Source organism: Lactuca saligna, chromosome 7 (genome assembly GCF_052625555.1).
Source record: "Lactuca saligna cultivar CGN05327 chromosome 7, ASM5262555v1, whole genome shotgun sequence".
NCBI lineage: Eukaryota > Viridiplantae > Streptophyta > Magnoliopsida > Asterales > Asteraceae > Lactuca > Lactuca saligna.
In genome coordinates, this window is record NC_136423.1 from 24,500,852 (window position 1) to 24,572,617 (window position 71,766).

The 71,766-nt window shown below is 36.3% G+C and overlaps 2 protein-coding genes, 1 long non-coding RNA gene and 1 other non-coding gene across 4 annotated transcripts; 3 read left to right on the forward strand and 1 right to left on the reverse strand.

The window, feature by feature from the left end:
• Positions 1–26,111: 26,111 nt before the first annotated feature.
• Positions 26,112–28,332, forward strand: LOC145006022 (F-box protein At5g03100-like). The gene is made up of 2 exons (XM_078965115.1): positions 26,112–27,680; positions 28,114–28,332. Exons 1-2 carry the CDS (start codon positions 26,688–26,690, stop codon positions 28,219–28,221), a joined length of 1,101 nt encoding a protein of 366 aa, XP_078821241.1. The 5' UTR covers positions 26,112–26,687; the 3' UTR covers positions 28,222–28,332.
• A 3,858-nt stretch (positions 28,333–32,190) lies between these two features.
• Positions 32,191–35,599, forward strand: LOC145005496 (uncharacterized). The gene is made up of 3 exons (XR_013662585.1): positions 32,191–32,401; positions 32,541–32,581; positions 33,591–35,599. It is a non-coding gene; the product is annotated as an uncharacterized LOC145005496 (long non-coding RNA).
• Positions 35,600–36,706: 1,107 nt separating this feature from the next.
• LOC145006746 (General transcription factor 2-related zinc finger protein) lies at positions 36,707–38,547 on the forward strand. The gene is made up of 7 exons (XM_078965801.1): positions 36,707–36,731; positions 36,815–36,899; positions 37,007–37,173; positions 37,362–37,656; positions 37,729–38,065; positions 38,159–38,407; positions 38,494–38,547. Exons 1-7 carry the CDS (start codon positions 36,707–36,709, stop codon positions 38,545–38,547), a joined length of 1,212 nt encoding a protein of 403 aa, XP_078821927.1.
• Positions 38,548–46,157: 7,610 nt separating this feature from the next.
• Positions 46,158–46,264, reverse strand: LOC145007684 (small nucleolar RNA R71). Its single transcript, XR_013663056.1, has one exon. It is a non-coding gene; the product is annotated as a small nucleolar RNA R71 (small nucleolar RNA).
• Between the last annotated feature and the right edge of the window lie 25,502 nt (positions 46,265–71,766).

Sequence of the window (71,766 nt, forward strand, 5' to 3'; positions counted from 1 at the left end):
TTTATGTTTATATCTTCGTTTTTTTTTTGTTGATTTTGAAATGCATTCTTCGGTTTACCACCATCTTTTTTTTTTCAGGCTCCTTTTTTTATGAAATAACATTTTTTTTGTGAAATTCTTTCTACGGTTTTGAGTATGTGCAGGTATGTTGATTTTTTTTGAAGTAAAGAAAGTCGGGTTTTGTTCGATGTTGATTCCTAGGTTTGGTTCTTATTTTTTGTGATTTCTCATAATCCATTGCGTTTTATTTTACCATCTTTATCTACAATCTTTATGTATAGAACACTTTATCCATATATTCATTCACTATAGAGTTTAATGAAGGAAAAAAGAAACACCCCTTTAGTTTTATTTACTTTGCAAATTATCGAGCCTCCATGCAAAGCTTACAACATAATGAAAAAAAACAAAAAACCCTTATGAGGTAAATGCCAATTACGATTCTACCCCTTTTCCTCTTGTAACAATTACCTCACTTCAAAACATCTACTTTTGTGTTTCAACATATTATTGATAGCATGAAAGATCTAAGCATTGTTGCATTTTGGTTAATCATAACGCCTCAAATTATGGGAGGATTTAAATATGGTGATGAGGTCAAACATAAAATATGGTGGTACTACAAGGTTCTTCTATTTCTTATTTATTTATTTACTTATTTTTTAATTCAACTTTATTACAAAATTAAATAGCTTCTTTTGTTGATATTAGTGTTTCTTATTTAGAAAAATATGTGATATGATCAACTTCGTGATGCTATAGCAATGAGAAAACTTGGATGAGCAGGAAGTGAGATAAATTTATAATTTATTAACTTCAATGAGAAATTAATTAATTACAATTTTGTTATTGAATTTGAAATACAATAGGGATTATATCAATGGATTCTGAACGTGCAAGAAATGATCCAGTGGTAGTAAAGAACATTTCTTACTATCAAGCAAATAGCAAATTAGGGGTAGAAGTAATGAAGCTCAATCTACTACCATGACCTCAAAATGGGGGGGGGGGGGGGGGGGGGATCAGTATAAACAAAAGCTTTTTCATTTATTTTTAGGAATTTACATATTTGGTCCCAGTGTTTAGTTGATTTTTTTGGTTTTGGTCCCTAAAAGAATCAGGTTGTAGTTTTTGGACCTTGTTTCATTGTTTCATAAAACTTTTATGATTGCCTAAGTTAACAACCTAGCTATTAGTTTTTTTTTTTAAATCACCATTTTGCCTTTGAACCAAAACTAAAAAACATATAGCATAACAACAAAATTTATATATATATATATATATATATATATATATATATATATATATATATATATATATATATAACTTAAGTTTAGAGTAGATTACATTTTTGGTCCTTGAGTATACCTGATTTTTTTTTTCCAGAAGGTTCTAAGGCGCGTTTTTGGTATATCAGGGTCAAATGGTGACTCTACTTGAGTGCACACTTGTATTATATCGTGCATTCTTACCTGCCCATGTATGGTACCGATTCTTTTTGAAAAAAGAATACGGGAGCCTATTTTCATCTTTCACAACATGCTTATATTTAACTTTAAAGCTCACATCAATTGTTGAGAAGGTATATTTCTTATTCTTATTTTGTTACTACCGGAGACATAAAAAAACATTCTAATGAGGGCGTTCATGCCTTTTGTACAACCCGTCTATTATATTATGTCATGTCATCTCTTATCTTGTCTATTGATTTTTTACAAAGGTATACACACACATGTAACATCATAGTTTCATTATATATAATATCCAATTTTAACATTGAGTTTACTGTTTTCGACTAATCAAATTGATGGGAAGGTTGAAGTTTTTTTTGCATTTGTTTTCTACGTGGGAATTATGACATAATGTTTGTGTAAATCGATTATTAAAAAGGTTTGAAATATATATACAAGTCAATATGATGAAAATTAGCAGGTAATCAATTGAAATCTCATTTAAACTTAAAATAGAAGATATCATGCTTGAAAAGTGTATTAGTTCATAAAAATATCCGAAACTTTTGAAATTTGAAATTAATAGTTTCCGAGATTTCACCATATAATGTATTTGGAAAGCAATTTTGAATGGAAATATAGCCTAAAGTTAAGGTTTACATTAATAAGGAGCCAATTTTGTAGTTGTATGTTTGGAAAGAATTCAAGTATCATTTTCATTCAATTTCTACATTTAATTTCCTAATATAACGGATTGACTTCTTGTTTGATCAAGGTAACGTAAGCAAATTGATCTAAGGGTGTGAAACCTATAAAGAAAACACAATCAACGATCCAGATTGTTTTAGATGATCTCATAAGGTTTATCTTTTAATAATATTTAGAGATTTGTTAATACATGTAATTAACGATGAGCATTTGGACTGAAAAACTGGATCAAAACCAGAACCAGAACCGGTTAGGACCGTATAAACAATTCCAGTTCAGTTCCCGTTTTTAAGACTTGGGCTTAATTGGTTTTCGGTTCCGGTTCCAACAATCATGGGCTTACTCGGTTCTTAAGTTACAAGTTTTTGTTTACCCCTGAAAGTGTAATCTTTCCATATATGCACATTTCGATCGCCTGTATTAATTAGGTAAATAATATTAATATTAAACAAACTATATCAGTAAGCATGAGATAATAACAATAGAAAAAAGGTAAACATATTTGAGGATACAAGCAGCAAGCTTTCATCATCAAGCTCATTCACCGTGCATAGTTTTCGTATATATCCCTTTGTCAAGACGCTCATGATTACTGAAGCTGTTCACCAAACTAGCTTCCTCGTAATTCCATATTCTATAAAACTACAAATTAAAATGGAATGCATAGACACACAACAAATGTTGGAAATTCTATTTTATTCCTTACTGTTATTTTGCACTATTAAGTCCTTACCTTTAGTTTGGTAACTAACAATGTTTTTTCATAGTTTGTCATGAGGAATACATTTGTAACTGTAGTCATGCAATGCACAACTTCTGGAAAATGACTGCCATCGCTAGCAAAGAAAGCATTTAATGGTGTGATTGGTTTTTTTTTTTTTTAATTTTTTTTTTATGGTGCATTATTGATACGTTAGTTGAAAACCATACCATTAAATATTATAAAAACACACCATTAAATGCCGGCACCATGTAATTTTTCATTCCCCTCTCAAAATTTGGTTCTAATATTTTCATTTCCCTCCACACTTCAGATTATATACTTGTGATACGAAGCATTATTGTTGTTTGTTTGTCCGGTGTTCTATTCATCCAAGAAACAATTATACTTTCGTCCTTGTGATTCTTCCATCCATCCATCCTTCTAGATGATGGCAACTTGGTAAGTTCCTCCCTCATGTTTTTAATTCTTGCCAATGTTACAACATCTTTTCTTCTTCCTTTATTTTATTTTATTTTATTTTTTTATTTTATTCAGAGTGCTAGAGTGGTGGGGATGGGTTTCCGGTGAAGATGGCAGCGGTTTTTGATGGTTAAGAATGTGGCAATGGTCTTTTAGTGGCTGTAGCAGGTGGATATTCCTCCATCTTCTTTTTAAATCTTGCCCACCAAGTGTTCAACTATTTTACTCCTTTAGTACATACCTTTCCATAATGTTACCACTTCTTTTCTTCTTCCTTTTTTTAATTAACAGTGGTGGTGATGTTTTTACAGGTGAAGACGGCAGGCAATGGATGTTCTGGTGGTGTGGTGGCAGACAAAGCAACGGCTTTTTTGTAGTAAGCGATTTTATTTTTGATGTTGTAGACTGTCAACATGGAGGCTGCCTATATAATATTTGCTTGGTTGTATTAGCAAGTGGGTATATATATGTTTGTAGTCTATCTTGAAACTTTGTGTACCGTATGTATTTACTTTCATCTCGTGTCAAGAAACTAGCAACAAAAGCTAATCTCATTGCATTGAATAAGGAATTCATCTTGTGGCTATCACAGGTGGATGTTCCGGTGGTGTGGATGGTTGAATAGGGATGGTTACATGAGCTTAACCTAAATGACATTTTTAAAGCTTTAGCTGATACCCAAATACTTCACTCTTTTTACAAGAAGAATTGGTTCGAAACCTCTTCAAGTTGTAGTTGATGAGACATGGTTTTATGATCCAGAGTTCTGCAAGGAAGATGATGATGTTTAATGGTGCGGATTTGGCTATTTTTCAAGAATATTTTTTGGGGTGGATTTGACTATTTTTTTTGTGCGGTTTTGAAACCGCATCATTAAATAGAGGTGTGTTTTTGATGCTATTTGGTGCGGTTCAATACCCGCACTAAATAATCAATTTAATTGCATCATTAAACGCTATTTGTATTAGTGCATATCTGCTATAATAAATGAACGTTTTTTTGCTACATGTCCTATCCTCATTCCTTTGGACACTTGCATTTTTTAAAATTTTTAAATTTTCTATTTTCCACTTGTCATTTTATTGTATTTTTAATATTATTAAATTAAAATTTCACATTTAATGTGCAAGGTAATATATATGTAAAGTATTTATTAGAAAGATTTATATATGTAATATATTCAATACATTAAAGTTTCAATAATTTTAATAATTCAATTTTTTTTCATTTTTCTTATGAATTCAAATTGTTAAAATTTCATATATATTTTTTAATTAAACCAATGTAATACATAGGTCTCACACCTAATCCTCCTTAATAAATGAAGGTTTTTTTACACATGTCAATCTCCCATAAGTTTTAACACTTGTCATTATGTAGTATTTTTGAAATAAATATTATCCACTTGTTAATTTTTGGTTTATTTGAATATTTAAAATTAAAGTCATATACTTATATATGTAAAATATTAAATATATATATAAAGTATTAAAGTATTAAATATCATATATATGATATTAAATTGCATTAAATATATTTTTTCCTTTCTTATTTTAAAATTATACATTAAAAATTATTTTATGTTTACATTTTAATATTTTTATTATAACCAACCCGTATAATATACGAGTCTCACACCTAGTATCACGAGGTGTACGCATACAATCTCTTTGTATCACGAGTAATCCAACCCAACAAAATCTCATCAAAATCATTTTCTTATAGCTTCTAAATCTCATTCAAGGTACACACAATCACCAAACACTTACCAAAAATTTAAGACTTTCTCTCCTTCAACCAAAACTACGCTCGAGTCAAACAATGTACAAGGATTTAAAAAAAAAATCATCACCCATACGCCTCAATATTTCTTTTCGTTCTGCATCAATTCCAGCCAAAGAACACCTCCATTTGGGCATCAACACCATTTGTTTCTTCTTCTTCTTCCTCTTCCTTCCCATCAAATTCACACCAGAAAAACCATTGAATCCTTGCCTCTCCCCTTATCAAAAATCAAAACCCAAACATCATTGCCTTCAATCGATTCCTGCCCATCAATTTCTATCAAAAAAAAAAAAAAAAAAAAAGTAAAAGAATAGGGGAGCTGCCGGAGCAGCCCCCGTCCACTCACCTGCAAGCATCAAATATGAAGAAAGCAACTGCCTCCGAACCCCTTCCCGGAGCTTCCGTCACTCAGCGTCCCACCGCTCGCACCCTCTTCTTCATCTTCCGTCGAGCATACCCCACCGAAGGTCCTGTCTTCGCTGCTACCATTGCTTGCGACACCGGACATCACACCTCGTAGCCGGACAAGAAGAGCGCTGCTTCATTACTCTTCCCTCCGCCTCTTCGGTCTTGTCAAACTCCGGAGACGATCTCCCTCGTCGCCGATCGATTCTTCTCCTTCGCACCTAGTAGCCGATCGAGAAGAGCGCATCGTCGCTGCTTCTCCCTTCGTTCTTCCACCTCGTTGACCACCGGGGATGCTCCCCCTCGCAGGAGATGGGTCTGCTATCGTCGTAGATTGGTCACTCCTTCCCCTCGCTGTTTCGTTCATTTCCATTTGCTTTCCCTTTACCCGATCGGTTTAAACGACGAGACACGAACTACAAAAAGCCCTAATTTCATTAAATTAGGGCCATTAAACAAAAATGGCCCCTCCATGAAAATCCTTCATGAAAGCCCGTATTTCATATTCAAAATTAACATTTTAAGTATTTTTATTGATAATTCAAAAAATCTACCATTAATATGACCATATTTAATCTCACACACACACACACACATATATATATATATATATACACACACACACACATTACACACATATATACACACAAACACATATAGGGAAGACTCATACGAAAATGCAAATAATTTGTAAAAACGAGAAAACAAGAAAAACTTATGAGATTGTATTATCTCAACCTTATATTTTGTATAAAAATCCATCCAAACTTTAAACTCCATGATGATAATTGATGATACATGAGAAATTTTATCATATTAGCAAAACATGTTTTTTTTGACATTTTTATAATGAAAACTTAAATTTAAAAGTGGTTAAGGATGTGGAGAGAGAGAGAGAGAGAGAAAGAGAGAGAGAGAGAGAGAGAGAGAGAGAGAAACGGTTGTTAAAACCATATTTCAATATATATTACTATAACAACCTCCAATGTAAACTTATTATCTTACTTTATTGCTAATAAATTTAATTTCTAAAGTAGATGTGTTTAATTTTTATAAGGTAAAGTCTATTTTCGCATTTTCGTAAAATATTTATGTTTTCGCGTGCACTTATATATATATATATATATATGTATGTATACATATATATATATATATATATGTATGTATATATATATGTGTGTGTATATATATATATATATATATATATATATATAGAGAGAGAGAGAGAGAGCTAGGTTTAAATGTTTCGAGCAACTACTGTGTGTATGAATGCACCAATAGGAAATTAGGAAAAAATAAATCATTAAGTAAATCATTTAAGGATATTATAGTAATATTTTCATAGTTATATATGGTAAATCAACAACAGTTCCTTATATTACACAAGAAGCAAAGATAAATGTAGAACATTAGCCCAAAATCGATTTCAATCGACGCCCTGCACTGCGCATCTATCTTCCTCCTCAACTACCGTCTTCACCAACTATGCTTCACCACCCGTTTATGTTTCTGCTCACCCTCGTTGAGAAGAAGGTGCTCCATCAATTCATAATGGACAAGAGGCCGTCGAACTCCCTGTAAATTTAAGCTAAAAATTAGGGCTTTTGTTTTTCATTCATCTGTATACCCTGTTCCCTCATCCTCCATCGAAGTTTTTTTTTTTTTTTTTAAGAGGATGGCATACTCGTACTCATCTGCTTCCAAGCTTCAATTTGGAGATAGTCGGCTTCCAGGTATGCACTCTATAATCTGTTTTGTCTCCTCAGCCCTATCTCATCTCTCGCTTCCTTCCATTTCCATTTTTTGAAACACGATCCAAGAAACAGACCCACCATGGAAAAAGATGCTGACATATGCTTTCAAGAAGTGATTTTGAGGATGGACTACCTGTTTACCGAATACTACCTAGAAACAGTCCCACAAGTTTTCAAAATTATATGTCATGAATCGACAATTTAAAGACCCCTGGTAAACCTCATGATCCTCGATATTATGCAAGACCAGTTCATGAAGCAGCACGTCAAGATGCTTATGAGGTTGTTGATGAGATTTTATTGAAAAACTATCAGGTTCATCTTCTTTGTTTTTATTTGGTATTGAAAAACTTAAACTTTGACGTTCTCTAAAGATTTTTTTTGCTTCCGATTACACTAAGCCTTTCAATGGATTTTGGCTTGTTTGATGATAATGCCTAACAAGTGTTTGTTGAAATGCTTAACAAGGTATGCATTATGTCAGAATTACTTTTGTTCTATTGGAGAAATCAAGAAACTTAATAACTACAAAATGTGGGCAACATGTATGAACTCCTACTTACAAGGACAAGATCTATAGGAGGTCATTAGCGGAAGCGAAACTACATCGCCAGAGGAAGATGCTAATGGTGCTCTATACAAAAGAAAAATCAAAGCAGACAAATCAATGTTTTCCTTGAAGACCACAATCGAAGAAGAGATGTTGGAGCATATTTGGGACGCGAACCATGGCCGGTGACAAGGAGGGGAAAGAAGGTCTTGTGCACAGGGCCCATTATTTTTAGGGCCCCTACAACAAAGATAGTCCAGTTTGTAACTTAGTCCACAAACGAGAAGGCAGCACTGATCGATTGCAGCAGAATAGATCGATCATCGATCATTCACGCTTCAGTGACAAGATCGACTGTAGAGGGCCCAAGGTTACTGTGATTCTGTGAAGGATCAATTTATGCACTCCTATGGTCCTGCTATTCTGCTTACTGCTAATCTGGTAGGTAATCGATTAATTGATGTTATTCGAATCTTCAACTGATGCGTTAGATCTGTTTCTAATTGAATGCTGAAATCGGAATGTTGATTGCTAAGTTAAATTATCAGTTTGTTATTGGAATGTTGAATGTCGATTATCACTTATCAGTTTCTAATTGAATGTCGATTATCATTATAAGATACAAAAATGACTCAATTAGAAGTTAATTATTAGTTTCTATTTGAATACTTGAGTTGAATTGAGCACTCAATCTAATAATGTTGAATTGTTGATTGTTGATTTTTTGAAATCATCTAATACATCATTCATGTATGATGTATCTATGTTATCTGATAAAGTTGTTGATTGTTGATTTGTTGAATTCTAGTTTTCTTTTTGTTCCTTCCACTGATCAAACAAGGTTAGGATTTAGGGTTAGCAAAAGATTTCAATAGAATGATAAGGTAGATTACAGCTTAATCAACCCACATTTTATTCCATGTTGATTGACAAATCTTTGATGTCTTATAGCATATATGTTTTCCAAATGTCCAAGTTTCACCAAATTAACAATGGGATAATCCAAAAAGATCATTTCAAGTTTAGGCACAAAATTGAGAAGAAATGCATTTGATTCATGTAAATAAGTTTGTTCTAGGTTCTAGGTTCTAATAGAGACCAAAATAACTTAGTGTGCACTCCAAACTAATGAAAGATGTTAAGTTTTAACATCCCAAATTTCAGTTTCATATGCTCCAAATTGTTGAACTTACACAACAAATAACACTGAAGGGATGAAAAGTGATGGATTACATCTAGGAAACCTTTCAATTTGGTCACAAAAACTAACAAGCATTGATCAAAATAGAAAACATTGTTGCAACTTCAACAAGCTGTTTAAGGTACATATAACATACATGGGTGGCTTGTTATCTTCTTTTGTTTTTTTTTTAAAAAAAATAATTTATATAGTTTAATTTGTTACACGTTGGGGCCTAAGGGCCTTTTTTTCGGGCTCGTCCTGGGCATTTGAATCCTCAGGGCCGGCCCTGACGCGAACACACTGAAAGAAGCATGGGAAATGTTTATGACACTTTTGTCAAAGAAGAAAGATACGAGACTACAACTTCTGGAGAATGAGCTTTTATCAATCTCACAACAAGACATGACAATTTCTTAATATTTCCACAAGGTCAAGTTTATATGTCAGGAGATTACTGAACTAGATCCGTAGTCCATCATTGCGGAAACTCAAATGAAGAGGATCATCATCCATGGACTGATGCTAGAATATAGAGGCTTCATTACTGTTGTACAAGGATACCCTATTCAACCATCACTTGTAGAGTTTGAGAATTTGTTGGCCAGCCAAGAAGCTATGGCTAAGAAAATAGGAGGCATCACATTAAAGAGTGAATAGGAGGTGCTCTACACAAGTAAAAGTTGGAGGAATTTCAAGCCACCTGCTAAAGAAGGATACAAAAACGCTGATAAAGGGAAGAATCAGTAAGGAACCTCACAACCATGGAGATATCAAAAGACTGACAATAAGATTTCTTGGGGGAAGAGATTCGAAGACAACTGCAACAATAATGGAAAGTGGGCCACATGTCTAAGGATTTTTTGGTCAAATAAAAAGTCTATCGAAAGCAATTTGATGACTTCCAAAAATGAAGTCGAGGATTAATGGGATGTTGAGGCACTATGTTCCATATAAGAGGATAATACTAAAAAAGGAAGACTAATCTTTGTGGATGCTAGTGAAAATAAAGGATACACCAAGTAATTGGTAGATACAGGCGTGTCTCATAATTTTCTTGATGAATATGAAGCTAGGAAGTTGGGATTCAATATACCAAAAATCCAGGCTCGTTGAGAGATATGATACCATGCATATCATTAAGGGTTCAATAACTCACATTGTACCCTTGAAGAGAAATAAGATTGGGTCCTGAATCCTATCAAATATGAAAATCAACAAAGGTCTCAAGAAGAGTGAGTAAAAGTTTATGATAACCTTGAAGGACGAAGTTGTTCCCTCGAAGATGGATGTTCCGAAGGAGAATAAGAACATGATGTCACGAGAGTTGCATAAAAAGCCGCATTTGAGACGAAAAGTGGAACATGTGATGGAGAAACTAGTTAAGGCGAATAAGAAGAAAAACACATTAATTTGTAAGAGCGAAGTAGAATCTATCAACCAAACAACATCTAAACAAGATGATTAGATCAATAATGGATCACATCATAACATGTTAATATTACGAGAATTTAGGAAGGCTTGTAAAAGGGACAACCCAAATGCTTACAAGTTTGCCAAAGGGAGGCATAAGAAACTATACAAGATAGTTCAACAGGGTCAGGAACAATATTATGGTGCAACAAAAGGCAGCCATGAATGTTGTTGTCAACTACAAAACAATATACAAAGCAAAAGTTGCAACAATCGAGGAAAAACAAAGCATGTGGCAAAGAAAAACTTCTCAAGGAAGAAGTCAATATGAGATATATCTAGACTAACGACCAAGTAGTAGATGGAGTTCACAAAGGGTTTAATACTGAAAAATGTGAGGGCTTTAATTGTTAGCTCAACATGGTATGACGAATAGGGGCTATTGTTGAGGGGGGGTGTTGAAGGTCATCACTAGCCCACTGGATCTTAGCCTAATGGAGTTTATCCCTTTATCAAAAAGATGTTATAATCTTCTGGAATGATCTAAAAGATTCTAGAACATAGTGGAAGCCTATGGAATATTCTAGAACATAAAAAAGACTCAAGAATATTATAAAATGAGATGGAAGACCCTAGAATATTATGGAACGTTCTAGAAGACCATGGAAGACCTAAGAATGCCCTAGACTTATCTATGAAATTATAGAAAATTCTAGAAACATATATAATCATGTTACTGATACAGATTAGGGTAGAAGATTCTAGAATAGTCATGAATGTATGTATCTTGTAGGAAGATCTAGAAATTTCCTATAGGGAGGTGGAAATAGATATAAATAGGTGTGGAACTCATTTGCTCTAAACCAATACCAACATCCAAGTATCCAAGAAACACATAAAGGAAGCAAAGTATAGTAGTCTCTCAAAATGTAAGTTCTTCTGAAGTGGTCTTAATAATAGTATTGTTGTTTCTCACATAAAGAGTCATACTCAATAGACTATCATTTATTGTGTCACACCTATTATTTAAATAATATTTATTAAATTTTGGACAAGTTCCACACTTCTGTAATAGCTCAAAGTGGTACACTAAAAGTCAAACATGTTAAAACTGATTCAAGATATTTGGTTCAATTTACAATCTGAAATGAATTCTGTTTCTACAAGGACCGAATTATACTCTTTAAAAGTTTAAAGGAAAAAGCATAACTTCATGTCACTATCAATCTGTATACATTTATGCCTAATTTAAGCTTTAAAGAGTTGTGTTTCCACCATGAAAATGGTGAAAGAAGAAAATAATCAATTTAAAATTGCCCCAAGTTGGATAAAATCTCAAGAATTTGTGGAGAAGGGGGAAGATGATTGAATTAGTGCATTATAGGGATGAGCGTTTGGACCGAAAACCTGAAGCATATTAGGACCGAATAAGTTATATGGGTTGGTTCTTCATTATATATTTTAGGCTTATTCGGTTCTCGGGTTACTCGGTCCAGTTTACCTGAATAAAGGTTTAATCGGGCCAAAAGGACCAACCGGGAAATTGAATAGTGACTTGATCGATCCCTCTTAGATCTTGCGTATTGCCGTACCCACCTAATACTGATCGAAGTTTCAAAAAAGTACTTATGAAATCATTTCCCTAGCAGTCCATAATTGATCCTAATTTGATCGATTGAAATTTTTGTGTTTGATCACAGTAGTTCGATTTCCTTGATTCATCGTCGGCTTTGCTACAAAAAACCTTGTCCTACTCCTCACTTCCTATTGTGATTAAACACCAAAAAAAATCTACTGTGAAATCAAACTCTACTCTACTTTCAATCAACCTCTATTCTTCATCTCCAAAGAGTCATTCAAGTCATGGAAAATTAGGTTCTAAGTCAATAAACTTAACTACCATCATATCTTAATTTACTACTCAAATATTATTCTTTTAATGTGTTATTATGTTATTCTTTCAATGTGTTATTATGTGATGTTACTTATTAAAATTTGAATATTTTATGTTGATGGATAAAAGTTCATTGCTATTATTTCATATGAAATACAATATGTTATGTTAAAATTGGTAATCTATTTCAATGTATTATGTGATTGTAAATCATTGTCTTATTGTAATTTAAATAAATGAATCTATTTCAATGTTAAAGAATTATATTGTTATTTTATTATATTAAAATCATTTTTTATTGTGTTTTAGATTGATGATGAATATGTTTTGGTTGATAACACTCAAAATGACAACAAAGATAGAAAAGGTCAAACAACAAACTAGAAGAAAAAAATATGCCCAAAGGGAAGCTTATTGGGTCGATTATGATGAACTTGAGGTTGACAACGTTCAACATAGCATATATAAATGGTGTGACATGTTGCTCCAAACTGAGTCCGGAAAAAACGGTACTTCTAGTGTGATTAGACATTCAAAAAGATGTAAAAAGAACCAAAAAAATTACAATAAAATTTAGAAAAACAAACCACTTTAAATTTTAAAAAAAAAAAAGGAAGAATAGTATTGGCACTTGGAAGCATGACGAGAAAAGAATAAAAAAAGATTTGTTAAACTTATTTGTAGTTGGAGAATTACCATTCAAGTTTGTAGAGAATGAAACATTTATTGAGTATACTAATGCATTGAACAGGAAAGTGGTTTTGTAATGTAGAACCACAATATCAATAAGAGTCACCGATTATTCTGTTGAAGAAAAATGGATAAATTGAATAAGTTCTTTAGTAATCCCCTAACTAATGTACATTTGACTACCGATTATTGGATAAGCTCATGTCAACGATCGGGCTATATGGTGGTCACGCACAAAAGAGTTATTGACTTTAAATCTTTAGATAGACATAAGGGAGAATAGATTGGGCATACGTCGTTGACTTGTCTTAGAGAGAGGGTATCAATAATATAATGACCATAACTGTAGACAATGCTATTTCAAATAATACAGTAATCAAATTTCTAATGAAAAAACTACGAAGCTTGTACGATGTGGGGGGGGGGGGGGGTAATTACATGTAAGGTGTATGACCCACATCCTAAACCTTATTGTTAAGGATGGGTTTGATGAACACCAATCTACTATTAAGTGCATGCATAGGGCCGTTAGATATATTAAGAACTTCATTCAATGGTTTCAAAGGTTCAAAGAATACATGAAAGAATTAAATGTGGAATCCAAGAAGTTTTTGTGAAATGATTCCCTAACCCAATGGAACTCCACATTCTAGTTATTGAAGATTATAGTGGAGCTAGAGAAGGTTTTTGGCAAGTTTGAAGTTAAAGGTAATTCCATATTCCATTCTGTTTTTTTATTTCAATATGTTTGTATATTTTTATGCCAACTTTGAACTATCATAGCTGCTTCATTATTTGTCCGATTTAGCTTATTTTTTTTCCAGCATGTAGTTCACAATTGAACACAATGTTTACTCTAATTATGTGCTATTTTTGGTTGTAAATTCAATGAGATACATACCCTTAAATAGGGGGTATTGAAGCTATATTTTCTAATTCAACATGTTTGTAGATTGTTATGTGGACTTTAAACTGTCATAGCTTCTTCATTATCTGTACGATTTGCCAGATTTTTCAACATGCAGTTCATAATTTAACATACTATTTACACTATTTATATGTTATTTTTGGTTGTATATTCAATAAGATACACACAGACCCCTAAACATGGGGTATTAAAGTTGTGTTTTTTTACACTCACTTTATTGTAATAGAGCCTACATGTGTTCAAGATGTTGTGCCCCCCATAGTAGAAGATTTCAAAAAATTTAGAGCTATGGTTGGATTTCTTGAGTAATTCAAGGAAAAAACCGATATAATATCGACATTAACAACACCTATGACACATCCTTTTTTTTGCATATATATGCGATGTGTACAAAACACATTAGGGATTAGGTGTCAACTCCCTTTTGCTTGAATGTGAACGATATGATTGAGAAATACGATAAGTATTGGGGCAACTTTAAAAATTTAAATGACTTTTTGTAATTTGAGATCGTATTAGATCCACAATTGAAGTTTATGTTTTTTAACAAGCCTTTGAGAAGTTGATTAAGTTGAAGAATACCACAGAACCTCACATTATTAACTCGAAAGTCACTTTGAAGGCTAAGGCCTTAATACGAGATATTTAAAAAAGATATGATATATATTTTTTTAATTTCTACAAAGCAAAGTTCGATGACTTCATGGGTGATTTAATTGTACAAGCGGATTACCCATTGACATCAATGGAAACGCAGTTGACATGATACCTAAACGAGCGGTCACTTAAATACTATAATGATTTTGATAGTCTACTTTGTTGGAAACAAAATGCATATCTTTACCCTATTCTATCTCGTATGGAGAAAGGTATAACTTTATTTATTTGTATACTTTTTATAATTATATTTTAACACTTTGTTTGTTAATGTTGATAGATATTTTGGGACTACAAATTTCTATCGTAGTGTCCAAAGTGGCTTTTAGTACAAGCGGGCAGATATTGGATCCATACCAAACAAATTTGTTCGCAAATATATTAGAAACTTTAGGCAAGGAAATCAAGAAAGCTAATTGTGGACAACACTGATGAAGTTTGAAAGATGATGACGTTGCACAAGAGTTGGAAAACGCAATAAACAATGGATGTGAAAATGGAAAACAACCAATCAATATTCCCAAATAGTTAATTTATATTTGGTCATTGTTATTTTGGAAAAAACTTAATGTAACAGCCCGAAATTCAGGTCCAACCAATTAGCCCTTCATCTTTTAAATAATTTCCATTTTTGGCCTTTGTGTTGGGCGAGTACGCTGGGCGTACAAAGGGTACGTTGTGCATCCTCGCGCGCCTTATTCAACGCGTTATCACCCAGGTACGCTAGGTGTACCCAAGGTTACGCCGGGCGTAACCGGTCCAGACCCAAAACCCTAATTTAGCTTGTTGGCTATAAAAGGAATGAGATAGCTTTGTCCCTCAGCCACCATCCTTCAGAAAGAAACCCTAAGAGAGTTGTTCCTTCATTTATAGCTTGGGTGTGAGTGTTTTAAGCTTCAAGGTGTTATTTCAAGGTAGCAAAAGAGAAGAGGAGTCCATTGTGGAGGCTAGAAGTTGGTGGACAAGTGTAGATCCGTTGATAACAAAGGTTGGAGCTTCTTCTTGAGGTAAAAAGTTCAGATCATGCCTTGTAGTTCTTATGGTACGCTTCTTGGACCAATTTCTAGGGTTTTTGGTCCCAAAGATGGAGACTTTATGAGCAAGTAGTCTCCATTGGCTTAGATCTATCATATTCCAGGTCTATTTGAGTTGTATGTTCATAAAAATGTAATCTTGGATGTAAATAATTAGCCATGCATGAGATCTAGATCTTTGGAGTTGAAAAGAAAGGTATTAGAGAGTGTAGGAGCCTTTACAGCCATGCCAAGGCTTAAAGGTTCCGACTTTATGGGTTAGGAGACTTAAAGAGAGCCGGATCTAGAAGTTGAAGAAGTGTCTTAACCATTTAAGACCAAAAAAATATGGTATGGTTGAATCTGGGACTTACGTTGGGCGTAACTCCCAGTACGCGCAGTGTAAGGGGTTGAGACCCTTGATTGTGGTTCATCGATCTATGCCCTGCGTACAGAAGCTGGTACGCCCCACGTACTGTGGTCTGTTGACTTTTGTTGACTTTTAGGATTTTGGTCAACATGTGGACTTTGAGTCTAGGAGGGGTGAAATGGTCTTTTACCCCTCTGTGGGATAATGAAAAGGGTGTAGCCTAGTCTTGGAAGCCTATATTAATTAGAATGATATTTCGTTATGATTAGGCGGGGTTGGGTCTTCGTTTCGAGACTCGGAGATAGCAAGCACGTGAGATTCTAGACTTTCTACGAGGTGAGTCTTCTCACTATACTGTACCCGGAAGGGTATCTATGTGTGACCGGAAGGTCGGATATGTTATGAGCTGTATGCATTATATAATTAAGTTAACTGTTTGTATGTGCTATGTATGCTATGCTTGATATGGGCCGGAAGGCATTTATGTTATGGACCGGAAGGCATCGTGATGTGGACCGGAAGGTCAATGCGGGTAGGACCAGAAGGTTTACCGGGTCGGGACGGAAGTCCTATGAGACAGATGGACCAGAAGGTTATGGCCTGGAAAGGAGTATGTGTGTAAGTAGTATTTTGGGGAACTCACTAAGCACTTATGGTTACAGTTGTTGTGTTATGTGTTTCAGGTACTAGCGAGGACCGTGGGAAGGCGCCAACGTGATCTGTACACACTGACGGAGGATTTATTTTATGATCTTGGGATTTATATGATTTGTATTATGATATGATACATTGGATTTTATGACTTGATTTGGATGAAAACATGTTTTAAGAAATGAAAATTTTGTTTTCAAAATTTACGTTGTTACAAGTTGGTATCAGAGCCTTGGTTTGAGTGATTCGGGTGCACCTTCGGGTGTAACTGAACTCAAACCGAGGATTTGAGAAAAAATTTCAATAATAAAAGCATAAAATTTTATAAGAGATTTTGTGATAACCAAAGAAGAAGCAGTGTGTACGGTCAGCCAGCGCCCGAACGGTAAAAAATCCCCAAAATACCTTTACAATAGGTGTTATGGGATATGTTATGATATGTTATGCATGCTAGAGTAGACTAGGTATTCATATTAGGACTAGAGTGGCATGATTTGTGATTCCTTAGTCTAGGGGAATCCTGATGCTATGAGATGCCTTGAGAGCGAGTAGGTAGCCTATGCATAACAAGAATAGAGTACTCGTGTTCCGGGGTCCAAGGAGAAGGACTTGGGGTGAATGTTGATGCGGTGTAATCAGTAGTATAGGGCTTGTACTACTGAAGACACCGGACCAGTGGGCAACCCAAGTAAGAATCCTTTGGGTATCGGAGGCCGAGTAGGGTTGCGTTATCGAGTGCGAGTATGCTCGATTGAGTCTCTGACATTTTTATGTTGTATTTCAGAGGCATTATGGTTGGGACACACCACAGACCTGGGACGAGCGGTGTGAGTGACGAGGAGCTTCGTCAGATGATCCACGATGAGGTGGCTGCGACAATCCAGGCCGAGATTCCGGAGATGTTTTGGTCTATCAAGACCACGCTGTTGGAGACTTTTGATGAGCGGTATGCCATAGTGACTGAGGCTGCAGCTACAGCAGCTGTGGCTGCTCCCAAACCTCAGGGAGGTGACTCGTTGTTGTTCCGGGAGTTCAGCAACACGAAGCCACCCGAGTTTGATGGGACACAGGACCCGATCACTGCGATGAGATGGATTCGTGACATTGAGGGATGCTTCTATACGTGTTTATGTCCGGAGCATCTGAGGGTACGGTTCGCTTTGAACCAGCTCCACCTAGGAGCGAAGGATTGGTGGAAGTTCGTAACGGCGAACTTCACTCTTGCAGAGATTTCAACAGTGACTTGGGAGAGATTCACCACCATGTTCAGAGACAAGTATGTTCCCCCGGTGGAGAGGGAACAGTTGATTCAGGAGTTCTTGAACCTCAAGCAGGGTAATGATTCAGTTGCTGTGATCACTCGAAAGTTTCATGAGATGGCGATGTTCTGCCCTAAGCAGGTGTCTACTGAGCAGGCACGGATGAGCCGATACTTGGGTATTCTGAGGAGGGACATTCGGGAGTTCATATCGAACTCGACGTACCGGATATTAGTTGAGCTCCAGGCAAATGCCAGGAAGAGGGAGATTGAGTTGGAGACTCAGGCCAGGGAGGAGGCCGAGTCTCAGAGGATGGATCGGCGGCCAGCTCAGTCTCAGCCGGCAGCCAAGCGAACCAAGTCCGCCGATTCGAGGATGGGAGGCTAGAAGGGCCACACTTACGGAAAGTGCGGCAAGGGTTATGAGGGGGCCTGCGATCAGGTGCTTGCTACAAATGTGGCAAGGAGGGGCATATCGCCAGGGATTGCCCCAAGGGATTTATGGTTTGCTTCCATTGCAACCAGACCGGCCATCGGAAGGCCGAGTGTCCTCAGCTTCACCAGGGATCAACACAGGGATCTGCGCCTACTGCTAGGGTTACCGATACTCGACCGACGAAGGCCGAGGCTCCGAAGGCTTGTGAAAGAGCTTTTCAGTTGACTACGGAGGAGGTCCGCGCGGCGCCCAATATCGTGGCTGGTATGTATTCTTTCGTGTATTTACTATTATGTTGAGATATTGTGCTTATATTATGATATGCGTAGGTACTTTTCTTGTGAATTATGTACCTGCCTTGGTGTTACTTGACTCGGGTGCGAGTCGGTCTTTTGTATCTTTGGCTTTTAGTCAGCACATCGGTATTGATCGGGAGGTGATGAGTCGACCCCTGAGGGTTTCCATAGCTGATGAGAAAGCGCTACATGCCACCGATGTGATTCGAGGATGTGTGCTCGAGATTTTTGTTGTCAAGTTCCCTATAGATCTAGTTCATATCGCGATGAGAGATGTCTGTGTCATCGTGGGCATGGATTGGTTGAGTAAGTTTGGAGCGGTCATTGACTGCGAGAGACAGCTGGTGACCATACGAGACCCTAGTGGGGGAGTGCTTACTATGTATGGCGAGGGGACCTGGTGTGGGTCAGCGTTTTGTTCGGCTGCCAGGGCGAGACAGAGTTTGCAGCAGGGCTGCAGTGGATTCATAGCCTATGTGATGGACACATGAGTGGCCGCGGCGAGGCCAAGTTTGGTTGACGAGGGTCCGGTAGTGTGTGAGTTTCCAGATGTTTTTCCCGAGGAACTGCCGGGCGTGCCTCCGGAAAGACAAGTGGAGTTATGTATCGATTTGGTTCCGGGAGCAGCACCTATCACCAAGGCGCCTTATCGCCTCGCTCCACAAGAGATGCAGGAGTTATCCTTGCAGCTTCAGGAGCTGTTGGGAAAGGGGTTTATTCGACTGATTAGCTCACCTTGGGGAGCATCGATCCTTTTTTTCAAGGAGAAGGATGGTTCACACCGGATGTGTATTGATTACCGGGAGTTGAACAAGTTGACAGTCAAGAACCAATATCCGTTACCTAGGATCGATGATCTGTTCGATCAGTTGCAGGGGGCATCTTGGTTCTCCAAGATAGACTTGAGGTCGGGTTATCATCAGATGAGGGTTTGGGATGAAGATATCCAGAAGACTGCATTCAGAACTCATTATGGACATTATGAGTTTGTGGTGATGCCTTTTGGGCTCACCAATGCCCCAGCTGCGTTCATGGATCTCATGAATAGGGTGTGCATGCCGATGCTGGATCGGTCGGTGATCGTATTCATTGATGATATTTTGGTATATTCAAGGTCTATAGAGCAGCATGAGGAGAATTTGAGGGAGATCCTTGGAGTTCTGAGATCGAGAGGTTGTATGCCAAATTCTCCAAGTGTGATTTCTGGTTACGAGAGGTCCAATTCCTAGGGCATCTTGTTAACCAGAAAGGGATATTAGTCGATCCGGCCAAGATCGAGGCGATGATGAGATGGGAGAGCCGAGATCACCCACTGAGATCAGGAGCTTTCTGGGATTGGCCGGCTATTATCAGAGGTTTATTAGGGATTTCTCCAAGAGTGTCGTGCCACTTACCAAGATGACCCGGAAGGGTGTTTCATTTTCATGGGGTCCGGAGCAGCAGTCTTCATTTGAGACTCTTCGCCAGAAGTTGTGCGAAGCCCCGGTGCTCGCACTCCCGGAAGGGATGGAGGATTTTGTGGTATATTGTGATGCATCAATATCTGGGTTAGGGCCAGTGCTTATGCAGAGGGGGCACATTATAGCGTATGCATTGAGGCAGTTGAAGCCTCATGAGTCGAGATATCCCACCCACGATCTGGAGATGGGGGCTGTGGTGTTTGCTCTCAAAATCTGGCGGCATTATCTATATGGGGTTCGGTGTACCATATACACAGACCACAAGAGTCTGAAGTACTTGATGGATCAGCCAAACCTGAATATGCACCAGAGGATATGGATGGATGTGGTGAAGGATTATGATTGTGAGATCCTGTACCACCCGGGCAAGGCTAATGTCGTAGCCGATGCTTTGAGCCGTAGGACGGAGAGCGCCCCGATCCGAGATGTTTGTATGAGGTTGACGGTGATACTCCGGTATTGGATGCCATCCGAGGGGCCCAGTCTGAGGCTGCGAGACCAGAAAACCGAAAGAGGGAGCGGGTTGTCGGGCAGGTATCAGAGTTCGTTACCGATACTCGGGGACTTATGACATTTCAGGGTCGAATTTGGGTACCGTTTGTAGGCGGGATGCGTACTATTTTGATGGAAGAGGCACATCGATCGAAGTTCTCGATCCATCCCGGGGCTACTAAAATGTATTTGGACCTAAAGAAGGAGTATTGGTGGCCCTGTATGAAGAGAGATGTTGCATGGTTCATCGAGAGGTGCTTAACTTGTCGCCAGGTTAAGGCCGAGCACCAACGTCCGCATGGTAAGATGCAACCGCTGGAGATTCCCGAGTGGAAGTAGGAACAAATTACCATGGATTTTATCACCAAATTGCCAAGGACTGCGAGAGTAGTCGATGCAATTTGGGTGATTGTGGATAAGTCGACGAAGAGCACTCATTTTCTTGCTATCAGTGAGAGCTTTTCTGCTGAGAGGTTGGCAGAGTTGTATGTGAGGGAGGTGGTATTGTGGCATGGGGTTCCGATGTCGATTGTTTCAGATCGAGACGTACGATTTACTTCCAGATTTTGGAAGAAGTTTCACGAGGAGTTGGGTATGAGGCTGCATTTTAGTACCGCATACCACCCACAGACGGACGGACAGAGTGAGCAGACGATTCAGACGCTCGAGGATATGCTCCGAGCGTGTGTTTTGGATTTTGGAGGGAGTTAGGACACCTATCTACCCTTGGCAGAATTTTCATACAACAATAGCCATCATTCGAGCAATGGTATGCCACCCTTTGAGCTGTTGTATGGGAGGAGGTGTCGGACCCCCATCTGCTAGGGAGAGGTGGGGCATCGGGTAATGGGTAGTATGGAGATTGTGCTTCAGACGACAGAGGAGATACAACAGGCCAGACAGAGATTGTTGACCGCTCAGAGTCGCCAGAAGAGTTATGCGGATAGGCATCGGTCCGAGCTCGAGTTTCAGGTTGGTGACCTTGTACTCTTAAAGGTCTCTCCTTGGAAAAGAGTGATTCGATTCAGGAATAGGGAACGTTGGGGCCTCGATATATTGGACCTTTCAGGGTAATCGCGAGGGTGGGCATGGTAGCCTACCGTTTGGATCTACCTGCGGAGCTGGGTCAGATTCATGACACCTTTCATGTGTCGCAGTTGAGGAAGTGTATTGCCGACGAGTCGACAGTAGTTCCATTAGAGGATATTCAGGTGGATGCGGGCCTGAACTATGTTGAGATACCGGTGGCAATTAGGGATCGAAAGGTTAAGGTTCTGAGGAACAAGGAAGTGCCCTTGGTGCAAAGTGCAATGGCAGCATCGGAAGGGGTCCGAGTTGACGTGGGAGTCCAAGTCAGAGATGCGGGAGCAGCATCCAGAATTGTTTTCGGTATAAGACTGCGGGGACGAAGTCAGGTTCTAGTGGGGGAGAATTGTAATAGCCCAAAATTCAGGTACAACCAATTAGCCCTTCATCTTTTAAATAATTGCCATTTTTGGCCTTTGTGTTGGGTGAGTACGCTGGGCGTACTCACGCGCCTTATTCAACACGTTATCACCCGGGTACGCTGGGTGTCCCGGTCTAGACCCAAAACCCTAATTTATCTTGTTTGCTATAAAAGGAATGAGATGGCTTTGTCCCTCAGCCACCATCCTTTAGAAAGAAACCCTAAGAGAGTTGTTCCTTCGTTTATAGCTTGGGTGTGAGTGTTTTAAGCTTCAAGGTGTTATTTCAAGGTAGCAAAAGAGAAGAGGAGTCCATTGTGGAGGCTAGAAGTTGGTGGACAAGTGCAGATCCGTGGATAACAAAGGTTGGTGCTTCTTCCTGAGGTAGAAAGTTCAGATCTTGCCTTGTAGTTCTTATGGTATGCTTCTTGGACCAATTTCTAGGGTTTTTGGTCCCAAAGATGGAGACTTTATGAGAAAGTAGTCTCTATTGGCTTAGATCTATCATATTCCAGGTCTATTTGAGTTGTATGTTCATAAAAATGTAATCTTGGATGTAAATAATTAGCCATGCATGAGATCTAGATCTTTGGAGTTGAAAAGAAAGGTATTAGAGAGTGTAGGAGCCTTTACAGCCATGCCAAGGATTAAAGGTTCCTACTTTATGGGTTAGGAGACTTAAAGAGAGCCGGATCTAGAAGTTGAAGAAGTGTCTTAACCATTTAAGACCAAAAAAATATGGTATGGCTGAATCTGGGACTTATGTTGGGCGTAACTCCCAGTACGCGCAGCGTAAGGGGTTGAGACCCCCGATTGTGGTTCATCGATCTACACCCCGCATACAGAAGCTGGTACGCCCCACATATTGTGGTCTATTGACTTTTGTTGACTTTTAGGGTTTTGATCAACATGTGGACTTTGAGTCAAGGAGGGGTGAAATGGTCTTTTATCCCTCTGTGGGATAATGAAAAAGGTGTAGCCTAGTCTTGGAAGCCTATATTAATTAGAATGATATTTCATTATGATTAGGCGGGGTTGGGTCTTCGTTTCGAGACTCGGAGATAGCGAGCACGTGAGATTCTAGACTTTCTACGAGGTGAGTCTTCTCACTATACTGTACCCGGAAAGGTATCTATGTGTGACCGAAAGGTTAGATATGTTATGAGCTATATGCATTATATAATTAAATTAACCGTTTGTATGTGCTATGTATGCTATGCTTGATATGGGTCGGAAGGCATTGTGTTATGGGCCGGAAGGCATTGTGATGTGGATCGGAAGGTCGACGCGGGTAGAACCGGAAGGTTTACCGGGTCGGGACAGAAGTCCCCTGAGACACATGGACCGGAAGGTCATGGCCTGGAAAGGCGTATGTGTGTAAGTAGTATTTTGGGGAACTAACTAAGCACTTATGCTTACAGTTGTTGTGTTATGTGTTTCAGGTACTAGCGAGGACCGTGGGAAGGCGCCAACGTGATCTGTACACACTGACGGAGGATTTATTTTATGATCTTGGGATTTATATGATTTGTATTATGATATGATACATTGGATTTTATGACTTGATTTGGATGAAAACATGTTTTAAGCAATAAAAATTTTGTTTTGAAAATTTACGTTGTTACACTTAAGATTCATATTTAATTTGGATGTTTAATGTTTAATGTTTAAATATGAATTATGGATTTTTGGAATATGAATTATCAATGTTCAATATTTTTTTCTTCAACTAGATATAGTATTTCCTTATTTGGATTATTCAGATCATTTCGGTTTATTTAGGTTATTCAGGGCATTTCGGTTGGAAAGCATAAGCTACATGTTATTTTGGTCCTTTTGAGTCAATAACCAAACCAAAACTCGTATTACCCGAACGGAACATGTCCCGTATTTATATAATTGGTCCGAATTTTGGTTCCAACTTTTCATTGGTTCTGGCCTGAAGCACATCCCAAGTGCGTTCCCAATTGTTTGCTTCTTGAATTCCTCTCTCGGTTACCCTCCACAAAGGACATTATTATAACAGGTATACTCTCCAAGCAATGGGAACATCTAGATTTTGGTTCTTACTCTAATTTTCTAAAACAATGATGATAAAAATTCACAATCCTAGTTTGTTTCGTTAGTTAATAAAACCCAATGTCGCCAATTGAAGCTCAAGAAATTCAACGTCACGTTTATTAATAGTTATTTATTTGAGTTTTAATCTCAAGATAACAATTTGGATTCATTATGCTCAGGAAGTTATTGTTTTTGATGAAGGAATTAGATGAAGAATTGATTAGAAACATATTATCCGGGAACCCTGTATTAGAAACTTTGGTATTGGATGATTACCATTGTTATGGCAGCTCGACATTACTTCTAAGGGTGTTAAGAACTTAATGTTCTCTGCATACATGGATCATGGGTTTGAGGGTGTTGAATATGTTGATCTTGATATTATCGTGATTAATGATCCTAATATTTTATCACCAACAATTGAAAACAATTGAAGGTGATATGTTGTTGTGGAAGCTTTTGTTGGTAAATGTTTCTTCTTTAGATGAAGCCAACTTAGATTATACAAAGATTGGGTCTAAGGGGACATAGCCAGAGGCAGAAAAAGAGATGCTTAAAGGTTATTTACTAAATCTTTGCAATGTCCAGTAGCTTAAAATTAGGGATTTTTGTTATGAGGTAAAATTTCTTTTCCTTTGATAAATTTATTAATTTTGAGTGTTCGGTTAATATGATTATGATTATGATTTTTTGTGTTGTTGGTAGGTTATGTCTCGTTTGGATGCAAAAGGTTTCGATTCTCTATCAAATATGAAGTTTGTTGAAGGAACCATGTCTTTGTTTAGTAGTGATCTGGTTGAAAGGAAAGAATGGTGATGCTTTGAATTCAATTTTAGGCATTGTAGTTATTGTGTAATATTTTCAACTCCTTTTCTATTCTTTTTTTTGTAAAATATTGATGGTGTAATATCTAACAAACTAAACCTAAGTAAGTGGTTTAGACGCGTGGTTGTTATATATTCTTGTATTTGTATAGCCCAAATCTGTATTAATAATAGTATTGACCTCCTATATATAAGTTATTGTTTCTTTTACTTAATGACCTTAATGAATACATGACTTAATCTATAAAATATATATAGGCATATATATAACTTCATACAGAGTATATATCAATGTTGTAAAAGTTGTTTAGCTAGCAGTTACTTGCTAGCCGGGCAGTTATTAAGTAGACCTAGAACTAATCTGCCAAACAAACGAGACTCGGTCCAAATAAGTACAAAAATATCAAAAAGTCATTAAAGTCAAAAGTAAAAAAAAAATAAAATAATAAACAGAATCATTATCTTATCTAATATATGTCCAAGCAATCATCCCAAAAGTTGATCCACATAGTAAAGCAAAAGCAACATGCCTTCATCCACCCCATGTGCGGATTTGCGTACTATGTTAGAACAACATCATATCCTCATAGTCATCAAAGTATGATAATCAACTACCTAACTAATTTATCAATCGATGCAATTCAATTCTCAAGACACGGTGGTCACTATTTTGAACAAAAAGATAATATAGAAGTCAAGGACAATGTCAAGAAAGCAATCCTTCAACATATTACACTCGATTTACATATTAAGCAGCTGTTACAACATGACCTTTTTTTTTTTCTTATAGATGGCTTATAGCTTGAAGTTATACCCATCAAGAATTGGCTTACCTTTTTTCTTGATCTCAAGCCAACCACTTATGAACCTTAATTTCTTGCGAAAAGAATATTTGTACTTCATAACAGTAGTGCTTTTTTTTTTTTTTTTTTTTTTTTTTTTTTTTTTAATTTGAGAAACTCTTTCTTAGTGTTTGACGTGTCTCATTTGTAAAAAAATAATCCTTGAATCACAAGTTAATGTGCCATAATTAGCTTTCAAATTGATAATGTCTCTTCTTTTTCAACATATAAATGTCATATTTCATATTAGATCTGTCTTTAAGTCAAACAAGTCAAGATTGATCAAAACAATTTTATTTAGGTTACAAACCTTATTTTGCTAGACTCTGGACACATCTTGCTTTCCCAAAGGCGTATTATGCAACTCAAAGCTTACTGTTGACAAAGCTATTATGATTTGGTGGCTCTTGATTCATGGTATGAAGCACTGCATGTTGGTGTTGCCTCTTCAAAGGTTGAAGCTACTTCAAACATAGCTGTTGTCATTTGGTGCTCTCTAGCTTAGACATTAGTTTGGTTTCCATTACAAATCTCTAGTCATCATTAAATTTGTCTAGTTTAGTTCACTTTCAAGTTTCTTCCTGGTTTCATCTTCTTTATGTACTATTATGCCTAGCTCCCTGCTGGCTTTCTTTAATACATTTTCTCTTTGCCTTTCAAAAAAAAAAAAAGGTTACAAACCTTATAGGATATCTTGTGTCACAGCCTCCATTTGTTAACAAAACTTCATCTATGTTTGATCTTCCTAAATGTTTTTTTTCTAACATTTGGCTAATAATAAAGAAAGAATTCTCTGTTTTTATAGGGACTGCTTTGTAAGTTTTTAAAGTAATTAGAGGCGAAAGCAATATTTCGCAGTTTGTATATACTATACTTTACGGCTAGTTCGGGGTTTGTTGCAAGATTTCTTGGAGGAAAGGAAATCAGCGAGCTTTGGCGCCATGGAAATTGCGGAAGAAGATCAAAATCAACCTGTAATTTCCTCAAAACGGATAAAGTTTGAAGAAATCGTGGAGGAGGGGGGAGAAGATCGAATTAGTGCGTTGCCAGATTGCTTGCTTGTTGAAATCCTGTCTCGTTTACCCTCGACAAAAGATTCCATTAAAACAGGCACGCTCTCAAGGCGATGGAAGCATCTTTGGACTTGGGTACATACTCTCATCTTTACAGAATCAGATCATAATTTTCCGTGGTCCACTTTCGTTTCCTTCGTCGACAAAACCCTAACTCAATGTCGCCACTTGAAGCTCAAAAAATTTGTATTGTCTACCAGTGAATTTAAATTCCAAATCAACAACTGGATTTGTTATGCTATAAGATATAACGTTGAAGAGCTTAATTTAAAGTCATGGGGTACAGTTTTTTTAGATCAATCTTTCTTCATCAGTCCACCTTTTACGAAACTGAGATTAGAAGGCTGCGCATTGTATCCATGTGGGGCTAATACTAAGCTGACATCAGAAGGCTGCGTATTAAATCCATTAGTGGCGATTAGTTGGAAAAATCTTCAGAGTTTGTATATAACCTGGGGGTATTTATATGAAGATTTGATTGAAAATATATTATCAGGGAGTCCTGTATTGGAAACTTTGGTATTAGATCGTTGCTATGGTTTGGGTCAGTTTCGGATTGATATTACTTCAAAAAGCTTAAAGAAGTTGGTGTTATCTGGATACCGTGAACCTATCTGCGATTATGAAGGTGTTGATGATGTTGTTGAAATCAATGCTCCTGATGTTTTATCACTAGCAATCAAAGGTGATCTGGTGTTGCTGAATCTTTTTTTGGTAAATGTGTCTTCTTTAGTTGAAGCCGAGTTAGATTATACAAACTTGTGGCATTGGAAAAGAACACGTAGTGAAGAGATGCTTAAAAGATTTATACTAAATCTCTCCCATGTCAAGGAGCTTAAAATTGGAAGTTTCTGTTCTAAGGTAAAAAAAAAAAAAAAAAATCGTTTTACAGTTTATATCTTTGATCATTATCTTTTGTAGTACTTCATTGTTTATCCCTTGATAACATGTGAATTTTGATCAAATGATTATCTGCTTCAAGTCCTAGTTATATAACACTATGAAATTGCACATCCAAAATATATATACATTGCAGAAGAAACCCCAAACAAACCCATGTGAGCATTCTTATTTGTTAATCATTATTTTAAGGTGTTTTTGTCATTTTTCAGATTAGAAAATCACTTATGGACCATTAATAATGTCTTTGTTTCTGCTTCTTGGGTTTCTCTCTGTAACTTGTTACGAGATGTCATAGCTATAATTTTGTTTTCCATATTCATAATTAACGCATACATGCAATGCGTGGTTCTAATTTTTGCTGTCCTTTTCACTTGTATTGTTTTGTTGGTAGGTTTTGTCTCATTTGGAAGCTAAAGGTTTCGTTGTTCCATCAAATATCAAGTTTTCTGGTGGTTTTCCTAATGAGAGTGAGAGTGAGAGTGAGAGTGATTCAGAGTGATTTAGTTTAAAGTGGAGATCAGTGATGCTTTGAATTCATGTTTAGGCCTTTTTGATATACTGAAATACTTTCATCTTTCTTTTTCTCTTTGTTTTTGTAAGGTTTACTTGGTTCCACTGAGTCCTCTACTCCTTTGGGTTTTGGATGATTTCTTATTTTAAAGTATTGATGAATTGTGATCTTTCTTGATATAGTCGATGCATTATTAGTTACTCCGATTCATTTGTTGTAGTTAATTTAGAAGCTTCGTTTTTGTTTGTAATCACCATTCTTTATGAGTTGTGGCATTTTCTTAAGCAATTCGAATAGCAATTCTAATGTTTGTTTTATAGTTTTCTAGACAAGCGGTTATGAAAAATTATCTAACATGGACTTAATTACAGTTGACTTCGGATTTCATGGCTCTTGTTTTTGTAAGCGTATTTTTGTGCAATGATATATTGCGGATATATCTCGCTAGAAATACACATTCAAACCGGTATTTATTTAACCGACGAAAAAAACCCGATTAAAACAGAACTGCCGGTTAGTAATAAGTTTTAATAAATATCTGAAACCACTTTTTCTACTATAACCGAAACAAACCGGTTTTTTTAACCGAAATAAAATAAAACATTTTTTTAAAACTCAATTTCACTTCAAAAACACCAAACAGGTTATAACCAAAACCAATCTAGTGAAAACCTGTTATAAACTAGACCGGCTTCTTTAAAAACCGAAACTGGTAAATGTGCACCTCTATATCCCGCTAGTTATGGCCAACCAACTATTTTGAATCTACCAAAAATACCATTTTTTACATTTTAATGTATAGAGAGGTAATCACCCCCATACTTTTTATACCAATTATACCATCGTGACCGAGAAATTAAATTGATTCCTACTTTTTATGCCTACAAATGTTCCTACCCAATAAAATTATAACAAGTGTCATCTTTCTATATTTTTTAAACTAAATCATTAAGACTATATTAGGAATATATCAAATACAATTAAATTGAATGATGATTTGTCATAAGAAATCAAATGAAAGTGAATTATTTTATTCTTTTTTTGGACTTTTACTATATTTAGTACTTTTCGACCAACATTTTTTTTTTCAATAATGTCGATATGATATAGATTCCGAACAACAATTTTTTTTTTCAAAAATGTCAATATGATATAGTTCTAATTCCGTGAAATTATGCTTTTTCTATGTTTATTATTTTTCATAATTGTCATATCCTGTATTGAAAAACATAGTTCTAATATAGAAGAATAATTTACAAATAGATCCAAACAAAAATAAAAAATGAAACTCATTATTTAAAATGTATATCCACAAATGAAGGTGCAAAAAAATTAAATTCAATGTTCGTAACAACTAAAAAAACAAAACTTAAAGTATCTCACTTATGCTATTGAGCCATCTGCAATCACTTTCACATAACAAATCTTTTCAGTTTCATTCATCTTAGAAAATGATCGAGCACTGAATTGATTTTTGCTGAATACATCAATCGCCTTAAGCCGCTGCTTGACACTGATATTTGGCAAAAGTTGTATATCCTCCATAACTTTATTGATCATATCACACTCTTCGTTACTTTCCTGCATTCTTATGTTGCTTATTGTCTCAATAAATTCATTAGTCAACTCCAATAATACATCAATAATGACATTGATATTTGCATCATCATCACTACTCCATACGTGTTTGCTCTGTCCTGCCATGTCTCCAGTCCTAACTATCTTTCTTTCTGCAATTTTTTTTGAAACAGCAAATCTAACCTACTCCTAAACTACACCTTAAATCCACCTATGTCCACGACGGGACTTGAACCCTCAACCTCAAGTAGGGAGGGCAACACCGGATACCGCTGGGCTACAAGCCCTTTGGTTCTGCAATTACAAATTATTAGTTAGTACAATCATTTAAAAGTGATTATTAATTATATTTCAAAACAGATCCACCATTACCATTCCATTCCTGTGATCTCATCAAGGTTTACATACATAAAAAAACCAAATAAAGACACTATTATAAGAGCGTTTCAAAAAATGCCCTCAAATTTTCAAAATCTCCCACCAAGCAATGTCAATTCAACTATTAGAAGTAGGAAAAGTTCAGTGTGAAAATCGATCTCAAGTGTATGGTGTAAACATAGAATCAAATTCAAGCGTATGGTGTAAACATAGAATCAAACATAGCAAGATTGAAAATCGTACCTTAATATGATGCAAACATAGCAAGAATCAAATTCAAGTGTATGATGTAAACATAGAATAAAACATATTATGGTGACAAAATCGAACTTCAAACATCAAGAACCGAACTTCAAACAGCAAGAACCAAATTCAAACAAGAAGAATCGAATTTAAACATAGCAAAGTTGAAAATCGTACCTTAGTTTGGAAGTATGGTATGTAGGAATAACGAGAAGAAGAGTTGGGCCAATTGCATTATATAATACGCCGGGTGCAACTTGTAGGGTTCCAAGGAGGGTAAAAATCATTTTTTTTTTTTTTTTTTAATTTATAATTTTAAATATCTATAGAATTCTCGATGCTCCCCCTACTTTCCTTTTCTCCCATTTTGCTTCTAAAATAAGGAATTGTTCTAATGGAAAAATAATTTATTTTCTCCAATTTTCTCTAATTCTTAGAGTATTTTGTATGGGCAATAGTGTTATATTGTCAACTCACATTTCAACATGTTATGACAATAAGTGGGGACGGTGTACATATGTTATAACATGTTAAGAAATAGAGAGAGAAGAAGAAAAAAAGAATTTGATTGGTTGATGAAAGCAAAAGCCAATCACATTTCTCGGTTTTTCTTGTGGTTGTTACAACGAGTTGTGCCTTAACACCTCCTAGACTAGAAATGGGTAGTGTTCATCTTGTTACGACCAGGTTATGATGTACCAAATCAGCAATAATATTACTTTTCATTTTCGTTACGCAAAACGTATGCTCTTACTATTTCTGTTTACCAACAAAAAAAGGATTAATTCTTTATTATTTTTCTCTTGTTCTATTTACCTGTACCACACGTGCCGAAACCGACGAAAAAGACAAAATATTTGTCATTAAAAGAATTTCACAGTGTGATCTAAGTTTCGTACCGGCCATTAGGGGTGTTCAAAAATAACCGAATCCAAAAATCCGATCCGAGAAAATCCGAAATTATCCGAAAATCCGGATATCCAAAAATTCGGATATCTGATCTTTTGGATTCGGATACGAACAACCATTTTGAAAATTTTCGAATAGTTCAGATATCCGATAAATATATAGTTTTTTATTTCTTTAGTTAATGATCAAACGATGGGCTAAACTTACATTTTTATGAATCTTATTAGATAATTTTCTTTGTTTTTATATAAAAATGGATGACGTATGAGTAAATTAATAACTATCATCGAAAATTAGTGACCTTTTTGGATTATAACCACCACTTCAATTTGTCATCCAACAATATATCATTTAGTTTGTCTTTTGTTTATGAACTTGATACTTCATTTAATAATATTGCTATTTTATTTCCTTTTTCATGTCTATGTTTTTTTTATTTTTAGCTTTAAATTTAATATATTAGCAACTACTGTTTATTTGTGAATATTCTTAAGCAATAAGTAATGTTACCTTGTCTAGCTTTTAATGTATCAAACATATCGATACATATCGATGATATATTTTATGTTTGATTCTTAACACTGTTTGCTAACATAATTACCTATCATAAACAATAAATCAGTGTATTTCACTTCGGGTGTTACTTAGTATGATGAAAAGACTCTTTTTTTTTTTTACGACTTTTAAATAACCAAAATGAAGGAAAAATAACATTTTCGAATATCCTGTCTAATATCCGAAATTTCTGATGAGGATTCGGATATCAGTATTCACTATCTGAAATTTTCGGATATCCAAAAAATCAGATATCCGGTTTTGAACAAACCTACTGGCCACGCCGCCAAATACATGGTTATCAATTTATCATAGGGAAAACATCGAATTTGGGGTCATTTCGTAAAAAAATAGTGTGAATAAAATTTGAATTTAAATATCCATACTTTGACGGTGATGATTTCGACTTTCTAAGCAATGAAATTCTTAAGGGTTATTGTATGAAATCACAAGGGATACATGTTTTGTCCCCATGATGTGTTCGTCAACACTCCAACTGATCTAGGTGGGTTTCGCATTTCTTCCTTCTTTTATTTTCAACTACCTTAAGAAAAGGTGTAGTTATATCGGCATAAAATAATTTCACTTTGATTTTTGTTTTTCTCATTCTCGATATACACGTTTGTGATTTTCCAAGGAATCAGATGATAGAGATGTGTCGGTTCAAATTGTGTCGATATATGTGGTATGTAAGCAAATTTCCTTCGCTCGGTTTACTTGATTTTTTGAATAATGCTTCATAAGCCTCTTTAACATCTTTGATGAAAATATTGATTTCCCCTTTGTACAAAAGTTATGGTCTAATTTTAAAGTTGTGTTCTCCCGATTAGGATTCATGTCCATTTGATTATTTGTTTTGCAATTGTGATTTCCATTACCTAGAGATATTGGATGCTAATTTATATTTAGGTTAAATATTGATTTTTGCAGAATTTCAAAGAATTTTGGAGTTTTTTTTTCCCGAAAATCCCTTCTTATAGATGTGTCCACCTTTTAAGAGTATTTGGTAATCACTTGGAAAATAAGGACAAATTATCCAAGAAGTAGGATGAGTGATACCACATCAATTTGGAGGGAAACTTTTTCCACTTTTCAGCGATAAATACTCATCAGATCAGATTGTGCTTTTTTGTTGATGTTTGGTAACAGGAATGTTTGGAATTTTTAACATTTTAACAGTATCAAAAGGTGAGAATCGACAAGATTTTGAAGATTTTGGTTTAAGTTCTAGAAAAATGACGATTGATAAGTTCATCTAAAGCAGTGTATTATGAAAAAGTCACAATTTTGACACATTTGTTCAGGTTATGGAGAAATGGGAATTTTTAACTTCATTTATAGCATTGTACTTTGAAAAAGTCACAATTTTATGAGTTACAACTACCTTTTTTCATTTTATTATGAAAAATCTACGTCTTTACTAAGAATAAACATAAAGTATAATGTTGTAATTGAAAAAACTAAAGTAGGATTGCTGCTTTTTGTAATTCTGATACATTGTTTTTATTTCTCTTTCTTCATGTTCTTGACCATGCTTATATGTTGGCTCTCCGTGACTGGACAAAATTGGAAACCATGTGTTTGTCCTGTCCAATGGATTTTGCTAAACGTCTGAAAGATGTAAATAATATTTACTAATAAACTGTTATGAATCCATAAAAAATCACTTTTTTCTATTCTTTACTTTGTATCAGGGGTTCCTATAAACTACATGGAATTCATATTATAATCTAGCATAAATCAAAATGCAATTGATTTCAGCACATGGAAATCAGGTATTTTGTGATTTTAGCATGCTGCTCTTAAATTTTCTTTTCTTTTTCTTTTTCTTTCTAGTAAGTCTTGTGTGGGATAAACTGTTGTATACATAAGTATCTCTCTTATCTGGACTGAATAAACCGTAAATGACCATTTTACCCTTAAATGATTTGGTTAATTTTATAAGCTTATGTTGAAGTGGAAGATTTTACAAGGTCTGGACCAGATGCAGTTGCACTTTTAGCCGATTGAATAATATCTCGGGTAAAATCTGGTGCAAGATAAAATGATACATGCTTTTAAATTGTTATCTTGGAGATGCAAAGGCATTCAGATGGAGGTAATCCACTAATCCATTTTATAGTTCTTAAAATATTTAATGTTTAACTCTATTTTGGGATCAAAATTTGACTTTATAAAATGGTTAGAACAAATTTATTACATCAATAATGTTGAGACCATATGATGAATTTACTTCTTCACTTAACTTACAATAAACTTGACAACCTACATGAAAAATGCACCCCTCGCCCCCCAATTTTACCATTACTTATAATCACATAATTGTAGTTTTTCCCTTGCAAGAATTTGAGCCATAATTTTTTGTTTGACCTCTTTCACAAGGACATCTCATACAAACAATTTATTGAATATCTACCAAGTTATTTTGGAACACTGAAAGGCATGTCAGTACTGTTACTTTACCTTGCAATTGACTGCTATATAAACTTACACCCTCTGTATTAGTACATCTTTTACGAGGCAATTCGCCTTATTTCTTGAAATCTGGAGGCTATTTTGCTATATCAATCAAGGTCTGCTCTTAAACCATCTATTCATTCATACATTCAATCTTTCTTTGGCTTATCCAATCTTAAGTTTATTCTTTCATATACAGTTTGCTTTTTAGGAATCATTCCACAAGTGTAACACCGTAAATTTTCAAACCAAAATTTTCCATTTAAAACCACATTTGTCTCAATACACATTTAACAAAATCTCATTTATTTAATGTAAAATCGCAACTCTATAATTGATTGATTAAAATAATCCAGGATCCCCAAAACATAACTCTTTTGCTGATGTGTACAATCAAGCCGGTGCCTTCCCGTGATCATGAGAAAAACCTGAAACACTTAACACATAACACGGTAAGCACGATGCTTAATTAATGAGTTCCCCAAAATACCACACACATCTCAGCCGGCCTTATTGTTTTGTTAGTAAAGATGGGGCTTAGGGCCCCAAATTGTAAGGGGCCCCATTTATTTTTGATACAAGCATAATACTTTCCAAAAAATTAGGCGTAATTGAGTAATTATTGATCGATTCTTCAATCAAGCGAAGATACGGCATAAACGTTCGTTCTTTTTTCCATTCCCGTTCTCGAATACAGGCCCTTCTCCAATCGTTTCTTCTAGTCTACTCTTCTATTGAATAGTCTCGCTGAATCGCTGCTGCTGTTGAGTTCAATTATTTCTTCCTTCTTCGTTCTTGGTTTCTCCTAATCCTAATTTGATGATATGCTGTTGCTGCTAAAGTGCTAATGCTATTCTATTGTAATTGAATGATTCAAAAGGGTAAGTCCATAATATGCTTTGTAGTTTGTATGATTGTATATTCACTTTTTAGTTTAGATTTTTCTATCATCTGTGATTAACTAATTGTGGTTAATAGAAATATAGAATAATAGCCTTAATTAGGTTTAACCGATTGTGAGCATTGAGTAACAGCAACTATTATATACTTTTAAAATCTTATGATTTACTTTATAATATTTGTGTTGGAATATCTTGACTTCTTGAGCTTTCCATATGCTTTCAAGTTTCAATCATGATTTTTGTATTAAGTAATCTTGATTTCAATTGTTTAAATTATTGAGAATTTCAACACATTACACATCAAAGCCCAAGTGGCCAAGTCTAAAAAGTTTATTGTGTTTTGATAATGGGTTTGGTAAATAAAATAACATAAAAGTAAAAATGCATGGAGTAAACCGGAAGAAGTGGTCCCAATCACAAGAAGTGGTCCCAATCATTCCAAATCACAGTGAAATTGTTAGTAATTTTTTTTAATATATTTATCGTTCATTTATATTGTTTCAAGCAAGAGGTGTCCTAATCATTCCAAATTACATTGCAATTGTTTGTAATTTTAATTTTTTATATTTATCTTTCATTTGCATTATTTCAAAACAACTTCCAATTTCATGCGTTTGAAAAATGTTTTAGAAAAAGAAAAACACGTCAACAATATAAAAATCTATAAAAGACTATTTAACCTCCACGTTTTCCTATATATTCTATTCAACATTAACTGTGGATCTATGCAGGAATGAACGTCCAATAACTTATTCCAGATTGGAAGATTCCATCGTTTTTAAGCTTTTCACTATCTCAGGGACGATATAATTCTAATATATATCTTCTGTAGTTATAGTTATTATTAATTAAATAATTAATAATCATGTCAAAGTGAAAATACGAATCCTGTGCCTCAAAAAGGAAACGAAAAATATAAGAAGAAGCTTTTATAGATAAACAAAAAGGATTGTTTTTAAAATATTTAACTACAAACAAAAATGTTGATAATGAACAACAACAAACTAATGTTGATAATGAACCAACTAATATTGAAAATGATAATGAACCAACTAATATTGATAATGATAATGAAAAAACTAATATTGAAATTGATAACGAACAAACTAATAGTGAAAATGATAATGAACAAACTAATAATGAAAATGATAACAAACAAACTAATATTAAAATTGGTAACGAACAAACTAATAGTGAAAATGATAACGAACAAACTAATAGTGAAAATGATAACGAACAAAATAATATTGAAATTAATAACGAACAAACTAATAGGGAAAATGATAACACGCTTTTAAACATATATGATCCAAGTAGATGGAATAATATTAGTACTAATTTAAGAGATTTAATCATAGAAAAAGGTCCTATTAAGATTTATGATTTTAAATTTCCAAAAGATCAACATTTAAGAAGTTTTAGAACATCTCTTTACATGCAAAAAATACCAAATGGAGAAAAATATGAACGGACATGGTTGGTTTATTCCATAGATGTAGATAGAGTTTTTTGTTTTTGTTGTAAATTATTTAATGTGAATACATCTACATGTTCATTAGCACATAAAGGTAATAATGATTGGAACAATATTTCTAGTATATTAAAAAGACACGAAGCAAGTAACGGACACATTCTTAATATGAGGTCATGGATTGACTTAGAAACTAGATTAGCAAATAATGAAACAATTGACAAGCAAATCCAAGAACAAATAAATAAAGAAAAAGAACATTGGAAAATGTATTAATAAGAATCATTGCTATAGTAAAAACATTAGGAAAAAATAATTTAGCATTTCGTGGAACAAATGAAAAGATTTATGAAGAAAATAATGGTAATTTTTTAACTATAATTGAAATGATTGCGGAATTTGATCTTCATATGCAAGAACATATTAGGAGAATTAATGAACTTATTAGTTTATTAGGAGAAAAGTTAAAAGTAAAATAATTAAAAAGGTAAAAGAGGCTAAATATTTTTCAATAATACTTGATTGTACTCCCGATACAAGTCATAAGGAACAAATATCAATTATCTTACGATGTTTAGATCTTTCAACAACTCCAATTGAAGTTAACGAGTACTTTCTAGGATTTTTAATTGCAGATAATACAACCGGTAAAGGCTTATATGATGCAATAGTAGATGAAATTAAAAATACAGGACTAGATATAAATGATGTTAGGGGTCAAGCTTATGACAATGGATCAAATATGAAAGGAAAACATCAAGGTGTACAAAAACGATTATTAGATATTAACCCTAGAGCATTCTACACTCCGTGTGGTTGCCATACTTTAAATTTAGTAATTTGTGATATGGCTAATTCGTGTGATAAAGCTAGTGAATTTTTTAGAGTTATACAACGTATATATTCGATATTTGCTTCATCAACTCAAAGGTGGAAAATATTACAAGATAATATATCAAACCTTACACTTAAATCATTATCGCAAACTCGTTGGGAAAGTAGGGTAGAAAGTGTAAAAGCAATTAGATTTCAAGCACCACAATTAAGAAAAGCACTTTTACAATTATCTAAAAATTGTGGAGATCCAAAAATTAAAAGTGAAGCTAAATGTGTAGCTACATATGAACTTGAAAACTACGAATTTTTATTAGGAATGATTATTTGGTATGATGCTTTGTTTGCTATTAACACTATTAGTAAAAGCTTGCAATCAAATGATATGTGTATCGATGATGCTATAGATCAACTAAATGGACTTTTGTGTTTCTTTGAAGAATATAGAGAAAACGGATTTGAAAAGGCTTTAGATTATGCAAAAGAATTGGCTTTAGAAATGAACGTAAAACCTGAATTTCGTGAAAAACGTATCATTCAAAGAAATAGACGATATGATGAAAATGTTGCTAATGAAACTATTAAAACTCATGTTCAGTTATTTAAAACCGATTACTTTTTATATGTAGTAGATAAAGCCATTACTTCACTTAAAAGTAGATTTGAGCAATTTAACGATTTCAAAAATATTTTTGGTTTTCTATTTAGTATAGAAAAATTAAAATCATTTGATGAAAATACTTTAAAAGAACATTGTTTAAATCTTGAAAAATCTTTAAAACATGATGATAGCTTAGATATTGATGGTTTAGATTTATTTAATGAACTAAAACTTTTAAGACATATTGTACATTTAGAACGTGATACAATTATTAATATACTTAATTACATTAAAAAATTTAGTTCTTTTCCAAATGCATATGTTGCCTATAGGATTATGTTAACTATTCCTGTAACTGTTGCCTCTACAGAAAGAAGTTTTTCTAAATTAAAACTGTTGAAAAATTATTTAAGATCTACAACGTCACAGGAAAGATTAAATGGATTAGCTATTTTGTCAATTGAAAAACATTTAGCAAAAGAAATTGATTATGAAAATTTTATTAAAGAATTTGCATCTAAAAAGGCTAGAAAAATGAACTTTATGTCATAAAATATATTCACAAAAAACTTATACATAAAAAAAAATTAACTTTGTCATTTGTAAACTTTTTAGTTTATTAGTGTCGGTCCTAAGCCCGGATAAAGGAGGAGGGTTTATAACATTAACTATAGTAATGTCAAAGGGCCCCAAATTTTTGTCCGCTTAGGGCCCTTAAACTGGTTGAGCCGGCCCTGTAGATAAGACCCTCCGATCATAACTCAGGAAGCTCATAATAATAATACTCAACATAAATCACAAAGACATAATGCAGAATATCACGATATACAGATAAGCACATAAGACATCTCGTTCCCACAAAGATACCACAGATGATAAGTATAGTGAGAAGACTTACCTTGAAACAAGCAAGCAATTACACCTCGTACTCGATTCTAGATCTAGCCTCCACCTAACACAAAGGATGAATATCTCTAATTAATACTCTTTTCATGACCCTAATAACCGAAGGTTATTCTTTTTCTCTCTAATTCTTGAAGTAGATAAAAGACCATTTTACCCCTACATAGTCTCCATTACACATGATTGACCTAACCCTAAAGTCAATAAAAGTCAAAATCAAGTCAACAGTCCATGTTTGACCCGACTCACTAAGTGCACCCATGTGACTCGTCGAGTCCACTCGTATATTCAGAAGTCTTGTGAAGGTCTAGATCGACTCGTTGAGTTATCGCATGATCAAGCTCATCGGGAAAAACCCTCACCGACTCGTCGAGTCGACTTGGTAAGTCCATTCAAACTCAATCCTCATTCAGATGATTCTAAGCAGATCTACAACCCCACACTCCGAGTTATGGGACCCTTCGGTCCCATAACTCGGGTGGACTCTCCGGTCCTAACTTAGGAAGATCATAATAATAATACTTAGCATAAATCACAAAGACATAATGCAGAATATCACGATATACAGATAAGCACATAAGACATCTCATTCCCACAAAGAGACCACAGATGATAAGTATAGTGAGAAGAATCACCTTGAAACAAGCAAGCAATTACACCTCGTACTCGATTCTAGATCTAGCCTCCACCTAACACAAAGGATGAATATCTCTAATTAATACTCTTTTCATGACCCTAATAACCGAAGGCTATTCTTTTTCTCTCTAATTCTTGAAGTAGATAAAAGACCATTTTACCCCTTCATAGTCTCCATTACACATGATTGACCCAACCCTAAAGTCAATAGAAGTCAAAATGAAGTCAACAGTCCATGTTTGACCCGACTCACCGAGTGCACCCATGTGACTCGTCGAGTCCACTCGTATATTCAGAAGTCTTGTGAAGGTCCAGATCGGCTCGTTGAGTTATCGCATGATCAAGCTCATCGGGAAAAACCCTCACCGAATCGTCGAGTCGGCTCATTTACTCAGTAAGTCCGTTCAAACTTAATCCTCATTCAGATGATTCTAAGCACATCTACAACCCCACACTCCAGATCTATCCTCCTAAGGCTCGAATAACACGTAAAGCTGCAAGCTTTACATTCATACATGGCATATAAGGCTCATAATGTCAATATATGCACCAACAAGGGCTAAATGCACAAGATCTTGCCTCCAGCTCAATAAAGCTCGAGTCTATGGATTCACAAGGCCACTTATAGTCCAGATCTCTGGATCCAAAAGCCTCCTCTTGATCCAAGCTTTGATGCTCTCCCCTTCTTCTTCCAAAAGGTCACAACATGCCCAAAAGTTATGTCTCTTCTTTCTTTTAGCTCCCTCTAAGCAATTAGGGTTTCTCTGTAGATGTAAGGAGGATGATGAAGCGGCTTAAGGTCCTTAAATAGGACCCAACCCCGAGAAATTAGGGTTTCTTTGCCTAGTACCTACTCGGCGAGTCGACTCTCTGACTCATCGAGTCCTTTCATTAATGTAACACGACAAACTCGACTCTACTCGACGAGTTAGACTCATAACTCGCCGAGTCACTCTACAAATCTCAAGTTAAACACCTTAATGCACTTAAAAGTCTGCATGTTATAATTCTCCCCCACTTGAATTAGATTTTGCCCTCGAAATCGCTTCTCAACAACACATAGAATGAACCCAATAACCCGAGAAGCACCCTCGAAAGGATCTCATATAACACAACTATCTTTCTCCCTGGACACCTGAATCTGCAAAGGAACTTCCAAACCCAGAAAAGGTCATATCCCTCTGCCATCATAATCCCCCTTCTGACTCTTCAGAATCTGGAAACCCTAGTGGCCTGTCTCACTGTCATACCGCCCTCTCAAGATATCACCATGTTATTCGTTCCTCGAATAACAGACCCCAATAACTCACTGCCCCTTTGATTCTTTCGTTGCGGCTGATAAAACAAGTCAATGCCCGAAAATTGGCTACCGATCACTTATACTAGATATAATAAACAATCCAAATCCTACTCCAAGGAATGAATGGATCACATCACACCAGGGAACTCACCAACTGCAATCAAAACCCATCTGAACAGTGCACTCTCAACACCTTGTCCTCGGACACAAGAAAATGGTCGCGCTTGCTCAGAAGTTTCCGCTGACATCTAACATTCATAAGCCCCAGCTCCCTTCTCAAATATTCCTTTCAACACCGAGCACCAGGTCAAACCCTGACCCCACAGTTGAAGCTCCAAAGGTTACCCATTGCATACCTGAAAACATCTCACTAACTCCCTTCTTACACTTACTACCTCGGCCCAGTGTGACACACAAGTCACGGAGTTTCCTTTACCCCAAGAGAATACCACAACCCCAACTGAAATCATTTCACCCTCAACCTCTGTCGTCTATTGTACATTAGCCCCATACGTCTCGCAGTCATTACATACCATCGAACTGACCCACACAGGACTAAGACATCAAATGACACACAATACCCCTCAAATGGAATCCACCTCTAAGTCGGGAATCTCGTATCGACTTCTCAATACACCACTAGATCCAAACTCAAACTCGAGAGTCTGGTCCGACACAAAAGTGGAACCACTCATCCCAACGAAGCACTCAACTCATGACCCATGACCTGCAACCTACGCGTGTATCACTACTCCAATTCCTTTCTATTACGATAACTACAACTTAATTCAAAATATAACGATTCCCAACAAATACGAAGACCCTAGTCTTACCCATTGTCCGACCAATAGGTTCCCGAAACTTAAAGAATAAGGCTACCCAAGCCAAAAAAAACTCTTCTGCGTCATGCTATGACTAGCGAATACTACGGCTCCCTGTAGTATCATAACATTCCCCCTCACTAACCCGTGAAGGCTATGACTCCCTGTAGGCCTACGACACTCTCGCACTGACTCATGAATACTACGGCTCCCCGTAGTATCACAACACTCTCTCGTTGACCGGTGAATACTACAGCTCCCTGCAGTATCACAACACTCTCTCTCACTGAATCGCCATGGGTTCACTCTATGGTTTTCCCCTAATAATCCCAAGTGATTACTCCCACTCTGATCCACTCACCCTCTTATCACCCCATAGTCTCCTCCTTGAGTCATTACCCCCACTAAGATCACTATCGAATACTCCATGGCTCAACATAGATAGGTACACACACCCACCTAAGTTAAGCATCACCACTCCTGACGAAAACCATCGTGAACAACACTTTTTCATGCTGCAATTCACATTCTTGGATACTCCCGTTTGATGACAGTTAGCAGAAGAGCTCCCGCTGGAACTGATATTACCATATTTATACACATTTTTAGGCAATATTGATCTACATTTTAATAAATAATATGGTTATTTGCATAGAATTATGGTACTTATAAGTATAAATTGTTATGTGCAGCCAAATAGAAGTATTTTCGAAGAAAGGGACCAGAAGTGACAATACCTGGAACTATGGGGGGCTTGAAGAAAAGAAGAATGAAAAGTCAGCAAATCGAGTTCACAGCGTGAGGAAGTGGGATGTCACATCGTGAGTACGAAATTCTAGAAGATAAACATCTGGGTGAAGGAATCCTTGCCGATCACGATTATCTCGAGTTCACGACGTGAGACTTAAATTCTCACGACGTAAACGGTAAATTGGAAGATATTATAAATACCTTTGCGTCCTGATCTTAGCGATTCTGACTGTTGCGTTACGAACTCACGACGTGCATCTTAAAGGATTCACGATGTGCATCTTAAAGGATTCACGACGTGAATACTGAGACTGGACAACTTCAGTTCTGTTAATTTCTAATTTGTTGGGTTGTTTCTTTTGGCTATGTTTGTTGTTTGTTTTTGCATAAATGGGTCCTGGAAGAGAGGTTCCAACTGGAGTAGCGGGTTTACACCCATTTTAACAACTTTCCAACAACTACGCCCCGAGAAGTGTTGACACGATGGAACAATCGGTTGGGATGGCTTTACAATCGGGAGTTTGCTATTGCCCCCACTATTCAGTGGGCACGTTTGAGGAAAATCAGGCTTATGGATAGGCTGTCCACGTTCCTTACTAAAATTTTTATTGGGAATGGTTTTTCATTCACTTGCTCGGGATGGCTCAATCTTTTCCGGGTTGAAGAGCGGGTTTATAAGGAGCTATGCGTGGAATTCGTTTCAACTGTGACATTGCATGAGAATGTCCAAGATCCTACTTTCCCGCAAGCTTTGGTTTTTTGTTTAGGAGGGGAATTTCGGGAATGCAGTTTGGTGGAGTTTTCACGAAGAATGGGGTTGTACGAGGCTCATGAGACCATTACTCATGAGTTTGTTTTGTTATTTAGGGAGGCCACACGTGGTTATGAGAATGGGGTCTCAGGTCTGGAGTTTTGGAACAATATTGCGTCTGGTGTGTTCAATTCTGGTGTATCTCCTGAAAGCAGCATCAAATCACCAATACATTGCCTTATCCATCTCCTTATCACATTTTCTATTCATCACAAACGCCATGGTGATAAGGTTACTAAAGTCAATTTGTTCCTTTTGTGGAGCATTTTACAGCCAGGCGTGTGCTGTAACATTCCATATTTCTTGGCCCGCTACTTGGTGGAGTATATAACGAGTCCCCATCCCGGGAGCCCTACTTGTGGAGGGCACTTTGTTACATGTTTGGCCCGATCTTATGGCCTCGTTGTTCACGGCATCACTCGTTCTTGCTGCAATTCACATTCTTAGATACTCCCGTTTGATGACAATTAGCTGAAGAGCTCCCGTTGGTACTGATATTGCCATATTTATACACATTTTTAGGCAATATTGATCAACATTTTTATAAATAATTTGGTTATTTGCATAGAATTATAGAACTTATAAGGATAAATTGTTATGTGCAGCCAAATAGAAGTATTTTTGAAGAAAGGGACCAAAAGTGACAATACCTGGAACTTTGGGGGGCTTCAAGAAAAGAAGAATGAAAAGTCAACAAAAATTGAGTTCACGACGTGAGGAAGTGGGATGTCACGTCGTGAGTAGGGAATTCTAGAAGATAAACATCCGGGTGAAGGAATCCTTGCCGATCACGATTATCTCGAGTTCACGACGTGAGACTTAAATTCTCACGACGTGAACGGTAAATTGGAAGATATTATAAATACATTTGCCATTACGAAAAGATTGACTTTTGGCTGACTAAGAAGGGTTCTTAGAGATGAATTTGAGAGGAAGAGAAGATCTAGAAGTTGGTTTTAACACTAAGAAAGAAGAAGTTCATAAATTGGTTTATATATTGGTACACTTAAACATGTCTTTGATTATAGTTTTTGTTTGTTTAGTTGTTAGTATGTCCAGCTAAATCTAGTTGCTTCTGTTAGCTAGATGAAGCTGGAACTCATGGTTTTAATGCATTAGATTTGACTTTACTTGTTGGTAATATGCTTGTGTTGATTGATTTTACTTACCATGCTTAAATTAAATATTTGATTGCTTTAAATTCTTGTTCTGTGTAGTTAGTGAATACAAATCTTCATGAATTTGAATACCTAATAATTCAATGAACACTAGTTTATTAGAGCTAAGATCAAACCAATCTTAGATAAGTAATTAAATCGTTGAATTAAGTTGTGTTAGAGAGCTCATATTATGACTGTAATTGTGTTTTGATTAATCAATCTTACATGGCTCCAATCTTAATTAATAATTGATTATGTGTTAACTATTGTGTGACCATACATAGATTTACATGAATTGATTAATAATTAGTAGATTTAGAACTAAATTGCTAACACTTCATTAATTGGTAACCAACAGTAATAGTCATAGCTAATGTATAACCATTGAGTAAAAGCGGATTCAAACTAACAGAAATGTTTTGGTTATTGATTGAGTTTGTGTTAAAGAATTTAATTCATCTAAACTTGCAAAATTAGATAAAAACCCTTCCTTTTCTAGTAGTTAGGTTAATTTAGTAGTAGATAAATTAATTAGTCAACACCGTTCCTTGTGATCGGCACCCGACTTACCCAACTATTCTATAATATGACTAGGTACACTGCCGAGGTGCATTTTAGTTAGTTAAGTTAGTTAGGTTACAAATTATAAAATTAGTGGGTACTTTTGTGCACATCAAGTTTTTGGCACCGTATCCGGGGAACGGCTTAGTTAATTATTAGTTTGTTTGCTTTAAATTAATCGATCTTTTTTGTAGGGTAAAACCTGCAAGAAGTTACTTGTCTGTTTTAATTTTTTTCTGCATTACAGGATTCATGACGTGAACCTTTAAGATTCACGACGTGAGTTCTGAAGTCCTTAGTTTTGTTTATTTCAGTTCATTTTTCAGTTTTACGTTTTATTTTTGTCTTATTTTAGGAGTTCATGACCAGAGGCTCTAACACACCTTTGATGCCACCACTTGAAGATCCCGAGTCTGCAATGCACAAAAAGAAGGTCAAGAGCGTGAAGGAAGATCAAACACCAAAGAAGACACATTTACAAGAATTCAAATAAGTGTTCTCAAAGAAGCCGGGGAAGAAAACGGGGTAGTCAAGTTCATCTTCAAAGAACAAGAGCAAGCTTGAACACCTAGATCAAATACCCGTCCAAACCGAGTCCGAATACAATACCAAGCCTGAATTTGAATTACATACAAGTGAACCCGAGAACGAGCCAAGGAACGAGATGGCGAATATTGAAGAAATTTCTATGGGAGCTTACAGAAAAAGAATTCGAGATGATATTGGTCCAGGCTTAGTACAACCTGCCATTCCTGCCACTGCCACTGCCACATTCGAGCTAAAGGGACATATCCTTTCCGCACTAAAAGATATCCCATTCTATGGAAAATATCATGAGGATGCGTTCAAGCACTTGGATGAAGTGAATGGCATTGCTGATTACTTCAATATCCGAAATGTTAATAGAGACATCATCTTGCTAAGGATGCTTCCCGTTACCTTTAAAGGAGCTGCAAAGAATTGGTTAAAAGCACTTCCACCTGGTACAATAACTACTTGGGCTCAAATGCATGAGAAGTTTTTAGAACAATTCTGTTCACCATCAAAGATTGCTAAACTCAAGAAGGCAATAGCTAATTTTGAGCAAAACCTGGGGGAGTCACTTTACGAAGCTTGGGAGCGTTACAAAGGGTTGTTAAGGAATTGTCCTCAACATGACCTTAACATTCAACAAGAAGTGTCCATATTCTATAACGGGGTCAATGTGATGACAAGACAACTCCATGATTCTCAAGGACCACTTATAAAGAAAAATCATGGCGAAGTCAAGGAATCAGTTGAAGAATTTGCAAAACATTCTCGTGAATACCACAACCCAAGGAATGAAGGCATGAAAGGAGTTGGGGATGCACAAACTGAAGAGATGGTTGCGTGATGGCAACGCTTAACACTATGGATAGGATATTAGCACAAATGGACCAATCAATTCATGCAATTCGAGTTGGTTGCGAGAGATGTAGTGGACCATATTTGACAAAAGATTGCAACTTGGATGAATATGGAAATAAGAAAGCTCAAGTTTGCTATTCGAGTGGGGACAAGTATGATGAAGACTGGAGGAAACCAAAGAAAGAGTGGCTGCCTTACGATGAATACAAGAAGCAAAAGGAAGAAAAATATAGACAAACTAGCAGAGGTTTCTACCAAATAGAGCAACCACTAGTTGAGAAGAAATCAGAATTAGAGACCATGTTGATGAAATTTATGGAAGCTTCAGAAAAAAGACATGATGCTACTGATGCTGCAATAGAAGAACAAAGAACTATAATGAAGAATCATCATGGAATGATGATAGATCAACAAGCATTAATAAAGAATCAGCAAGCCTCCATAAATAACCTTGAAGTACAACTTGGTCAACTTACCACTTTGGTTAATGAGAAGATGTTCCCGAAAAATCTTGAAAATAGTACCCAATCTCACGTAATGGCCATAGATATTGAAGAAGAGGCGATTTCTGAGTTCCTAGAAACCTTAGAAGTGGAGCCACAGCAACCCGATCCAAAGCCAAAGAAGCTGAAGCTCGAAATTGAAGAATCTGTTGGAATACCCAATTCACATCGTGAGCCCGCTATGCTCGCTTCGTGGGCTCGGTCTAAACAGAAGAATTATGTATCTGTTCTAGCTTATAAACCGCCTTTTCCATTCCCGTCTAGAGCTAATCTTAGTCCAATGGAAAGAGAACATTTTGAGTTTATCAAGCAATTGAAGGGTATTCCTATCAATACAAATTTTATTGATTCACTTGGAAAAGTTCCAGAATATGCTAGGTTGCTACAAGACTTGTTAGACACTCGTCAGCAATTTTAGGAGAAGTATAAGGTAATTCTAAGTGAGCAAAGCTCAAAAGCGGTGTTGGGAGAAATACCTAAGAATATGGGGGGATCCTGGACGACTCACTCTGCCATGTGAGTTTGGGAATACTATGAAGGTTTATGCTTTAGCCGATTCTGGGTATAGCATAAATTTGATGCCTTATTAGTTTTATAAAAAATTGAATATTCAGAAGTTGAAGGCTATAAAGATGACTATTCACATGACGAACCGTTCAGTGACACAACCCAGGGGCATTGTGGAAGATATTCTCGTGAAAATTGGGAAATTCGTTTTTCCAATAGACTTTATGGTTCTAGATATGAAAGAAGATCCTAATGTACCAATTATTCTTGGTTGCCCGTTACTTAACACTGTTGGAGCTCTGGTTGATATACGCGAGTCCAAACTCACCTTGAGAGTTGGGGATGAGAATGAAATTTGTGGAATAGAAGATGGTTTCCAAGGGGATCATGCTCAAGAAGAGGTTTTCAACATTGATGAAGAGAATGAACTTCAAGAATTAGAGAAGCTCATGGAAGAAGAACTCAAAACAATTCAACAAGTTAAAAGAACAAAACCAAGAGCATCTGTTTCATTTTTAGTTGAAGTCATTGCCTACACGAATCCAACTTCTTGGGTAAGCAAGGAAGATGATGGGATGTCGAGTAATGAAGAGGAGGTTACTTCAAAAGTAACAAGTCCAGTAGTGAAAGAAGAAAAGGATATTATGGTGCTTAAAGATGATGAAGAATTGAATATTCAAGCGATCAAATGCAAGCTCGATGGAAACGAAGTCAAGGCTAAAAAAGAGAATTCTAAAAAGGTGTATATTCTACGAGTGCAAGCTTATAAGAGGCATTTTAAGGAGCAAAAGATCCTGGTGGTAGAATCTTCTGAGGAGTCGACGTAGGAGGCACGGAGTCAGGCTCAAGACTCCTAAAAAAGAAGCGCTTCTCGGGAGGCAACCCGAGTTTGGTTTGCGTTTTTTTTTTTTCTTTTTAGTTTTTGCATTTTAGTCTTAGAAACATAGATCATATCATCCAACTCTCTTTATTCATAATTAAATATTGAGTGTGGGGTCCCTAAAAATGAAGTGGTAATAATTAAGAATGTAGTTAATAGACAAACTTGGATTAAATAAAAAAAATTGTCATACAGTATTAACGACGTGAATCATTATGATTCAAGACCTATCTGAATGAACCAGACAATATATCATTTATGCATATCAGCCCATTTTCTATTAAACTAAATGGCCCAAGACTAATCCATTTTTGAGGAGGAATGAATGGGCCAACATTAACACCAGACAGGACTCACGAAGCGAATCCTTAAGGATTCACGATGTGAGTATTAAACTACTCGGGACCACAGATTAAAGGATAAAGAATCAGTTTGACCTACCACTTTGTTTATTCCTCATGAAGTGAACAAGAAATCTGGTGCCCCTTTGCTCCGATTTTGGGCGACATACACTCCAATTTCGTTCTTGCTTTCGTAATACTTCAACCTAAGGTAATAATTCTTAATTATTAAGTTTAATTTTTCTCTAATAGTTGAACTTAGGTTTAGGGTTTGTTAGTTAGATGAAAAGTCAAAATTATTCCTTAAAAATCTCGTAATAGCCTTGGAATGTTGATGATTTGTGGTTGGAATTAGCATAGGAGTAAGCCCCATTAACATTGTGACCTGATATGCGTCCTGATCTTAGCAATTCTGGCTGTTGCGTTACGAACTCATGACGTGCATCTTAAAGGATTCACGACGTGAATACTAGGACTGGACAACTTCAGTTCTGTTAATTTCTAATTTGTTGGGTTGTTTCTTTTGGCTGTGTTTGTTGTTTGTTTTTGCAGAAATGGGTCCCGGGAGAGAGGTTCCAATTGGAGTAGCGGGTTTACACCCATTTTACAACTTTCCAACAACTACGCCCTGAGAAGTGTTGACACGATGGAACAATCGGTTGGGATGGCTTTACAACCGGGAGTTTGCTATTGCCCCCACTATTCAGTGGGCACGTTTGAGGGAAATCAGGCTTATGGATAGGCTGTCCACGTTCCTTACTAAAATTTTTATTGGGAATGGTTTTTCATTCACTTGCTCGGGATGGCTCAATCTTTTCCGAGTTGAAGAGCGGGTTTATAAGGAGCTATGCGTGGAATTCTTTTCAACTATGACTTTGCATGAGAATGTCCAAGATCCTACTTTCCCGCAAGCTTTGGTTTTTTGTTTAGGAGGGGAATTTAGGGAATGCAGTTTGGTGGAGTTTTCACGAAGAATGGGGTTGTACGAGGCTCATGAGACCATTACTCATGAGTTTGTTTTGTTTTTGAGGGAGGCCACACGTGGTTATGACAATGGGGTCTCAGGTCCTGAGTTTTGGAGCAATATTGCTTCTGGTGTGTTCAATTCCGATGTATCTCCTGAAAGCAGCATCAAATCACCAATACATCGCCTTATCTATCTCCTTATCACATTTTCTATTCACCACAAACGCCATGGTGATAAGGTTACTAAAGTCAATTTGTTCTTTTTGTGGAGCATTTTACAGCCAGGCGTGTGCTGTAACATTCCATATTTCTTGGCCCGCTACTTGGTGGAGTATATAACGAGTCCCCATCCCGGGAGCCCTACTTGTGGAGGGCACTTTGTTACATGTTTGGCCCGATCTTATGGCCTCATTGTTCACGGCATCACTCGTTCTTGCTGCAATTCACATTCTTAGATACTCCCGTTTGATGACAATTAGCTGAAGAGCTCCCGTTGGAACTGATATTTCCATATTTATACACATTTTTAGGCAATATTGATCAACATTTTTATAAATAATTTGGTTATTTGCATAGAATTATAGAACTTATAAGGATAAATTGTTATGTGCAGCCAAATAGAAGTATTTTTGAAGAAAGGGACCAAAAGTGACAATACCTGGAACTTTGGGGGGCTTCAAGAAAAGAAGAATGAAAAGTCAACAAAAATCGAGTTCATGACGTGAGGAAGTGGGATGTCACGTTGTGAGTAGGGAATTCTAGAAGATAAGCATCCGGGTGAAGGAATCCTTGCCGATCACGATTATCTCGAGTTCACGACGTGAGACTTAAATTCTCACGACCTGAACGGTAAATTGGAAGATATTATAAATACCTTTGACATTATGAAAAGAGTGACTTTTGGCTGACTAAGAAAGGTTGTTAGAGACGAATTTGAGAGGAAGAGAAGATCTAGAAGTTGGTTTTAACACCAAGAAAGAAGAAGTTCATAAATTGGTTTATATATTGGTACACTTAAACATGTCTTTGATTATAGTTTTCGTTTGTTTAGTTGTTAGTATGTCCAGCTAAATCTAGTTGCTTCTGTTAGCTAGATGAAGCTGGAACTCATGGTTTTAATGCATTAGATTTGACTTTACTTGTTGGTAATATGCTTGTGTTGATTGATTTTACTTACCATGCTTAAATTAAATATTTGATTGCTTTAAATTCTTGTTCTGTGTAGTTAGTGAATACAAATCTTCATGAATTTGAATACCTAATAATTCAATGAACACTAGTTTATTAGAGCTAAGATCAAACCAATCTTAGATAAGTAATTAAATCATTGAATTAAGTTGTGTTAGAGAACTCATATTATGACTGTAATTGTGTTTTGATTAATCAATCTTACATGGCTCCAATCTTAATTAATAATTGATTATGTGTTAACTATTGTGTGACCATACATAGATTTACATGAATTGATTAATAATTAGTAGATTTAGAACTAAATTGCTAACACTTCATTAATTGGTAACCAACAGTAATAGTCATAGCTAATGTATAACCATTGAGTAAAAGCGGATTCAAACTAACAGAAATGTTTTGGTTATTGATTGAGTTTATGTTAAAGAATTTAATTCATCTAAACTTGCAAAATTAGATAAAAACCCTTCCTTTTCTAGTAATTATGTTAATTTAGTAGTAGATAAATTAATTAGTCAACACCGTTCCCTGTGATCGACACCCGACTTACCCAACTATTCTATAATACGACTAGGTAGTTAGTTAAGTTAGTTAGATTATAAATTATAAAATTAGTGGGTACTGTTGTGCACATTAGGAACCATAGTCACTTGCTAATCCACTTGCCATCTCATAATTCAAGTCTCAAATAACTCGAAATTTAGGGAATCATAATCAGATACCTCGGTACACCATCACAGAACCTCACGATGTCTTGTTTCAACCACTGATCTCTACTTACGGCATCGTACCCAGATATTGCAATGCATCCATTTCAGAATTCCACAACTGAACTGTGACCAAAGGACTCGAAAATCAATTGATATAAAATTTGGTTGTGTATTCATAAAAAGGGACAACGAAAAGAAAAATTAAAGCATGATGATACTTGAGAAGTTAAACTAACAAAGTATAGAATGGAAGAGTCGAGTGCTCGAGCAGAAGTGTTGAAGGAGACTTGAATGGTGAAATTATGATGAAATTTATATGCAATCAATGGGAAAGGCTGAAGTGTAATCCGAGGTCTATAAGGAGTATATGTGAGGCAATGAGTTTCCATGAAGAAATAAGCAAGATATCTCGCTACACATTGATGATCATCTTGTGTCTTAACCTTAAAAGAAATGCTCTCATTTCTTTTAAGGGGTAGATAGCAGGGAAGAACCAAGTTACAATTAACGAGATCATTCAGACCTAAAAATATTTTGAAAGTTAAGTTAAAAATGTTCAATATGATTTGGATATTCTCGTCGTAGTATGTTTAGGCTTGCAAGCATAAGAAATGTGTTTACTCATGAAATGATATTTTGGGTTTAACATGATAGTTAAAGCGAATGATGGAGGATATGGACAACGCATGTAACAAACATGAACTTGGATAGTATGGTACATGTCGGTACAAAAGTGTAAGCTTCATAGTGATATACATGATTGGGTTATCTTGTAGATAACGTTGAAGGAAAGCATCGTTAGTATAAAATCCATCATGTGACAACCGTCAAAACTAAAGTTAGGAATCATCTAGAACCTTTTCATTTTCATGTGTTCACATTACTTGGCTTTAGATGCACAAAGTTGAGCTAGATCGCGACTTAATAGATCCCTCGGAACAAGCAGTGTAACTTAGCTTGTACTAAGCAGTCACATTGATATGTGAATACTCTAACTAGGTTGTAAAGTACCAAAGTTAAATCTCAAAACTAAACACAAAACCATGTTCAGTAGATCACGACTCAAGGGTAAGTTAAATACCCTAATTTATTAATCGGAACATATGACGTGCTTAAATAGTTTAAGTACTTAGCAAACTCAATTTAATTAAATCATAATTTGATTTAATTACAAGTTGGAAATAATATCCATATCTCATAATTTTAATTATGAGCCAAAAATATAATGCAAGGTTTGCCTAATCCTATATTCATATGTGAACCTTTGTTTCATTTATAAGAAATATAAATTTTGATTTTATAAAAGTCAAACCGTATGTTATCATTTCTATAATATAACTCAAGAAAATACAAGTTTATGACTTATTTCTAAAACAATATACTTGAATAAAAACCAAGTAATAAACTCTTGGAAATTTATAAAAATACATAGAATATTTACAAAAACTAAAGATCATTTTTATAAAAATGGTTAAGAGGCAACATTATTAAAGATTTTCAATTTCAAAGAGCCTTATAAATCCTGTCTTTACCCTAAAAATTTGTCCATACACAACCCTCACACACACACACACATTTTCTCTCTCTCCCTTTCACTCATTATATCTTGCTTCTTTATGAAAAATCGGGAGGTCATATTTTGCATGGCCTTGAGAGAGAGGAAATTCGATCTTAGAAACATATTCTCTAGGAGAGATTTTTCCATTTTGTTTTTCATAAGTTAACTCACATTACTGAAGTTTTTTGGGAGATTTTGGTGGATTATAGACCGAAAGAGACGACGAGAGAGATGGTCTATCTAGATAGACAGAATCTCACTTTCTCACTTCCTTCTCTCTAGAAACCTCACTTTCTCTCTCTAAAAATCAGCCCCTCAACCTTGAATTTTCAGCCTTATTTTGGGTGTTCTTGAAGCTTCATATCAAAGGGTAAGTTCTTATCATACACCTTGAAACACCTCAAAAGTACAGTCTAAAAATTTCATGTTAAATCATTAATAAAACCACAAACATAATTCATCAAACTTAGTTAGTCGTGAGATACAAGACCTCGTCCACACTCACCTCCCTACCAGTCACATACAAGTATCACAAATACAACAAGTATAACTAAACATGCATTCCTTCATCGGGTACCATCCGACATCGAACCGTAGTTCAAAAACATACATATAAACATACATCAGGCCCCGCCCAGCATCAGACTGAAGTCTAGAAAGCTTAGACCTTCATCGGGCTTTCCCCGACATCGGATTGAAGTCCGGAAACATATAAAACAAGCACATGCAAGAATCAAAAAGACATCAAGCATACAAACATTCCTCGGGCACCGCCCGACATCATACCTTAATCCGGAACATAGTAAAATACATAAATTGGCCGAAATTGGGGCCTTCGACCCATTCCTACATGACAAAACTCACCTCATAAGCTGACTGTAGAATCCTGTGAATAAACCTCTCACTACTAACCGGCAGATCACAAAATTGTTGATCTCTCGACTCCTCGAGCTATCATTACCAACATAATATTTAGTCAAAATCCGATAATCCTGTAAGATCCCAAAATCGAGACCCAAATTTTTTTGTTTTAAAGAATATTACTTGTAAAAATATTTAACAGTAAACAACATTGAAATCCTTTCAAACATAAAGTCACAAATCACAAGTCTCAAAACCATATTATTAAATAGTATAATATCATAGTACAATCCCAGGTTTCTCAAATGCGGAATATCATGTGTGAATGTGTGGTGCGCTGCTACCCCGCCGGCTCCTTCCCTTTAGATGAAGAGGTACCTGAAACCAAAACTAAAAACCGTAAGCACAAAGCTTAGTGAGTTCCCCCATCATACCCATACGAAATAATGCATAATCTTCGGTATGTTTCAACCGGTAGCTGTCGTGTATAGTCAGGAGTTGGGCTCCTACTCGGTATCTTTCAACCGGTAACTGGGAACTAACCTCCCCTTCGATATCTTTCAACTGGTAAGTAGGAGCTATCCTCCCCTTCGGTATCTTTTAATTGGTAACTAGGGACTATTTCACCCCTACTACTGCTAACACATATCAAGCACAATAAACATATCAAGCACAATAATCATATCAGGCACAATAATCATATCTCATATCAACACTAGATAATTATCACAAAGACAATCATCTATCCAACACTCTTACTTGTGGGCTGGTATTATGGCCAAGACCCAATCCTACTAGGAGAAAACTCACCTTAAAGTCGTGTAGTGTCTTCATTGATCTCGGTATGAAAACCAACTCTCCTTGAATCCTGAATCCCTACACAACAACTTTTCTAACTTATTAATTCATACTTGTAACCCTTACAATGGTCAACTAAAGTCCAAGTCAAAGTCAAGTTCAAACCCTAGTTAAAGTCAACTTTGGTCAAAGTCAACATTTGGTTGACTTGACTCGCCAAGTTGGTCCACCAACTCGCTGAGTCCCCATGTCCACCTACTGCCATAATCCCATCCTTACTCGTCGAGTCTAGCAAGAGCTCGACGAGTTCGCCTTTAACAACACATCTGACTATCTTCAACCGACTCATCGAGCTCGTCCTTGAACTCATCAAGTTCGTCTTCATCCATATGAAGATGTTCAGTCTATGACTCGCCGAGTTCATGTTTGAACTCATCGAGTCTGTCTTCATGTGGTTGGGACATTGCCTTGAACTCGCAGAGTCTGTTCACCCATTCGCCAAGTCCTATGATTTCTAGGTCCATAACAAACCCTTAGCAAGTTGAGAGTTCCTTCCACTCAACCAAAAACCATTTCTAGAAGACATTTAAGGGAAAATGTGTCCCGACTCGCTAAGTCACCCAAGCAAACCGCCTAGTACCTCCTTGTCCAAAACTATATAGTCGATTATAATGGGACTTAATGCACCCAAATCAAAGATCTGGCCTTCTAGGGTCCCTTTTATACGTAGAGTTCCAATCTTGACGTACATGCATGGGGTTTTTTGGCTCAAAAAGCCATAAATAGGTATACATGAAGCATGGGTCTCCCATGGCCATAACGTTGCGACCTTCATGCCATGGGAACCCTCAATGGTTCCAAATCTGAAGCACAAATCCACTTCTACACATAAATCTGAATATAACTCCATTAAAGCATAGAAAACGTAGAAAACAGCCCCAAATCAAGATCTAAGTAGTGAATAGCCAATGTATCAACTTTATACCTCAAATAACCTGGAAATGAGTCACAACCTCTGGATCTACTAGCTTCCACTTGAACTTCCAAGCTTTCTTCTTCTTCTCCAACTTCAAATACACACAAAAAGGCACCAACAAGCTAAAGAACACTCAAAAGGGGGCTTAGGGTTTTGAGTTAGGGTTTCTCTAGGTTGGGAGGAACGATAGGGGCTGGATTGAGACATAATAAGACATTTAAATAGGGTGCAAACCCTAACATTAGGGTTTTATACAGACAGCTCCTACTCGTCGAGTCGGTCCCCTGACTTGTCGGGTAGGTCACTAAACCTCCGTGTCTAAAATCGAGTCTACTCGGCGAGTTGGGCCTCCAACTCGCCGAGTGCCAGGGCAAAACACGAAAAGGACTTGAATTTAAATACATACCTGGAACCGGGTGTTCCAAATCCCTTAGATATCATTCCTTTCTTAAGACCCCTTCACGGGTCAAACTTGGTTAAAGTGAAAGTCAACACCCAGTCAAAGTGAAAGTCAACACCCCAAGTTGACTCAACTCATCAAGTCATCCCCTGACTCGCTGAGTTCCCTTGCTACTCGTAGTCATGACAATACAAGGCAACTCATCGAGTCCCTCCCCGAACTCGTCGAGTTCTAGCTGGTATAGCATCGGTACACATCAACTCAACTCGTCGAGTTCCTCTATGGACTCGATGAGTTCCTCAGTCGGTTTGGGCCATCTTAATGGATTAAGCCCCTACGCCTTGGACCTAAGCTTCATATTTCTCATATACACTGAAAATGTCCTTTTGAGGGTAAAGTTTCCAACTTCACTCGTTAATACCCTTACTTAATGGGTTTAGCTCAAACCTTAACCCTTTAGGAACTACATCTTGATTCTAAAGCCATCAACCCTCCAAGCTAAAGCATACAAACTAAGACCTGGACCCTAGACACTACATAAACACGTAAAGCTTCCACCTTTCTCTCCATGCATGGCCTTTTGGAGCATAAAAGGCCAAAATATCACCCTATACTTTGCATGGGGCTTCAATGGCAACAAAATTTTCACCTTTATGCCATGAAAGACCTCTATGGTTCCAGATCTAATGGTGTACTAACTTGGGACGTCCATATCCCAAAGATCAAGCTTCTTGGACCAAAAACCCAATAAAATGATAATAAATATATCTAAGAAACTACCAAGCAAGTATGAGAATTGATTACCAGAAAGTGATGAGACTGAAATGGAGTCTCTGGATCTACTAGCTTATTTTTGAATCCCTAACATTCTCCTTTCTTCACAGCCTTCAAAACACACCAAGTTTCTCTTAAGGATGGCTCACAATACTCAAACACGCATTAGGGTTTCTAGGGTGTAAAGTTCTGGATTTAGGGTTTCCCAATCCTAGTTCAACTCGTCGATTTCGTCCCTTCCAACTCGTCGAGTTGGTCTTCCAAAATCACACATGCCAACATTTCTACTCGTCAGGTTCTCACTCTTGAAATCGACGAGTTTCCTTCTTGTTTGGAGATTTCTTTCCTCATTTGGCCTTCTGGTTTCCGGGTGTTACAACTCTCCCCCACTTAAACTAGACTTCATCCTCGAAGTCCGCTACAATCATCTACCTCCCAAACATCTCATGCGCCATGACCTCAACTTTCCTCCTACCTGCCCTGGACTAACTGGTGTTTCCTACAACCACCGGCACTCGCCATCCTGTAAGTACCACTATCATCCCGCACATTCAATGGACTTTCTAAGGCAGCTAAACCCAACCATCGAGACCTTCCAAACCCAATGAAGGATAATCCTTACTGTCATAAATAGAACTATTTCTGTCTTTTCGATATTTGAAATCTATTATGGTATGTCTCCCTAACAGACCGCCTATTCTCCAAAAACTACCATGCCAAAACCTCATTGAGTAACTGTTCAACCATGAAACTTCCCACCATGATTATCTTGATGCTACCATCAGAAACAAAATCCTTGTCCATAACCAACTATAGAATACTTATACTTTGCAGAAGGCTCAGATAATCCTTCGAGTAGAAGATTCATCCCTGAAACGGTTAGACTCAAATGAGAGCTTCACAATAGGCTCAAATCAATTACTCTGAGATTATTTAATCCAACCATTAGTGTCTTAGGACTTTCGGTCCGCAAGCTACCTTGCTCATAAGATTCCTCACATCACTACTTCGGTTCGAACATCGCTGCCTCTTATCCACTTTCTAAATGAACCGAGACCTCCCAGGTCCCAGTTTATCTACCAACTATCCGAAGTACCAAATTCCATCTAGCATGCAGTTCTCATAACATATCATAACATAAACTTGTATGGGTAATTTGGGAGTACTTACTTGAGCTCGGTTGATTGCATGCACCACACCCTTTTCTCTTTTCAAAGTTCTTTTCTCTTTTCAAAATTCTTTTCTCTTTTCAAAATTCTTATTATGAAAATGATTTTCTTTTGAAAATTTTCATACCAAGTTCTCAGTTTGAGTTCAGACACACCCGCAAGTGTGCCCAAATCCCTTCAAACCAAGGCTCTGATACCAACTTGAGGCAACCCAAAAATACAGTCTAAAAATTTCATTTTAAATCATTAATTAAACCATAAACATCATTCATCATATAAAAATCATAAGTTGTATAACTTAAAAATATCATATCATCTGTCAAATATATCAAAGTATAAACATCCCAGGCTGAACAAATGGTGTGTGCACTGCAATCATCCCAAGCTCTTCCGCTTGCTACTGGAAGTACCTGAAACCAAAATTGAAAACTATAAGCACGAAGCTTAGTGAGTCTCCCCAAGCTACCACATACCATACACATAGTCAAATAATCAAATAAATTGGGCCCTCACCCCTTCCTCGGTCCCCGGCCCGCATCAAACAGTCTCCGACATCAGACCCCGCCTGGCATTGAGCCTCGCTCGGTATACAAATCTATTTCTACCAGGTCCCACCTGTCTCTAGGCCCCTCCCACTATACACATACAAACAATAACATATAATCCTGATAGTACATAAAGAATCATACACAATGCTAAATATTCCATTCCTAAGGCCTCGCCTATCATGGGCCCACCCCTACTCTGCTAATGATGAAATATGGAACTCCCTTCCATACTCAACTAGTGGTGAGATACAGGACCCCGCCCACACTATAAGTATCACAAAGATAACAAGTATAACTAAACATGCATTCCTTCATCGGGTACCACCCGACATCGAACCGTAGTTTGGAAAAATAAATATAATATTTCCTTGCGCCTCTCTTGGCATCGGAATGAATTCCAAAAAGTTTATACCTTCCTCAGACTTTCCCCAGCATCGGACCGAAGTCAAGAAACATATAAAACAAGCACATGCAATAATCACAAAGACATCAAGCATACAAACATTCCTCAGGCATCTCCCGGCACTGGACCTTAATCTGAAACCTATTAACATATATAAACGGGCCGAAATTGGTGCCTTTGACCCATTCCTACAAGAGAAAACTCACCTCACAAACTGATTGTAGAATCCCACGAATAAACCTCTCGCTGCTAGCTGGCAAATCCCCGAACTGTTGATCTCTCGACACCTCGAGATATCATTACCAACATAATACTTAGTTAAAATCCAATAATCCTTTAGATACCATTCCTTTCTCAAGACCCCTTCACAGGTCAAACTTGGTCAAAATAAAAGTCAATGTCAAAGTCAACGCCTAGTCAAAGTCAAAGTCAACACCCCGAGTTGACTCAACTCGTCGAGTCATCCACCTGACTCAATAAGTTCCCTTGCTACTCGTAGTCATGACAAAATGAGTCAACTCATCGAGTCCCTCCTTGGACTCATCGAGTTCTACTTGGTACAACATCAGGACACATCGACTCAACTCGTCGAGTTCCTCTATGGACTCAATGAGTTCCTCAGTCTGTTTAGGCCATCTTAATGGATTAAGCCCCTACTCCTCAGATCTAAGCTTCATATTTCTCATATACACTGAAATTGTCCTTTTAAGGGTAAAGTTTCTAACATTACCTGTTAATACCTTTACTTAATGGGTTTAGGTCAAACCCTAACCCTTTAGGAACTAGATCTTGATTCTAAAGCCATCAACCCTCCAAGATAAAGCATACAAAGTGAGATATGGACGCTAGACACTACATATGTAAATCTTCCACCTTTCTCTCCATGCATAGCCTTTTGGAGCTTAAAAGGCCAAAATGTCACCTTATAGCTTGGATGGGGCTTCAATGGCCATAAAGTTTGCACCTTTATGCCATGAAAGCCCTCCATGGTTCCAGATCTGATGGTGTACTAACTTGGGACGTCCATATCCCAAAGATCAAGCTTCTTGGACCAAAAACCCAATAAAATGATAATAAAGAGATCTAAGAAGCTACTAAGCAAGTATGGGACTTCATTACCAGAAAGTGATGAGAATGAAATGGAGTCTCTGGATCTACTAGCTTATTCTTGAATCTCTAAGCTTCTCTTTTCTTCACAAGCTTCAAAACACAGTAAGTTTCTCTGAAGGATGGCTCACAATACTCAAACTAGCATTAGGGTTTCTAGACTCAGGGTTTGGACAATGGATTCTGGAAACCCTAGAGTTTAAGATGTATAAATAGGGTGTAAAGTACTGGATTTAGGGTTTCCCAATCCTAGTTCAACTCATCGAGTTGGTCGCCTCCAACTCATTGAGTTGGTCTTCCAAAAACACGTGTGCCAACATTTCTACTCGTCGAGTTCTCACCCTTGAAATCGACGAGTTGACTTCTTGTTTGGAGATTTTCTTTCCTCATTTGGCCTTCTGGTTTCTAGGTGTTACACACCTCTTGAAGATCCATAACAAATTTTACAAGTTCTACTCATTTTCTCCTTCAAAATTTCGATTTCTAAGGCATGTTCTTGCAAATAACCTTTTTTTGATCTTGATGTTTGTAGATCACCACCAAAAACATGTTGCATGTTCTATAAATGTTATTGATCCATGATCAAACCGCTTCCAAGAGCAAAGGTGAGCACATGCAAACCTTATCTAGCACCAAAAACTGGTTTTTTTAAAGTTTAGTTTCATCTAGATTGGTTGCATGTATGATCAAATGGTTAGAAACAAGTATTTCTATAGAATATATTTAATATAGTGTTTTTCTATATCAATCTAAGCAAAAGAAAAGGATATCATTAGCTAAAATAGAAGTTTGAACTACGTTTTCATGAGTTTTACTCTTCAACATTCTCTCAGATCTGTTTACTCAACTTTAAAAGGGCATAACTCACTCTTTTTTTTTTTTTGACTAAATCACGATTTTATTTTTCTGATGACCAGCTATGTGGGTTAAATTTCAAACCAGTTGGCCTTACTGTAAAACATTAAAATTATAATTTTTGATAATTTTTACAAAACATTTGCACAAACAACACTTTTTCTGTGATCACTGGCATGCATTACATAGGGAACTAGTAGAAATCGATCTCTACAACACCGAACCACGAAGCTCGAACCATAAACTCTCCCTAGTGAGTATTCACAACCCCCTTTTTATTGTTTTCGTGTTTTGGGATGGAAAGCATGCTACTGTTTTATGATCTATCCGTACTATTTTATGAACTTGTGGAACTTTGTTTTATGAACTTGTTGAACTCTATTTTGTGAACTTGCTGAACTCTATTTTGTGAACTTGCTGAGCCTTGTTTTATTAACTTAATGAACTTGGAACGATGTTGTTTTGTGAACTTGAGGAACTTGGAACGAAACTCTTTTAAGAAATTTATATTATGAACTTTATGCTATGAACTCTTGATATGAACTTTTTATGAACTTTGTATGTTGAGTCCTCGAGAACCGAACAACAACTTATTAACTCGTATTTTGAGCAGAAGGTATTATGGATAACGCTATTTCGGGTATACAGCCTCTATTCACCCAGAACTGTGAGTGCATATTTCCGTGAACTGACATTATAGGAACCATGGACATGATGGAATGGGGCAAGAACGGTCGTTAGGCTTGGTTGTGAACGGAGTGCTTTGGCATTCAACACTCATTTTGAGTTGGAACTTTTGTTGAACAAATCTATATTTTCTTATTGAAATGATGTACCTTTATAAACTTATGAATTCAAAAACTATTTTATAGTTGACCATCGTTTTTGCATGCTTTTTACGAAATGGTCAGTGAGCCAGTTTAAGATGCCATAATGATTTATGTTTATTACTCTTATTATGTACTAGACTATGTAGTATGGAACTAAAATGTAATATTGTTTTGAATATGATGTAAAAATACAAATGCTCAATAATTATGGTTGGTAATCCTATTTACCTTGTGTTATGAGACCTTATCTAGTCACCCTTCATGTTTCCGCCTTAACAGTGTGTGACGCATCAAGTGGTTAACTGTGATTCTAGAAATTAAAATGAAATAGTATGTGCACTATAGTGTGTTTTGGCATGTATTCGATAGGAGATGTTAGTGTGTAGACGACAAAAATCTTTTTTTGGAAGGCGTTCGGTCCAAGTTGAAGGCATTATGTTAAGTTTAATACTTTGATACTAAAGAAAGTCAAAAAGGGAAAGTTGAAAAGATATTTTGGAACATAAGTTTGAGAAATGATTTACTAATGGAATTAGTAAAGATTGGAATATTGGTGACATGCTTGAGCATGAAGGGAGATACTTAGGAAATTTGGGACCTAAGTAAAGAAATAGACAAATGTTGACTTAAGGTTGGAGAACCTTATTACATGAGGTGATAAATGTTCAAAAAAGGATAAAAGGGTAAAAGTGTCCAAGAGGGTTAATAACACCTAATGATTTAATGATAATTATTATAATGGGTTACAATTATGATAAGACGACCAAGGTTACGTGGACGTCGAAGAAATTAGCAAGTGATAGGACAAAAATCTAATGAGATGGCTCACAATATGATTCCGAGGATGGAATCCATTTATGGGGTAGATAATTATAACATCCTAAAATTTAAGATAAGGTTATTAAATTAATTAAATAATTAAATAAAGCATGATTTATATAATCAAGTCATTTAAATGATAATTGTATCATTAATTGATATAATGCTTGGAAAGTTAAAGGTTTAAATGTTAATATTTCAGAGTTAAGTGCCCAAAGTGTTAATTTTGAAAAGTATGTTTGACCAAGGGTTGACTCAACTAATGGAAGTGACTACTTAAGTTATGTAATGGATGGAGAGGGACTTACGATGTCTATTCTTAAAGAAAGGTCACACATATTGGAATAATGAACCATTTTTGACAAAAATGAAAAATTAGAAGGATAAATGTGTAAAATTAAGGGAAATAAGAGGAGTCTTCACTAATTCAGACATATAAACGAAAATTTGATCCGTGACTATTTCTTACCTCCTTCATCACTAGGATTCAAACCCAACAAGTATTGATGCATTTGAACAAGGAGTGAACGAAACATGTGTTTAAAAGGTATAAAATCTCTTCCTCTTGCTCCATTTTCGAATTCAATGCTTGGGGAAAACCCCAATGTGATTCCTTGATTAGGTTTTTGGGTTTTAACCTCGCTTGATTTGTTTTGATGATCCCAATCTCATTCCTATCATCCAATTGATAGATTTGAGGATTTGAGTGAAAACCCACATGAACCCTAGAAATTCAAATTGAGGATTTCATGTTTATATGTTGGACTGGAATGGATTCAATGACCTAGATGATATTTGATAGCAACTAATCCAATTTGAATGCTCAAATTCATCCATGATGGTAGAATGTTGCATACACATGGATTTATGGATTTTGGGACAATATGATGAAACCAATGGAATCCTTTGTAGTTGAGAAATTATTGAGAAAATGAAGTTCATAAACACGAATGGATGATATTAAAATGTTTTGGATGCAAAATAGTAAGTTTTGATCTATTATTGGATGAAACCATGGAGTTTGTGGCCATAAGGGCATTTTGGGAAATCTAGGGATAATTACATGTTAATTGACATCTATGAGGAGAATGACATTCATGGATATGAATTGACACTTTAGATGTAGAAATGGAACATAAACATGAAGGATATCTTGATCTATAAGTGGTTCTAGTGATTATTTTAGCCTAAAGTGTAATTTACGAAACATGGAATGGAATTGAGGATTCCATGGTTAGTGTATGCACTTACAATGATATTAATTAAGGTTTTATGTACTTGACGACATCCTCTTGGGTTTCAACAAGTTGAGAACAAGTTGAGAACAAGTTTTGGGACGTTGTAATGTTCAAGTATAGAGTGGATTATTTAACCCTTCATTTAAAGCCTAAGGTTTATCATGATCTTTAAGGAGTCCAATGAACTCTTAATGGATTAAGTGGAATGTTTTAAGATGATAAAACACCCCCTAAACATGTGTGGTAATCTATACAAATTGTACAAAGTGATTTGCAAAAGGGCCTTCAAGAATTATGCAAAGTATCGTGTTATTTTGGGAAAAATCAAGTTTTTTTTGTGTGTAGACATGAAAACACGGCCCGTGTAAATGCATGCTCTAATTTACACGGCCGCGTAATTCCCTGATTTGGAGATTTTCTTGTTTTCTTCATAACTTTTGCATACAAACTCGGATTTATTCACGGTTTTCGCCAACATTCATATTTTTACATGATGAATGATTTGAAATAATAAAATTTAGTAATGGAAGTTATGAGGGTTATTTTGGTCATTTTAATGACTTATATTTGTATATGGTGTAGGTAGTGTTTGAAGAGGATTAATCTAGGGAAATGAATTAGAAGAGCATTAGGTAACCTACATGTGATTGAGGTGAGTACGTTTTGGCATTTTCCCCACTTTCGGGTACTTGGAAAAATGATTTTTATAATAATGAAATACTGATGTTTTGATATATGAAACTTTTTGAAGTAAAAGTGTTAAATGCTTTTGGAAATAATGTTTTGAAATAATGCCTTGAAGGAGAAAAAATGTTTGTGACAGCAAAGAATGTTTTAAAAGAACAAATATTTTAATAAGGTGTTTGAAATGTTTTGAAACTAGTATTATGATACTAATGTATGGAATGTGCAACACATGAAAATTAATGACAATAAATGTAAAGTAATGGAAAGTAATGAAAAGAACTGGAAAGTAATGAAATGAAATTGTTCGAGCCATGATACCTCATAATAGACACTAGAGGAATCTATCGGGGTGGCGTCTCCCCTTTGCGAGATAGATGTCCTAATGAAAATAATGCTTTGGTGGATTGATTTGTTCTTTCCACTATGGTCTAGACTTGGGAGTGGTTCCTTTATTGAACATTGACCCTAAGTATAAAAATGAAAACGATTTAATACCAGAATTAGCCCTCAATGATAAAAGAAAGTGAAATATGGAAATATAGCTTTTGAAATGAAATGATAAGATATGAAATGATATTTATGACATGTATGAAATGAGTTTTCCTTGAAAATGTTTTATGGTCTAAAACTATGTTTGAAAAGATGAAATGTTTTTGGTAAAAATGTGATAAATGTTTTGGGTCACAAATCCATGTAGCTTGTGATACATCATTTTCGTATGTATCTCTTTTTAATGTCATGTATCTTAGGTTAACTTTATGGAGAAAGGATGATAGATGGAAGTTAGAAGTCAAGTTATAGAGAATGGAGTGGAACTTGATAAGTTCCTTATTATTTTGTATTGATGTAATTCTTATTTGCTTGCTATGGATTTATTGATGCTTAACGACAACACCCAATGTTTTAATTTATAAAGGTTTTTGTGGGACCGTTTTTTTTTTTTTTTTGTTAATTGCGGGTTAATACCGGAATGTTTTTCAAACCATAGAATTTTTAAGTTTGAAAATTTTAAGGTTTTACAGTTTGGTATCAGAGCTATAGTTTAACCGAATTAGGATTCGATCATTCCATTCCTAGGCTTTGACTTTGGTTATGAAAAGTGTGAATGATACATAGGATTGTTATATGCCTTAATGTAGGTAGAATCCTATGTAACGAATGATGATAAGAATTATGTTAGTTAGATTCTTATGACACTTTGGATAAGTCTAGATGAAATCTTAAAATGCCATGTTAAGTGATTTTATAGTGAGTAATGGAAGTAAGACTAGTGTATGGATAATCTGAACCATTGGATCAGAACCTTTAAGTGGTGAAGTCAAGGTCAATTATGTACGATGTGGGTATAATAGTATAGGGCTCGTACTATTATACACACATGATACATACACGAACTTGATGGAAACATGAAGGGGTTTTGTGAAATGTGGTAAGGATTTCAAGTGAGTTGAGGACTTACGGAATGCATATCTTGTGTTAGAAAAAGAATCATGAAGGAGTTTAAAACATGATTAATGGATAATGGGAAATTTTTTACAACTTTGACTTTTTTGTTAAAGTCAAACAACTAGTATGAAAATGAAAATTTATTGGTGTACATTTGATAGATGCTCAAAAGTGAGTTTTTACTCTTTTATTTCTATTGGTAGTGAGTTAGAAACACCAAGGAATGAAACAGATTAAGCTATTAAATTATTAACAAATAATTAACTAAAAATATGCATAGTTGACTTTTGGTAAAAGTAAAAAATGGGACAAGAATTGGAATTCCAAATTTATGCTTAAGTAACTAGTAAAAGTTGGTTATTTGCGACAAGCTTGTAATATTACATAGGAGTGTGAACTTCAAATTACAAGCGAGCTGATTGAGAATGAAATCGAATGGAATCATAAATTACATCCTTGATGAGAGATAATGATTTGATGTGATTGTTCACACGGGAAGGCGAGCCAATGGCTAAGTTGGAAAAAGGGTGATATGATGATGAAAGTGAGATGATACAAGAAAGCACGACCGAGATAGCTTAGGAAGAAGCATGATAATGTTAAGTGAATATGATCTTTTAGGATCTTAAGGAGTTGGCGACTAGATGACAACATTATGAAGTTTCAAGTATGAGAGCAGCTGTGGAAGAAGGGTGTCTTGGTGATACCTGGACACTAGTAAAATTCAAGCAGTGGTACATTAACCTAATGCACTAGACTGGTGAGTCAAATCACTACAAGGAAAGAAGAATAGTGTAAGATACATGAGGGTATATCTCGAGCCTAAAAGGAAGACAACCAAGATGAAGACTACCTCGAAGCATGCAAATAAGGGAAATCAAAAGTTATGATGACGAGTCTATGAGAGCACCTTACCCTAAGGTACTAGACTACTGTGATAAATAATTTAACCAGAGGAACTTTGTAAGACCCACTTACAGGTCCTATAAATTGTTATGAGAAGTTAAAATTACACATACAATGTGATAAGGGAAAAAGAAGAAATAAGACTCCAATATGTAATATTTGATGATGAAGGAGCATTACCTAGAAGGTGTTATGTGATCGAGAAGTAGGAAGATGATTTCACTTGATGGAATAAAGAAGAATGCAAACTGAACATTAAAAATTTTATAGTACTAACAATGTATGAACAAGAATAAACACGTGAAGTTTATTGAAAATGGTTGTCAAGAAGAAGATTTTGAGCAAAGGAAATTTTTGAAATTTCCATGAATAAATCAGAAAGAATAACTACTATGTGACAATCAAAGTGTAATTTGGACCTTAAAAAGAAATGTCATCATTTGTTTTTAGGGGTAGATGGTAATAAGGGTATGGAAATGTGATGATGTGATGTTACAAGATCTCATAGTACTCTAGGGGTTGAGTAAGAACAACACGTGGTGCTTGAAAGTATAAGTGACACAAACAAACCAAGGATTTAAGATTTAAAGCTACCAATTTATGCAACCTAATGATGTGGACCAAGTACACTCAAGTACAATTTAGTACTAGGTTTGAGTATTGCTGCTAATTGGAATCGACAACCATTCAAAGAGCGGATAGATTTATGATAATGGGAGCTTTTATTATGAGTAAATATAGAAGACATGACTTTGCCTTAGAGTACTATGGTTCACTCGAACTATGACCAAAGGACTCAAAAATCAATTGATATAAAAGTTGGTTGTGTATTCATAAAAAGGGACAAGGAATAAAAAAATTAAAGCATGATGATTCTTGAAAAGTTAAACTAACAAAATACAGAATGGAAGAGTCGATTGCTCGAACAACAATGTTAAAGGACACTTGAATGACGAAACTATTCTATATGCAATCAATGGGAAAGACACAAGTGTTATCCGAGGTCCATAAGGAGTATATGTGGGGCAAGAAGTTTCCATGAAGAAATAAGCAAAATATCTTGCTACACAGTGATGATCATCTTGTATTTTAACCTTAAAAGAAAAAGGGGTAGATAGTTGGTTTCATGGCCGTGATTGATTGCCATAATTTTATTGTTGTTTTATATATACTTGTAGTATAGTGAGTGAGTTGAAAATGATGAATTTCCAAGTGTTTAAATATGAGAAAGTTGGAAATGAAATGTAAAAGAAATAATGACGTGATACCTACATGACATGTGGGTTAGTGAGGGATGCAAGATGTACTCCCTCCACCCTACTTTCTAAACATTTGGTTGATAATTGATAATTAAGAAATGTTTCGAATGTAGAAAATATCCTATTTTTCATAGGGACTGAATTGTAACTTTTCAAAGAATAGAGGCAAAAACAAAACTTCATTTCACAGTTTGTTTACATTTACCCCTAAGATGTTTGGTAAATTGAAAAAAAAAATTAAAATCAACTTTTAGCTACGAAAAATTGGTCGGACAAAAAACAAAAATTCTTATCTTTTTGACTTTTGTTACCATTTAAAAACTATAAAAGTCAACCCAAACATATTTTAAAAAATATCTTTTTAGGAAAAGTTCTTTTAGGCTGGTCGGAAGGTGGAGCTGGCAATGGGAAACATCGACAGACAGTATGTTGGCTTAATTCAGAAAAGTTATCATTTTTATTATGCACGTTATGTTTTACTTAGGAATAAAGAACTCGTCATATGTAATACCGAGTCTCAAGCAAGTAGTTTGTTTCCTAGTATTTCGCATTTTTTTTGGTTTAAATCCCTGGCAATGTAATCGTTGTAACGTGATCTCATTTTTCTTCATCCCATAATACACAAAGCATTTGCCCAGCTCTCTCTCTCTCTCTCTCTCTCTCTCTCTCTCTCTCTTACTCCATACTCTGTTCCTCCTTAATTTTGCTTGCAGATTGGCACCTTGAAGAACCTGTCAAAACCATCAAGTGGTATCAGAGCAACCCTGGTGTATGCCCAAGTATCAATCCCGTGAAGAAATGACAGGAAACAATGGAAATGGGGAAAAAGAGGGTCAGATTACCTTACAGTATCCAATGTTGTCGAGAACCAATTATGGCGCATGGGCGATTAAAATGAAGGTGTATATGCAGGCTCATGGTGTTTGGGAAGCGGTGGAGCCCAGAACCCCAAACACAGCTGTTGACACGAGAAAGGATAAGATGGCGTTAGTAGCAATTTATCAAGGGATCCCAGAGGATCTTTTGATGTCTGTGGCTGAGAAGAAAACAGCCAAAGACACGTGGGAAGCATTAAAGACACGGTTTGTAGGGGCAGATAGAGTAAAAATGGAGAGAATTCAGACTTTAAAGGCAGAATTCGAGTCACTTACCATGAAGGAGGCGGAGGCTGTAGACGATTTCGCTGTGAAGGTTAGCAATATCGTTAGTTCCATGAGAACCCTTGGTGACACAGTAGAAGAGTCCTATGTGGTGAACTCTTGAACAATTTGGCAACCTAGAGGAGATGACAGTAAAAGAGGTTATTGGGAGGCTAAAAGCACATGAAGAAAGGATGAGAGGTCACACTGAGACAGAAGAGAGAAAACTTCTTTTAACTCATCAAGAGTGGACAGAAAAAAACAAGAAGAAGGGAGGAGGTGATTCTAAGTCTAAGACAGAAAAAGGAGGATCTGGAAACTCACGTGGTAGAGGTAGAGGAAGAAGCAGGAGTGTAGGTGGTCGTGGTGGTCGTGGGAGGGGCAACTGACACCATCAACGAGAAGGCAGCAATGGGGCTTCTGGCAGTCGAGACAAAAGTAGCATTCAATGCTACAACTGTCAAGAATTCAGGCATTATGCATCTGAATGCACAAACCCACGAAAGGAAAGAAGCTATGAGAACAATCTGATCCAAGAAGATAGCGAGCCAGCCTTGCTATTAATGTCCCTGGAAAACAAACAAGAAACTGGTGAGGTATTTTTGAATGAAGAAAATGTTCACCCTAAGTTAAAGACAAGAGGAGGAGAACCAGACCAATCGAAGTTGTGGTACTTGGATACAGGGGCGAGCAATCATATGACAGGTGACAAAAAGAAATTTCGTAACCTGAACACGGAAATTCATGGTTATGTTAAATTTGGAAACGAAACCAAAGTCAAGATAGAAGGAAAGGGGACTGTGGTATTCATATGCAAGAATGGTGAACAAAGAAAGTTAGAGGAGGTGTACAACATACCAGACTTATGCAGCAATATCATCAGTCTTGGTCAACTTTCAGAAGGATGAGATGAGATCAAGATAAAGGAGCCATTTCTTTGGGTTCGGGACAACACAGGAAGGTTGCTAATGAAGGTACACAAATCTCCAAATCGGCTCTACAAGATTGAATTAGCAGAAGTTAGTACAATGTGTCTAGTTGCTGAAATAAAGGACACTACATGGCTATGGCACACAAGGTTAGGTCACGTAAACTTTACCTCACTCAAGTCTATGGCTGATAAAGGATTGATTGAGGGAATTCCCAAGATGGTGATCCCATCAAAGCCTTGTGAAGGTTGTCTCGTAGGGAAGCAAACAAGACAGCCGTTCCCCTCATGTACTAGCTTCAGGGCAAAAAGGAGGTTGGAACTAATACATGGTGATCTGTGTGGTCCTGTCTCACCATCAACACCTAATGGTAATAGGTATTTTCTACTGCTTGTAGACGATTTCAGTAGGATCATGTGGGTGTACCTATTGAAAACAAAAGATGAGGCACTTCAAACTTTCAAGACATTCAGAAAAAAAAAGTAGAAGTAGAGACAGGTGAAAAATTGAAACTGTTCAGAACAGATCGAGGGGGGGAATTTCTCTCGAATCAATTTGCAGCATATTGTGATGAGACAGGCCCGAGTCGTCATTACACCTCACCATTATCCCCACAATAGAACGAGATAGTGGAGAGGAGAAATCGAACAGTTCTAGAAATGGTAAGAAGCTGTTTGAAAACAATGAATGTACCTGATGTCTTGTGGGGAGAAGCTGTCAGCCATAGTGTGTACATCCTAAATCGAATAAGTTCCAAGGCTCTCAAGGATTCTACACCATACGAGATGTGGACTGGAAAGAAGCCAAATGTTGGGCACCTAAGGGTTTTCGGTTGCACAGCACACATGAAAATCATGAAAGGGCATCTAAAGAAGCTAGATGATCGGAGTAAGAAAGTGGTGTATCTCGGTACTTAAAGAGGGACTAAAGCTCATCGATTGTTGGATCCTAGCACGGGTTCGGTGTATGTAAGTCGAGATGTCGTCTTTGAAGAGAATCAAACATGGAATTGGGGGGAGAGCGACAAGATTCGGGCAATTCCAGGTATGAGTTTCACGGTCAATGGTTTTAATTTCACATATTTTGGGGCGATTGAAGATGAATATGAAGAACCCTGTGATAGCAGGTCCGAACACGGGTCTGAACATGGTTCGGACTCTGGGTCGGACTCGGATGAGCCCACTATGCCACAAATGTCGAGCCCAAATCTGTATGATAGCCCAAATCTGTATGATAACCCAAATCCAAATCGTTTCACCACACATGATTTCCCCGTCTCACCAGTGACCCCAACTTCACCGAACCTGAACGCGTCTCCGAACACCGCTTCTAGTTCCACTGGCGGTGGCACCCCAAAACGATATCGTACCATCAACGATTTGTACGAGAATACAGAAGAGATTCAATTACCCCCTGAAGAGCTTTTATTTGTACATAATGATGAAGAACCAGTCTCCTACCATGAAGCAAAGCTGAA

Coding starts and splice junctions, on each gene's coding strand:
- LOC145006022 (XM_078965115.1), top strand. CDS start 26,688: ATGGAAATTGCGGAAGAAGATCAAAATCAACCTGTAATTTCCTCAAAA. Junction 27,681..28,113: donor TTGGAAGTTTCTGTTCTAAG/GTAAAAAAAAAA, acceptor TTTTGTTGGTAG/GTTTTGTCTCATTTGGAAGC.
- LOC145006746 (XM_078965801.1), top strand. CDS start 36,707: ATGGAGAAAAATATGAACGGACATG. Junction 36,900..37,006: donor GGACACATTCTTAATATGAG/GTCATGGATTGA, acceptor TGTATTAATAAG/AATCATTGCTATAGTAAAAA. Junction 38,408..38,493: donor TAAAACTTTTAAGACATATT/GTACATTTAGAA, acceptor TGTTGCCTATAG/GATTATGTTAACTATTCCTG.